The sequence below is a fragment of the Desmodus rotundus genome, chromosome 7, assembly GCF_022682495.2.
Source record: "Desmodus rotundus isolate HL8 chromosome 7, HLdesRot8A.1, whole genome shotgun sequence".
Taxonomy (NCBI): Eukaryota; Metazoa; Chordata; class Mammalia; order Chiroptera; family Phyllostomidae; genus Desmodus; species Desmodus rotundus.
Window position 1 is genome coordinate 20,963,531 of NC_071393.1, and position 71,258 is coordinate 21,034,788.

Here is a 71,258-nt window from a genome sequence, read left to right on the forward strand (position 1 = left end):
GGCAGCAGAAATGCCCAGAGAGAGCAGAGACGAGGGAACTGGAGGGTGGGATCAACTCTGAGCTCTTAGTTTTTACTCTGCAGCTCTGTGCCCTTAGCCAATTGCTCGATGTCTCTCAGCATTGATGGTTTTATCTTTAACACTTTGTTGAAGAATTATTAAAGCAATTAAATGCTAAGTGCTCAGTAAGTTTTCTTTTCATGTCTGCTAGATCTTCTGCCACCAAGCATATCCTGTGAATGAATTTATCCTATGAACCTGGGATAATGGTTTCAGTTCTCTGTGCTCCGCCTGCTCCTATGAAAACTGATTATGCTCAATCAGATTGTTTCTGCATTCCATCCAATACCTGTATTTGTATATTGACCGCGTAGTATGTGGTCATTTGAAACCATTACCCAAGAGCCTTGGCCAGTGTGGCTCAGTTGGTTGGAGTATCATCCTGACACCAAAAGGTCGCTCGTTCGATTCCTGATCGGGGCACATACCTCAGTTGTAGTCTCCATCTGTGGTCCAGGAACATACAGGAAACAACCAATTGATGTTCGTATCTCACATTAGTGTTTCCCTCTCTCCCTTCCTCTCTCTCCTCCTTCTCACTCTAAAAGCAATGCATAAATGTCCTCAGGTGAGGATTTTTAAAAAATCATTCCCATAGAATAATCAGTGAAAGAAAAATCTGCCTCTACTTCAGGTTTCTGGATCCTCCTATACCTGCCACTGGGTCCATCACGGTTGCTTGTAACTTGTGCATTTTTAGACAGTCATTGCATGTGCGGTGCCTGTACATACATACATATGATATTGTCCTTGTTTTCAAAGTGTTAGAAGCTGCTTTAAAATGTATCTGTTATTGACAATCAATTAGATGAGGAGGGAATGGGGAGGGTTACTGCCATAAGGAAATGAATAAAAAAGCAGGCAAGATGTATGTGAATGGTGGTGGGTAGCCCAGAAGAGGGAGAGATGAAGGAATACTGGGAAACTTATTAGGGAAAAAGGGACCTTAGACAGGGAATCACGGAATAACACAAGATTCTTGAATTTTATGGCAAATTCCTTCTAGAAGGTGCCTTGGCCCTCTCACTGGCAACATAAACATATGCAGAAGGTCAGCTCCAAGCCAGCACTCAAGTAAAGTTACTACCATTCATTTTGGTGTCCGTGTCGTCTCCTCCTTTTATATCTTTGTTTTCCTCTACTTTATTAAAAAAAGGACTTCACAAGTATGTGAATCTAAATGGGTATAAAAGAGAAAAGTCGCAGCAAAATTGAGAACATTTTCTTCCTCCTTTTCCTTCCTTATATACCTCCCTTATTTCTTAAATGACTTTCCTTGGTTTCATCCGACTTCCGGTAAATATTTTCATCTGGGAAGGGACGATACTGGGCAGCCCTTACCTCTGTGACGGTCCTTGCTGAGATGCCTTTCTGGAATATCTTTCCTGGCTCTGTGCTCTCTCAGCACACTGCCCTTAACCTACTAAGTGCAAACTTACTTTTCCGTGTCCACCCACGCCTCCAATTAGACTAAGTTTCCTGCAAGCAGAGTCCATCTTGATGCATCCCCCCCACCCAGCACAGTACCTGACCTGTGTAGGGTGGGTGGGTGGGGACACACAGCTGTTGGCTGCAAGAAGGAAGCACCTTGCAGTTTAAGGGCTGACCTGCTCAAGGGACTTCCCTGTTCTTATTCTTCTGGCAACATGCTGTTTTTTCCCCAGACCTTGGATGGACACGTGCTTGGTCCCTACTATCCCATTCCCCTGATGCCTTGAGTATAGTCTTCCTATGTTTCATCTGTGATCCCCAATTCTAGGCACATGTCTCCCGGTGGCTGTAGTAGAAACCGGATCCTATCTTCGATTTGAAACCCCAACTTTCCACTCCTTCATATGCTAAACTGTATACAGTGTTAGATAAAACGGTTAACTTGTTCACGCTCTAAGTTGCTATCCAACTGAACATAGGGCTTCGAAGGAAGCTAATAAAACCCCAGCCATTGAGCATCCCTTTTGTTCTCCCTATTTTAACTGACATTCCCGTGATGGCACAGGGAAGGAAACCTGGTACAGTGGAAAAGTGCATCATTCACCTATGCAGTTCCCGTTTTCCCCAAGTACCAGAAGACTGTGCGCCTGCGTGATGGCGTCCAAAATATAGATGCGCTTAGAAGTCAGTCACCAAGACCATACATAGTCTGCTGCTTCTTTGCTGGCTGCCCAGGGCACAGGACAGTGAGCCTTCCTTTTTCCCAGAGCAAACTTTCTCTTTCTTTCCCCTGACAATTGGATCTATTCCATATCAGAACTGCTGCTCCGGACGTTTGGGAACACAGTTTTTGGACTTTTGCACGTTGCTTAGTAATTGATTCGGGAAGATTAGGGTTTCTTTCTTTATAATTATAAGGAAATCATGAGGAGATATTTTGAGACTATGAAAGGTCTTGTTCTTTTCAATCTTTCACACTCTAGTTTTAGCATCCATTGAAGATTTCTGCCTGAATCAATGATTAGTCTGAAGGTTGAAAAATGGAGGTTTTGTAACCCCGTCAATCCTTGCTTGTTTGTACCTGGCATTCTGTCCGGAAGAACCTTTACTTGTTCTGCATGTATTTACTTACTTATTTACTTATTTATTTAAATCACTGTGAACTAACACATTCTAATTTTATCCAATGGGTTATGACTCATCCTTGTCATTATTTACTTTGGTGCTTGATTTGTGCCTGATTTGTCCACTGAGAGCCTCCTCACACTGGTTCCTATCTCCTTTTAAAGGATCACAATTGCTCTTTCACACTTTGCTCCTTTTGGGGAAAAAGGTTTCAAGCACATCCTGCACTTTCCCTGCCCCTTTGCTACTTCTATGTGGGGACAAATGGTGTTACACACTGGGGTGTAAATGCTGGGTGGGATGAGCTGTATTAAATGTAACTCGGCGAGCAGCCATTTATTCAATGGGAGAGTAATCCATTGTTGTAAAGCTCTCACTCACATGTTTCTCCTTTGAAGATGGCTATTTGTAACGAGTGATAACCCTTTTCTCTGTGACTGGGCCAGTGCTCTGTGGTCTGAAGCTGATGGTGATTCCTAAGTGTCCCCTGTGGTCCTCTTCTCACAACTCTTTACCTATTCAGGTGACAGTTCCCATCAGAGCCTGGGGAGACCACAGGGAAGGAATAAATGGGCTGCAGTTGGAGGAAGTAAAGCCCCAAGCTCTCGTTCCAAGGGTTTGCTTGTAGACACGGTTCATCCTGGACCCCTTAAAGATATGACCTTTGTCCCACTTGTGTCCTTCACTCATGTCCTACCTCAAAAGGCTCAAGTGTTGTAAGAATATGTAAAAGGAAAGAGAAGCAAAATGTATTTTGAAAATCCATAATCCTGCCACCTAGAGGTAACTACTTAGGATTTTTGTGTATGTTGTTTTGGCGTATTTTTCTGTGTGTTTTGTTGTGATGTCTTAGACAGGGGGGTGGAAACTGTGTGCATAGGTGTGTGTGTGTGTGTGCTCTCAACACCACAGAGGTGTGTGCTGCACAGACGGTGTGATCATGTTTAGTAGGAGTTCGTAACTCTACTTTTCATTCTGTAACACGCTGTGAACAGCTTTCCGTGTCATTAAATGTATATGGAAATCACGATCTTTTAATGACCACGCTTATTGTGTTTAAAGCTGGAAGATCAGTGGAATGATGTGACACGTTCTGTTTGCTGCACAGAAAGGCAACACTGTTTCCTTCTATTATATTATATTATATTGTATTGTATTGTATTGTATTTTTTTATCCCCACCGGAGGTCATTTTTTCATTGCTTTTACAGAGAGAGGAAGGGAAACAGAGAAATATCGATGTGAGAGAGAGCTGCCCCATCCTGACCAAAATATACCTGTCATCAATTGAGGACGGTGTGAAATTTCATAATTAGAGATCTATTTTGGGATAAAAGTTTTTGTCTTCATTTTCTTATATGTCTGGGTGAAGGCCTGGCATGTGGATGGCCCTCCACAACTCTTTACACTAGGCTGTGTTGATGAATTTGTGAGCTCTTTCCCAAGACTGGGTTTTACCAGAAAATCAAAGGCAGAGCCAGTAGGAGCACCTTGAGTAATTGGGACAGAGGAGCTTTGATGGAGGTTAGAAAGAGGTACAGAAAGAGGAGATTGCAGACTGCAAAGGAAACCTCACCTGACTTTGTAATTGGGCCTTTGGTGCATGGAAGAGTGGGGGTGTTTGAAAACTAGAGCATTGGCAATGGGAGAGGAAGTAGGGACAAGGTAAATGATCAAGGTCCTCGATCCTGTCTGCAGATGATGTGGTTGGGATGGGCCCTAGATAGAGTTTTGAAGGAAAAGCATCCTTCAGAGCTCCCCGGACTTCTATGAGCTCTCCCACCCTAGGGAAATACCTGTCTCACCCCTTTCAGGGTGATCTTGCTCTCAGCAATCTTTACCTCTCCCTCACTCCCTCCCTAAATTATCCATATTTTACGTATGTTCTCTGTGTATTTCCTGCAACATGATCACAGCTGTTCCACATGTCAGCCCCTTTCCTAGGCTCTTCCTTCTTCTGATTTAATCCTCACAACAACCCTGTCAAATATAACTATTGGCCCCATTTTGCACATGATGAGATGGAGCACAAGGGACCCATAAACATCCTGTGAGCTGCTGCAGACCAAGTTCTGTGCTGGGTCCTAAAGCCATAAAAGTGACTAAGCCCAGCTCCCATCGGTCACGGCTTATGGGCCGTGGGGATGGTAACGAGATAGAGCTGTGCTGAGAGGGGAGCCACAGCGGCTCTGAGGACAATGTGCTGAAGGGTGTTTCGGCAGATCCCCCAACAGTGTGAGCTGCTCAGGATTTGAGACCCTACTCCTTGTGGCATTTGGGAGTTCAGATAGGGCATGTTTAAGACACAGAAATTCTCAGCAACATGGAGTTTCCGGTACTTGATAAAGTTACTGATACATATTGATTTTCTCGCCTGGAATCAAACACGGGGAGGCCGCTTCCTTCCAGCTGGAGTGAGGCACATTTTGCTCAGACCTGCTTTACACAGTGTTTCAGCAGGGCCTTAGTGGGGATTCCCCACAACAAGCCATGCTGGAGACAGACACCAGGGTGCAGGTACCTTATTGGTGGAGTGATCTCAGGGAAGAGGAAGATTAAGAGGAAAGGGGAGAAACTCAAGCCAAGCTGGGTGGGTTCATGAGCTGCTTACTAGACTGGAATATTTAGGATCCATCCTCTGAAGCCCTTGGGCACGTCATGAAGAGTGGACCACGAAAGATGCACGAGAAGGGAGCACTTAGCCGCGGGCTCCAGCAGCATTAACGCATGCCCACATCTAGGTTTGTACAAGTGCTGGATGTAACTGAATGCGGGTCCGTCTGCCAGCCGCTTCGAAAGCAATCCTCGACAGGCAGGTGCTGGTGTAAGGAAAGCAGTTTATTCAGATGCCAGTTACCTGGAAGATGGGGGACCCATATCTCTAAGCCCACCTCCTGGAGGATGGAGACTCTTGTCTCAAAGCCCATCTGCACCTCTCAGTGCAGGTAGAGGTTGTTGTAAGGAGGGGGAGGAGAAAAGAACAAAGAGACCAAGGGAGGGGCAGAAAGGTGCTCTGTGTGCAGACGAACACAGTCCAGTCCCATAAAGGCAAGTGACAGTCCCCGTGCATCATCCTGGTTTAGTCATCCCGCCTTAGCGTCATGCTGGCTTCACTATTGGAGGTCAGCAAACCTCCTGGAGCTGGGGTGGCTGAGGGTCAGATTCTGTATCTTTTGAAGTTAGTTCCCTGCACCCCGTTCATCTATAAGCTACGCATTAGTCAGAGTCAGCACTTCCAGAAACAATGGCAAAAGAATAGTGGGGTGGGTTACCATCCCCACAGGTATGAGAATGTCTGAGTGGATCCCCACAGACGTTCCACATGTGGTGACACAGACGGCGTCCTACAGCAGGAAGCAGGGCGCACCAGTACAGCTGAGGAGCCGTGTTGTTTGGCACTAACTGCCTGCAACCAGCTGCCGCAGCAACAGGACAAACGGAAAAGACGGGCTGAATAACATAAAGTGAGGCAGAAACGCTATCCCGCACAGAGAGCTTGGTAATGGGCCAGAACTCGGGGGCTCGTGAGAAAGTTCAGAGTGGAGGACAGGGGGCACCCAGGGCTGAGACAAGGCCCGCCCGCTGTGATTTGTATTGTGCTACCAAATTTCGGGAAGCCTATCGATCCATTTACCTGCTACTTGTGTTGAAAGTGCAGCCCTTGGCCCTTCTCTCATTGCTCTCCGTCCAGTGGATTTGTCTGAATTACAAGGGAAAACATCGTGCCTAGAGGGACTGGGGCCTCAAGTCACTGACACCTGGTCACCATTAGACCAGCTGGTCTTCCTCATGAGGCCCGGGCCAGCCATGCCCTGTTGGAAATGCTCCTCGGAGTCACACTGTGTACAGTTTTCCCATGCGACATCCAAGTTGTTCCCCAGTATGACCTTGGGATGCTGTTCCAGGCCTGCTGTTCAATTCTGTCTTTTACTGTACCCCATTTCAGCCCAACTGAAAGCCAGGTGGGCTTCTATGGGTGGTTTGGGAAACCTCTTCACCTGGGCAGGTTGGCCCACGTTTCATTCTGGTCTCTACCACCAACCAGCTGTGTGCTCAGTCCAGATTTCCTGTCTGCAGGGTACAGGCATAGGCTCAGATGGGTGAACCCCAAACCTGATGAAAGATCCAGATCACTGGGTTGAACAGATGAGAAGACAGATGATAAAGTCTCACCCCTGGTGATTCTGATGTATTGTGACTGATAGGCGCAGCAAGAATATGTCCTTTAGTAATATATACACACTTGCCTATTCCATTGCACAGTCACACTTGCAAACCACGCTACATGGTTATTTAATACGACCTCAAATCTAGGCCCCAGAAGTGTGAACTGCCTGTCACTGAGCTCAGGCACGGCTCTGAAAGACGGGGCCACAGTGGGATAAGTTTTGTCATGGGAGAAGGTAGCTAGTAAAAGATCATAAGAAGCCAAACACGGAGGCCAAGCTTGGTGGGTCCAGTGGGGTGAAGGGCCATTGGGGCCACGGTGAGGGCACTGGAGCCAGAGGACAGCTGGGTAGGCAGAGGATTGGAGCCATCAAGGAGAAGTCCAACGATATAGCAGTTTTAGGGAAAAAAAGTTCTTAATTAATAGGGATTGTTTTTACTGTCAAGCTCAAATTCCAAGAGACAACTGAGAAGGTTTGCTTCTCCCTGGTTGAGACATTGTGCTGGACATGTAAGTGGTGTGTAGCATGCCCTCCTCTGAACTCACATACCATTCAGTTTTACATTTTCTAGCTCTTACCCTTTTATTTATATTCAGGTTCATATTCAGGTACATGAGTTCTATCATCTTTTCCAAGAGAATGTCAGAGCCTTGAAGGCAAAACTTTATACATTTGCTTATTACTCACGGGGAGGTAATAAATGCAATTGTTGAGGACACCAGATTTGCAGTCAGAGTCACTCAATTTCCTACATCCTTTGTAACTTTGACATCTGTTAAATTACATCTCTGCAATGGGAGTGGTACCTGACCTGTGGGCTGTGGCTCAGTTGCTTGACTTCCTTCCACAGTGTGAAAGGTGCCGGTTCGATGCCAACCAATATTTCTCTCACACATCAATGTTTCTCTCCATCTCTTTCTCCCTACCTTCCTCTCTCTCTAAAAATAAAATCTTTAAACAAGTAACATAAAATGGGACAGATAATACCCTGTTCCCAGGACTCAGAGGAGAATTGCAACAATGTTTTGTCTGTAAGAGGGTATATAGCCCTGGGCATGCTGGGGTCAGGAACAGGCGAGAGGTCAGGAAGTGTGTCGGGCATTCATCATGAGTACGAAACAAACGAGAAATTATTATGTTTGCACAAATTTTCATTTTCCTGAGCAATGTTCACTGAACAAGTAATGTTTTCAAACCCCATTCCAATATTATCAAGGGTATAAGAAAAACTTGCTCCTTCTTAAAGTTAATTTCCAGAGCTGTATTCCCAGGGGAACCTCTGGCTTTCTACCTGTAATCAGGTCCCCAGGTCTCTGAACCCAGAATAAAACTGCTCAGCCTCCTGGCACTGGCTGGCACCCATCACAGGCAAGAGCACTGTCTCCCTCCTGCCAGCTGGGAACAGAGCCTCAGGCCAGAGCCTCCAACAGCTCTCAGGTTCTTCAGCTCAGGGAGAATTTGAAGGCCACCAGAGCCCTGGTCCTGCAGACAGGACAGACACCAGATGCATCTGCTTTCAGTTCCTTCATCCGTGCCAGCACCACAAACAGCTCTCTGAACAGCTGGGAAGAGTCAGACCCAAAGCCCATCAGGCGGAAGGAGGGTAAGTGACTGAGTTCAGAATGAGCTTTCTCTGTCGTCAGGTAGGAGAAGCTTTGAGAAAGGTCACCTTACCTTTCCTCTCTGTCTCTCTGGACCATGAAGTGACACCCCAGGCACAGCTGGGCTGCCTCCAGGCTGTGAGGGGGCTTTCTCCAGAGACCGCTCCCAGCCTGGGGGACCTTGAGCAGAAACCAGAGTCGGAAGGACACAGTAAATGGACCAGAGTGAAGATCTGGGAGACTCCTCAGCTCCTCCTCGGGCAGCACCTGCTCTCATTGCGCAGCCTGAGAGGCTGCTCCAGGGTGTGGTGAGAGCAGGACCAGGGCATCCAGTGAGCCTCTCTGCTGAGGTTCAGCGCCTGCCTGTGTGGGTCTAATTCTCAAGAACAGGGAGGTGACAGAGGGCAGCTGCCCTCCCCCTCTTTCTCTCTCTCTCTCTCACTGACCCTTTTCCTTTGTTCCCACAGAACACCCTAAATGAGGATGGTAGCTGAGAACTCCTCTGTGACAGAGTTTATCCTCGCAGGCTTAACCAACCAGCCAGGACTCCAGCTCCCCCTCTTCTTCCTGTTTCTAGGCTTCTACGTGGTCACCGTGGCAGGGAACCTGGGCTTGATAACACTGATTGGGCTGAACTCTCAGCTGCACACCCCCATGTACTTCTTCCTCTTCAACTTGTCCCTCATAGATTTCTGCTATTCCACTGTTATCACCCCCAAAATGCTGATGGGTTTTCTCTCTGAGAAGAACATCATCTCCTACACAGGGTGTATGACTCAGCTCTTCTTCTTCCTTTTTTTGGTTGTCTCTGAGTCTTTTATCCTGTCAGCGATGGCATATGACCGCTATGTCGCCATCTGTCACCCACTGGTGTACACGGCCACCATGTCTCCCCTGGTATGCTTGCGTCTCTTGCTGGCTGTCTATGGGATGGGGTTCGTGGGGGCCGTGGCCCACACGGTGTGCATGGTGAGGCTGACCTTCTGTGCTGCCCGCCTTATTGACCACTACATGTGTGACATCCTGCCCCTTCTGGAGCTCTCTTGCACCAGCACCCGTGTCAATGTGCTGGTAGTTTACATGGTTGTGGGCATCGATATTGGTGTGCCCGCTGTTACCATCTTCATTTCTTATGCGCTCATCCTCTCCAGCATTCTCCACATTCGTTCCATTGAGGGCAGGTTCAAAGCCTTCAGCACCTGTGGCTCCCACATAATTGCAGTTTCTCTCTTCTTTGGGTCAGGGGCATTCATGTACCTCAAGCCTTCTTCCCTTTTACCGATGAGCCAGGGGAAAGTGTCCTCCTTGTTCTACACCACTGTGGTGCCCATGCTGAACCCCATAATCTACAGCCTGAGGAACAAGGATGTCAAAGCTGCTCTGAAGAAAACCTTGAGCAGAACGTTGTTCTCCCAGGAAAGGGGCAACACTTAGAGGGGGGACATTCTTCCTCCCATAGGAGATGCGCTTCCAGTGTTTGCATGGAGGGAATGTTAACTCTTTCTCAAACTAGTTTATCCCACCCATTTTAAGCACCTTTTATTTTTTATTTTTTAAAAGATTTCATTTATTTTTAGAGAGTGTGGAAGGGAGGGAGAAAGAGAGGGAGAGAAACATTGTAGTGCAAGAGAAACATCCACTGGTTCCCTCTCGTTTGCATCTTGACCAGGGACAGAACCTGCAATCCAGGCGTGTGTCCTAACCAGGAATCAAACCTGCAGCCTTTGGGTTTGGTGGGCAACGCCCAACACACTGAGCCACACCAGTCAGGGGTGTGTGTTTCAATTACTTTGTGTCAGTGAGTCATCTGTTTTCTGCTGGGGCCCTGACTGATACGTTTTCCAGTGAGGGGTGGAAGACTTCTGTGCCTCAGGTGTGTAAATGCACAGCGTCACGGTACTGGGTCAAGGCAGGTAGAGTTGCCTTTTGCTTTAAAAGAAAACTGTGAGTGTGAATATTTTTGTGAAGCAACAATATGTGAGATGCTGTGAAAAGACTTCTGAGTTAACAAGATTGTCTTTGGGAAAATCGTGTTCTATTTTGAAAAATGAAGTTTGGACGGACACATAGTTTTGCCTTTTAGATGGTACAGATCAATAAAAGTTAATTCAAAAGAACGAGAGTGAAATGAGAGAACTGTGCTTTAGACGGCACAAGATAGATGGACAGCACTGAGCTGGCATGGCTGTGGAAGGGGGAGGAACAGGGCAGCAGAAATGCCCAGAGAGAGCAGAGACGAGGGAACTGGAGGGTGGGATCAACTCTGAGCTCTTAGTTTTTACTCTGCAGCTCTGTGCCCTTAGCCAATTGCTCGATGACTCTCAGCATTGAGGCTTTTATCTTTAACACTTTGTTGAAGAATTATTAAAACAATTAAATGCTAAGCACTTAGTAAGTTTTCTTTTCATGTCTGCTAGATCTTCTGCCACCGAGCATATCCTATGAATGAATTTATCCTATGAACCTGGGATAATGGTTTCAGTTCTCTGTGCTCCGCCTGCTCCTATGAAAAATGATTATGGTCAATCAGATTGTCTCTGCATTCCATCCAATACCTATATATGTATATGACTGGGTAGTACATGGTCATTGAAACTGTTACCCATGAGCCCTGGCCCGTGTGGCTCAGTTGGTTGGAGTATCATCATATAAACAAAAGTTCGCTGGTTCGATTCCTCATCGGGGCACATACCTCGGTTGCAAGCTTGATCTGTGGTCCAGGCACATATAGGAACAACCAATCTATGTTTGTCTCTCACATCAATGTTTCCCTCTGTTCCTCCTTCTCACTCTGAAAGCAATGCATAAATGTCCTCAGGTGAGGATTTTTAAAAAATCATTCCCATAAAATAATCAGTGAAAGAAAAATCTGCCTCTACTTCAGTTTTCTGGGTCCTCCTATACCTGCCACTGGGTCCATCACGGTTCCTTGTAACTTGTGCATTTTTAGACAGTCATTGCATGTGTGGTGCCTGTACATACATACATATGATATTGTCCTTGTTTTCAAAGTGTTAGAAGCTGCTTTAAAATGTATCTGTTATTGACAATCAATTAGATGAGGAGGGAATGGGGAGGGTTACTGCCATAAGGAAATGAATAAAAAAGGAGGCAAGATATATGTGAATGGTGGTGGGTAGCCCAGAAGAGGGAGAGATGAAGGAATACTGGGAAACTTATTAGGGAAAAATGGGCCTTAGACAGGAAATCACGGAATAACACAAGATTCTTGAATTTTATGGCAAATTCCTTCTAGAAGGTGCCTTGGCCCTCTCACTGGCAGCATAAACATATGCAGAAGGTGAGCTATAGGCCAGCACTCAAGTGAAGTTACTACCTTTCATTTTAGTGTCCGTGTCGTCTCCTCCTTTTATATCTCTGTTTTCCCTACTCTATAAAAATGACTAGGTCACAAATACGTGAATCTAAATGGGTAAAAAAGGAAAAACTCGCAGCAAAATTGAAAACATTATCTTCCTCCTTTTCCTTCCTTATATACCTCCCTTATTTCTTAAATGACTTTCCTTGGTTTGATCCGACTTCCGGTAAATGTTTCATCCTGGGAAGGGAAGATACCCTGTGGCCCTTACCTCTGTGACAGTCCTTTCTGAGATGCCTTTCTGGAATATCTTTCCTGGCTCTGTGCTCTCTCAGCACACTGCCCTTAATGTACTAAGTGCAAACTTACTTTTCCTCATCCACCCACACCACCAATTAGACTAAGTTTCCTGCAAGCAGAGTCCATCTTAATGCATCCCCCCCACCCCCAGCACAGTACCTGTCACATGTAGGGTGAGTGGGTGGGGACATGCAGGTGTTGGCTCCAAGAAGGAAGCACCTCGCGGTTTGAGGGCTGATCTGCTCAAGGGACTTCCCTGATCTTATTCTTCTGGCAACATGCTGTTTTTTCCCTAGACCTTGGATGGACACTGGCTTGGTCCCTACTATCCCATTGCCCTGATGCCTTGATTAGTGTCTTCCCATGTTTCATCCATGATCCCCAATTCTAGGCACATGTCTCCCAGTGGCTGTAGCAGAAAGCAGATCCTGTCTCTGATTTGTAAACCCCAATGTTCCACTCCTTCATATGCTAAACTGTATACAGTGTTAGATAAAGTGGTTAACTTGTTTACCCTCTAAGTTGCTATCCAACTGAACATAGGGCTTCGAAGGAAGCTTATAAAACCCCAGCCATTGAGCATCCCTTTTGTTCTCCCTATTTTAACTGACATTCCCGTGATGATACACAGAAGGAAACCTGGTACAGTGGAAAAGTGCATCATTCACATATGCAGTTCCCGTTTTCCCCAAGTACCAGAGACTGTGCGCCTGCATGATGGCGTCCAAAATATAGATGCGCTTAGAAGTCAGTCACCAAGACCATGGTCTGCTGCTTCTTTGCTGGCTGCCCAGGGCACAGGACAGTGAGCCTTCCTTTTTCCCAGAGCAAACTCTCTCTTTCTTTCCCTTATCAAATGGATATATTCCATATCAGAACTGCTGCTACGGACGTTTGGGAACACAGTTTTTGGACTTTTGCATGTTGCTTAGTAATTGATTGGGGAAGATTAGGGTTTCTTTCTTTATAATTAAAAGGAAATCATGAGGAGATATTTTGAGACTATGAAAGGTCTTGTTCCTTTTCAATCTTTCACACACTACTTTTAGCGTCCAGTGAAGATTTTAGCCCGAATCAATGATTACTCTGAAGGTTGAAAAATGGAGGTTTTGTAACCCCATCAATCCTTGCTTATTTGTTACTTGGCATTCTGTCCGGAAGAACCTTTACTTCTTCTGCATGTATTTACTTACTTATTTACTTATTTATTTAAATCCCTGTGAACTCATGCATTCTAATTTTATCCAATGGGTTATGACTTGTCATTGTCATTATTACTTTGGTGCTTGTTTTGTGCCTGATTTGTCCACTGAGAGCCTCCTCTCACTGGTTCCTATCTCCTTTTAAAGATCACAATAGTCATTGAAGTTAAGAACAATCTAACAATAGCCAGGGCGGGGGTGGGGGGTGGGGGTGGGGACAGTGGGTAGAGGGGATTACAGGAACTATTATAAAGGACACATGGACAAAACCAAGGGGGAGGGTGGAGAGGGGGTGGGAGGTGGGTTCAGCTGGGGTGGGGTGGAGGGATGGGGAGAAAAGGCATACAACCGTAATTGAATAACAATAAAAAAAAAATCACAATAGCTCTTTCACACTTTGCTCCTTTGGGGAAAAACGTTTCAGGAACATCCTGCACTTTCCCTGCCCCTTTGCTACTTCTATGTGGAGACAAATGGTGTTACAAACCGGGGTGTAAATGCTGGGTGGGATGAGCTGTATTACGTGTAACTCGGCAAGCAGCCATTTATTCAATGGGAGAGTAATCCGTAGTTGTAAAGCTCTCACTCTCATGTTTCTCCTTTGAAGATGCCTATTTGTAACTAGTGATAACCCTTCTCTCTGTGACTGGGCCAGTGCTCTGTGGCCTGAAGCTGAAGGTGATTCCTAATGTCCCCTGTGGTCCTCTTCTCACTTCTCTTTACCTGTTCAGGTGACAGTTCCCATCAGAGCCTGTGGAGACCACAGGGAAGGAAGAAATGGGCTGCAGTTGGAGGAAGTAAAGCCCCAGGTTCTCGTGCCCAGGGTTTGCTTGTAGACACCATTCAGCCTGAACCCCTCAAAGATATGACGTTTGTCCCACATGCGTCCTTCACTCATGTCCTACCTCGAAAGGCTCCAGTGTTGTAAGAATATGTAAAAGGAAAGAGAAGCAAAATGTATTTTGAAAATCCATAATCCTGCCACCTAGAGGTAACTACTTAGGATTTTTGTGTATGTTATTTTGCTGTATTTTTCCGTGTGTTTTGTTGTGATGTCTTAGACAGGGGGGTGGAAACTGTGTGCATAGGTGTGTGTGTGTGTGTGTGCTCTCTCAACACCACAGAGGTGGTTCTGCACAGACGGTGTGATCATGTTTAGTAGGAGTTCATAACTCTACTTTTCATTCTGTAACACGCTGTGAACAGCTTTCCGTGTCATTAAATGTATATGGAAATCACGATCTTTTAATGACCACGCTTATTGTGTTTAATGCTGGAAGATCAGTGGAATGATGTGACACGTTCTGTTTGCTGCATAGAAAGACAACACAGTTTCCTTCTATTATATTATATTGAATTTTATTTTATTTTTTTATCCCCACCGGAGGTCATTTTTTCATTGCTTTTACAGAGAGAGGAAGGGAAACAGAGAAATATCGATGTGAGAGAGAGCTGCCCCATCCTGACCAAAATATACCTGTCATCAATTGAGGACGGTGTGAAATTTCATAATTAGAGATCTATTTTGGGGTAAAAGTTTTTGTCTTCATTTTTTTTTATATGGATGGAAGAAGGCCTGGCATGTGGATGGCCCTCAGCAAGTCTTTACACTAAGCTGTGTTGATGAATTTGTGAGATCTTTCCTGAGAATGGATTTTACCAGAAAATCAAAGGCAGAGCCAGTAGGAGCACCTTGAGTAATTGGGACAGAGGAGCTTTGATGGAGGTTAGAAAGAGGTACAGAAAGAGGAGATTGCAGACTGCAAAGGAAACCTCACCTGACTTTGTAATTGGGCCTTTGGTGCATGGAAGAGTGGGGGTGTTTGAAACCTAGGGCATTGGCGATGGGATAGGAAGCCCAAAAGTCTGCTGTTCTAATACTGTGCTGGTACCATAGGCATAGTCCGCCCATGTGACCAGCATGATCTATTGAAGCCCCTCAGGCTCCACTGAAACCAGGTTCTATTATTATGGAATTATTATAATTCAATTATTCTTACCATACAATGGCCAAAAAACAGGTCAGGGACCCATGGTTATAAAGTATCATTTATCTTTAGTATATATATATATTCCATTGCATTGCCAGTGGTCAGCACAACGGGTAGCTAGCTGCCCAGTGTACATGTCTAGCTCAGACCTATGTCCTGGAAGTATGCATATTCTGTGACCCAGTGAATCCACCTCTAGGGATAGGCCCAAGAGAAATGAGTGTATTTCAAAGAAACTACATGTCAGAATATTCATGGCAGCTTTATTAATAATATGCAGAAACTCAAAATAAGCCACATGTCCATACAGAGGATAGTTGATAAAGAAATTGCCCTGTATTTATACACTTGAACACAACACAGCAATAACAAAGAGCAAACTACCTATTCAGGCGTTATGGGTGAGATGCACAGCACCTCTATGTTATGAGAAAGAAGTCAGACGTGAAAAAGCAAATGCAATCTTTAATATTTATATGAAGCTTGAGAATGAGTGAATTAGATCTGTAATAATAACAGTGAGAATAGTAGCTATTTCCAGGAAGGGATTGTAGAGTAATATTGACTGGGCAGAGTCAGACAGGGATATTCTGAAATGAAAATCTTCTGTATCTTAGGATAGGCGCTGGTTACATAGCCGTACATATGTGAAAAAATTCATTGAGTACTCAAGGTTTTTCTGTATATAAAATATACTCCAACTTAAAAGGGGGTGGGATTGTTTTTCCATTTACTAACCTTCTACCGATCCTCCGTCACCCTCCCTGCATTCCCAACCCGTCAGTGTCCTGGCTTCAGTGACTGTCCCCTCCACTGTACTACCCAGAGCACAACCATCCCCCGCACTTCCGTCCCTTTTGTTACATCCTCGTCGTCGTCAGAGTCATTCCCAAGGACAAGACTACACCTTTGTCCAACATCTCCATTTCTCCTAATAGAAGAAAACTTTCCTAGCAAAAGTTTGTAAGTCAAAGTATCTCACAAACAGTTCACGTACCATTGCTTCTATCAGTAAAAGAGCTATGTTCAGACCAAAAATTGTCCTCATGCTTTATGCAGGTCCGGCAGAAGTAACGCCTGCCTCTGTGTGGTTGGTAGGGTGATAATATGGGTGTGATAATTTATAGTTTTCATTTGAACATTTCATCTAAAATGTCATATGGTGTGCTTGAGTGTGATATTGTTATGTTACAGAATTACATACTTATGATTTTTTGATAAAAGATTTTGTAATTAAAAAAGGGATGTGGTTTTTTTGTGCGGGACCCTGTATAAAGCTGTACCTCCATCTTCCTAATGCTGTGAATGCACAACCTGTCCTGAGACCACCATTGCTTTCCTTAGTTGCTACTGTTAAAAGATCACAGTTCTATGCAATGCCATAGGCAAGATGCAAGGGCAAATGCCTCCCTAATAAATCGTTGCTTGTGCTGCTCTCATGGCTCTTTTGCACCCAAAACTACTACTTAATTCCAGCATTCAAACCCTTGAACTGAGGCTTCAAATTCTACTTTATTAGTCAGGAAATAACTCTTTTAAATCTGCGCATCTGTCTGTTAAAGGCCTAATAAGTAAGCCTCTGTCCGGAGACCTCTGCACACCATCTTAACAGGCACCACGCTTGACTCTATGTAAAACTTTCCACCTTCAAAACCTTAAAACATGTAAAAGATCACTGTGCCAAGACCAAATCACTACATTTCTCACCTCCAACATTCTTGCAAAATTGATGTTCCAAAAATTAAGCCTTGAGAAGATTCATGACATCACTGTAAATGGAATTAGACTTCTTTAAATGCAAAAAGCAAAAGAAAAACACCTGAAATGAAACGTACTTTGAAAAAGACGGGTCAAGAAAACACGACTGCAGGAAAGCAGAGCGCGGTGGGTACAAACCCAGGGCCCAGACTCCAGACCCAGCTCTGGCACCAGCTGTGTGCACACTCACGAGCAACCTACGAAACACTTCTCTCCAGTGTGCAATGTGTCACACTAGAGGCTGGTGTGAACGGTTTCTCAGACCAATACTACAGTAACCCTATAGGACTGTGCAAACTATTTTCATAAAAAAATGATTGGAATAGTGAGGGTGGCATAAGGAATAGAGGGAAATAGTATACTTGATAACAAATTAAAAATTTCTTCTACCTACAAGACAGCAAGTCTGACATTTGTCTCCCTCATGGAAAAACTAAGAGAAACACACTGATAAAAAAAAGTATGATCTCTTTTCTGAGTCATTTTCAAGAGAAAGTTATCCTGCCCAAGGTTTTCTTCATGGCTAATTTGACATCCTTGTTCCTCAGGCTATAGATCAGTGGGTTCAACATGGGCACCACAATGGTATAGAACAGAGTACACACTTTCCCCTGGTCAAGGGGTATAATAGAAGGTGGTTTAAGGTACGCAAAAGTTCCTGACCCAAAGAAAAGAGAAATTGCAATTAGGTGAGAACTACAGGTACTAAAGGCTTTGGACCTGCCCTCAGTAGAACTAATGTGGAAAATGCTGGAAAGAATGAACCCATAAGAGAGAAAAATGGCCACAATGGGTACACCAATGTCAACGGCCACAACAATAAAGACCACCAGCAAATTCATGTAAGAGCTATTGCAGGAGAGCTCAAGGAGGGGAAGGATGTCACACATATAGTGATTGACAAGGTTGTCTGCACAAAAGGTCAGGAACACTATGTTACCTGTATGAGCTAAAGCCCCCAAAGCCCCCATCCCATACACAGCCAGCAAAAGAAGCAGACACACCTGAGGAGACATGGTGGCCGTGTACAACAGTGGTTTACAGATGGCCACATAGCGGTCATATGCCATTGCTGACAATATAAAGGATTCAGAAATGACAAAGAAACAGAAGAAAAAGAGCTGAGTCATACACCCTGTGTAGGAGATGATGTTCTTCTCAGAGACAAATCCCATCAGCATTTTGGGGATGATGGCAGAGGAGTAACTGAAGTCAATGAAGGACAAGTTGAAGAGGAAAACGTACATGGGAATGTGAAGGTGAGAGTTCAGCCCAATCAGTGTTATCAAGCCCAGGTTCCCTGACACTGTGACCATGTAGAAGCCTAGAAACAGGAAGAAGAGGGGGAGCTGGAGTCCATGCTGGTCCGTTAAGCCTTCGAGGATAAACTCTGACACAGAGGAGGTGTTATCTGCAGCCATCCTCCTCTGGGAGGGTCTGGGAGGGAAAAAGAACAGAACTGCTCACAGAGGGAGAGGAAAACAACCCATTCTTGAGAGTGGTGTTTGAACAGGGAGGTTTGGAACTTAGAGTTGAGATGGCTTCTCCTTGTTCCCATGTCTCTGTTTTTATGGTCTCCACATGGCTTAAACCATCCCAGTAACTGTGGGTGGGTGAAATTTGCCTCCAGAGTAAGGGCTCATCCAACTGAGGAGAAAGTGCACAAAGCTCAGCTGGGATGACCCTGCAACCCTGCAGTGACCCTCTTCTGGTACCGCCTGCCCTCTACAGCCCCGGACCAAGTTCTGTGTGACCTGGGCCCTTCTCTGGAGAGCTGTTGAGAAGCAGGAGCCACTTGTCCTAGACCTTCCACCTTGGGTCAGTGCAGGTCAGAACAGGAAGATGAGGCAGTGTTGCCCCAAGTCTTTAGCAGGAATGGCTGTGGCAATATTATGTGAAAATAATAGTGGAGTAATAAGGCAAAGTTACTAACTAAACCTAAGAAAAAAGAAACAGTTGCCGAGAACTAACTGTGCTAATGGTGCTGTTCTAAATGCTCTGAGGCATTTTGATTAAACCCATTGAACAGGTGAGGACACTGGGCACAAGTCCCAGTCCTTCTAAGTGGCAACAGGAGGGGAACTCAGGCTGTCTGGCTCCGGGGTTTGAGCTTCGAACCCTAACCACTCTGCTGGAGCACAGACCAGGTCAGGCAGGCACTCACCCTCCTTCTGCCTGCAGTCTCAGTGCTGGACTCTACTGGCTCCCAGCCATCTCTCTCATGGAGACTCAGATGGCCCTGGTGACAAGAAGGGGACAATAACTCAGAGCTCAGACTGCTCTGCTTCTGCCTCTCTCCTTTAAAATTCAAAGCCTTTAGTTTGTCTTGTGTCTCCTGTTGAGCTGAAGAACGTGGTCTCTGACCTACTTTGTCCTGGGCCTCTCCAGTCCAGCTTCCAGGGATGGGACAGCACCTTTATAATGTCCGTGGGAAACCAGAGACTGAAGAGTGTTATTCTGGATTAGAGACCACAGTGACCTAGTTACAGGGGCTCCCTCAGGACCCCTGCTCCCTAAGGAAGAAGAAATGTTTGTTTATGCCCTTGATAGTGCTTGACAGGGCTTTTAATGGCCTTTCCTTTCATTCAGGTTTCATCGTTTTAAGCACAATTAAGAACAAAGCACTTGGAAAGGAATTCTCGTACTGAGCGCTCACTCTATACTGACCACTGTATCTGTCCCAGCACCCTCATCTGAAAGATCCAGAGCAACACGTAAATAACTTCACCATGTTTATTCCTCAGAACAACCTTGTAGGTGAGACCTATTAATCTCCACTTTAAAAGTGAGGGGCACACATAGCTTGTAGCTTCCAGAACCTTGAGTGCAACCTCACTCTGCCCAACTCCAAACCCTTTCATGTGAATCACTCGTCTGCACTGCCTCCCTGTGAGTGACAATGAAAGTTTGGAGGCAGCACTTTTGCCTACCAGCATCTCATGAGACTCTAGATAAAAACAAGTACTTAAATTACTTCAATGGAATGTAGAAAGTGTCAGGGCCAGGAAAGGTAAAATTGGAGGTATCTGGACTTCTAGAGAGGAGATTCATCATTTCAATCACATTCAATATATACTTAAAATTATTTGCACCTTCCCCAATTTAAAGAACTGGCTCTGGTTTATCTCTACTGCTCGATCATGCAGTTGAAACTTAGTTATTTAAAACGAATACTTGTCAGATGACTAATAACAACTTTTGTCAAGACCTAAAGGTGCAGAAAAGACTCTACAGCCAATATGTCTGATAAAAGATTTTGAACAAGTGGCCCTCCTTCAACAAATGCCTACTGAACATTCACCCTGTCCCCGAATCTTCAAAGCCCTAAACTCCTAAGCTTCTGTGAAAAAACCAAAATAATTTTGTATTTCTGTCTTCACGGAGCTTTCATTCATGTGGGAGAATAATACATGAATGGAACATGGAAGTGCAGTGAAGAGAAGCAAAGCTAGGGAGAGGGACCACACACAGGGTAGAGCGGCTGCAAGGGCAAGTGTTAAGTTTTCTATTTACACAGAGGAATCTGACAGCTGAGCAATGACTTGAGAGAGACCTGGAAAGCCTTTGCTTAATAACATCAGTTACTCTAATGGAACTTTGGGTGTTGTGGCTGAATGCAGCACCTTCCCTGGGCCTCTTGGTTTTGTCTCGTGCTTTTACACAGTACTCCAGCCCGAATTATTGCTGTGGGGAAGAAATTCTGATGGAAGAACAGGATGGAGGGGCCAGAGACCTTGCTGAGATTTCAGATCAGCACAAGTCACACAGTGTCGATTTTTGGCTGAGACTGATAGAAAGATTAATAAAAATTTATGTGGCAATTTGTATTCAACACCCATTGCCTGGGGTGTTTACATAGTAAGGATGGCAAATTTTCTATTCAAAAAAGAAATCTCTATTTGGGAAAGTTCAAGAGTTGGGTAGCTGATTAGTTATGTGTGTTTTTGGTCAGAGTTAAGGTGTGAAGTTCTTTGGGAGAAATTATGACATCGGGACACAAAGTCAGAACCCATCGTTTTCCTGGCAAGTCCACCTGGAACCACTGCACACGGGCCTGTGTGTGTCTGAGCGTGTACACATACAGCAGTGAGGGCTTGCCCTCCCCCCACTCAGGCTGGGCAGTGATGGTGCCTCACCTGCCTGTTTTCATGAGAATTACTCACTGCCCAGATGACACAAATGAATCCCAGGCCCTCTCCATGAATCTCCATCCCTCTGCACACGTTGAAGAAATAGAGAAAAACAACCCATTATCAAGAAACTAAAATAAGCACCATGAGTATGCTCTCCTTAGGACCCAAAGTCACAGAAGACCTTGGGGACTCATTAAAACATTCAATTTCCTTTAGGAATCTCAGAGGGTTCTTGTAAGCATGATGCAATACCAGGAAAAATTCTTTGGAGATCTTTCCCCCTTCAGAGAGGGTTTCCATGGAAATTTCATTTCCAGTGCATCAAAGTTTTATTTCCAGCAAACCAGGGCTTCTCGAAAGCTGTTTTGACTGTTGACTTGCTCCTATACAAGCAGAGAGAAGCAGAAATAAATATTCTTGATTAAGTTATTTGGCTGCAGGTCTTTTACCTCCTTGGTTAAATTTATTCCTAGGTATTTTATTTTTCTTCTTGCTATAGTAAATGGGATTTCTCCCCTAGTTTCTCTTCCTGATATTTCATTGTTGGCATACAAAAATGCCATCGATTCCTGAATGTTGACTCTGTATCCCCATTACTTTGCCAAATTCACTGATAGGTCAGGTAGTTTTTTTGGTGGAGACTATAGAGTTTTCTATGTACACTATCTTGTCATCTACAAATAATGACAGTTGTACTTCCTCTTTTCCAATTTGGATGCCTTTTAGTTCTTTTTCTTGTCTGATTGCTGTGGCCAGAACTTCCAGTACTATGCTGAATAAGAGTGGTAAAGCGGACCCCCTTGTCATGTTGCTCATCTTAAGGGGAAAGCTTTTAGTTTTTCCCATTGAGTATCATGGTGGCTGTAGGTTTCTCATATACGGCTTTTATTCTGTTGAGGTATGACCCCTCTAGTCCCACTTTGCTGAGTGTTTTTATCATAAAAATCAGTGCTGGATTTTATCAAGAGCTTTTTCAGCATCTATTGATCTGATCATGTGAATTTTGTCCTTCATTTTGTGTATGTGGTGTATGACGTTCATTGATTTGTGAATACTGTACCATCGTTGCATCCCCAGGATGAATCCCATTTGATCATGGTGTATGATCTTTGTGATGTATGTCTGAATCCAGATATGCAGTGTATTGTTGAGAACTGAAGCATCTGTGTTCATCAGTGATAATGGCCTGCAGTTTTCTTTTTTGTTGAGTATTTACCTGGTTTTGGAATTAGGATGATACTGGCCTTGTAAAAAGAGTTTGGGAGGTTATCCCTCATCTTGAATTTTTTGGAATAGTTAGAGAAGATAGGAGTTAGTTCTTCCTTAAATATTTGGTAAAATTCAACTGTGAAGCCATCCCGTCCATGGCTTTGTGTGCTGAGAGTTTTTTGATTATTGCTGCAATTTCACTAGTTGTGATCAGTCTATTCAGGCTTTCTGCTTCTGCTTGGTTGAGTTTTGTAGTTTGCATGTTTCAAGAACTTTCTCCATTTTGCCTCCCTTGTCCCATTTCCCGGGATATAGGTGTTCATAGTAATTTCTTACAATCCTTTGTATTTCTGTGGTATTGGTTGTAACTTCTCCTCTTGCATTCCTGATTTTATTTATTTGAGTCCCCTCTCTTTATTTCTTGATGAGTCTGGTTAAAAGCTTGTCCACTTTATTTATCTTTTCAAAGAACCAGCTCCTGGATATTGATCCTTTGAATTGTTCTTTTAGTCTGTGTGTCATTTAATTCTGCCCCGATCTTGATTATTTCCTTCCTTCTCTTTGCTGTGGCTTTTGTTCTTGTTGTTCCTCTAGTTCTTGTAGATGTAGGGTTAGGTTGTTTATTTGAGATCTTTCTCTCTTCTTCAGGTAGGACACGATCTGATTTTTCAATGTGAAGTCAACCGTATGTTCCTAAGATCAAACTCTACTTCAAAATTATATAAAACTATGTTTGTGTTATGTTGGATTTTCTTTTGCCAGTATTTCCAGTCAATTTCTTTGCATGTAAATTAATGAAGGATATTGGTGTATGTATATTTTCCAGTAATATTTTTGTGTGGTTTAAGTTATCATAGGTAGTAAAATTTCCCTTGGTAAGCCAAGATTTCAGTCACTAATAATCACGTCACCAGACTTATCCCTAGACCCGGGCAACCCCTTAGTGCTCTGGGAACCGACCAGGCCGTGAGCTGAGAGACTGGAACACAAGGGTGACCTTTGCACAAGTGTTTGCCGGTGGCTCCTTCTCCATGCCTCAGACTCACTGGGCCTGCAGTCAAGGCAGGACCTGACGCTTACACCGCACTCCGTAGTTCACAAACCCCCTTCACACACACTGTGTGCCAATCAGCCCTCAGAAAGTGTTAAGATTGTATCATGTTTTTCATTTTCAAGATAATAAAGTTGAAGTATACATGACTCGCCCAAAGTCACATAGCAAGAAATGCATTCTAGGAAGTCTTTTGTCTTCAATTTTCAAAGTTCATGATCTTCCTGCTACTGTACCAATTCATGCATTTTTCAATGTTTCTAGAGAACTGGGAGGGGGCTCTCAAATTCAATTGTAGTAATGTGATTAAAATATTTTGGCAAAAGACAAGTGGCAGGGAGCAAAATTTAATACCAAAGAGGAGAAGTTCGAGGGCGTAAATCAGGAATGAAAGTTGAGTCTGTCACGAAGATGAAGACCTTACGAGGGAATCTGTCCCAGTCAAGTTTTGGGTCTCCAGTCCCACCCAAAAAACAGAGCAAAGGCCTCTGATGCATTCAAGTAAACTCATTATGCATTCAAACCAACTAAAGGGGCGGCGTCATGGCACTTCCTCCCACCTCATCCCCAGTCTCCCTCTGCACACACTCCTTAATGAGGGGGCGGGATAAAGCCACAAGGCCCCACCTTGTAGGGAAAGCAGCCTGGCCTGACCACCAGTGGAGTCCTATCTACAATCCACCTTCCCTGTAATTACCATTGTCTTGGCTCATAGCCCGGCACCTTATTTCGAGAGTCAACTTTAGCTTCTTGCACAGATACTCCCAAGGCTGGACGTGCAGACACTCTGCTCAGAGCCAGCTGCCTGAAGCTGTTGTGTCCTCACTCTGGTCATCCTGACTCACCTGCATGTCGTGTCACTGGCACACACAGCTGCACAGCACATGCTCACAGGTGCCACACTGCTTCCCCACAGGGGCCCACCTCCAAGGATTATGTTCGGGCATCCCTTGGATCTGATGGTCAAATTCATAGCTGCAGACTTTCCCTTGTTGCTGATGTCCCTGGAATTCTCCCAAGAGTTCTGCCCTATGGAATTGCTGCCATGGTCTACTTTCAAATTGTGACCCACAGTGTGAAGAACCCTTGTCTGAAACCGTACTTGGAGAACAACTAGAAGGGGCAGAAAACTTGAGAGAGATCATCTTAAGTTTTCATTTACAGAATTTTTCAGTCAAAAATCTACAACATCTCCCCCCGCCCCCCATAAGCATGTATGTAGAGATACCCACAACAAAACAGAAGTGTGTGGTACAGCAACTGCCTCATAACATTCTTTGTTTCACCTAAGTCTCCTTCTATGTTATAATTTTTAAAAAACTGCTTAGTGATCCTTGGATCTTTCTTGACATCGAAAGTGTCCTAAACTGATAGAACACAGATGTGCATTGGCCAGACTGGTCAACAAGAGCACACCACTCTTCCTGTGTTTGTGGGGTCCATATTACTAGGCAGCTCCATTTCTTTGGAACCAGTTCTCTACTTTTGGGCTAATCAGTTTTACCAGAAGGCATTGCTCCACTCTCTTAAGAGGGCATGTAAGGGTGCGTAATAATCTTAAGGAAATCCTTTTCATAATTATTTCTTTTTAGTTTAGTTTAGCTTTAGTTTATGTATGTGCAGGGCAGGCTCCTGGGCTTCCCTCCTCCCCAGCTTGCTCTTCCTCCCTTTCCAAATCCAGGATGCCTGGGAGGCATGCTGAGCCTCCTTGTTTATTTAAACTGCCCCGAACAAGCAGCAAATTCAACATCATACTCAGGTCCAGCCTTTCCTCTCAACATCACAAACTATTGGCTGAAAATCCCTTATGATCTCATGGAACCAGCGCCGAGCATGTGGTCCGTCCTTGACCATCGTTACATGGCACATCAGTAAGCAATATCTCAGCCTCCTTGGGTCTCATTTCTGCGTTCTTACTGGGTTCACCTGGAATGCTTCCTGACAAATCACTTCCATGCAAGCCTTCACCTCAGGGTCTTTGGGGAACCCCATCCAAGACAGGTGGGAAGGAAACCGAATGAAGAGCATAGAGACTGCACACAAAAGAAAGGGGGAGAAAGAAACATTCTGGAAGGGGTGGAATAAAACCCATCACTCGTTAGCATGAAAATGTTTAGAATTCATAATGTTTAGTAAAAAAACCTCAAAAATAAAATGATATATCAGTATTTCTCCAACTCAAAAGAAAAATCTCAGAGTTTTCACCTCAGGAAACGAGGTGGAGAGAGGGTAGTTCCGCACGGCTTCCTCTGGGTTGTAAAAGGTGCCGCTGCTCCCCAGGCAGTAGGAGCGGCATCACTGGGGAACTTCTTAGCAATGAGAAGTCTCCAGCCCTACCCCAGACCTACTGGGCCAGAAACTCTGTGGATGGGGCCTAGAATCTGGGTTTTACCAAATCCTGTGCGTGATTCAGATACATTTGAGATCCACCCATGTAGTTCCTGGTCCCAGGAAGCACTTTCCTGACCCAAAGGCAAAAAGGAGCAGCTTTTGCATCTGCCTCAGGAGGCAGGAACAGAAGAACGAGTACGTACAAACGCAGACGGTCAGGTTTAATGCTTCTGGTTACAAAATCCAACTGCTTGTGAAGAGGTGCTGAAAAAAGAGAGTTTGGTGAGAGCAGGTGTGTGGCACGTGCCATGGTTGATGGTGGTGTGGTTACAGAAAGACAGTTTGACCTCTGCCACTGGGTGGGTCAGGACACCCCCGATATCTGTTCCTGCACAAACCAAATGTTGGCAGAGAACAGACCTGAGAGGCAGATCCCATAGAGACATCAGGCCATAAGTATCAAAACAGTGGTCGCTAACAACAAAGGAAAAGAAAAGTGTCTTTTTGCACTTAGAATTACGGATGCTGTTCCTATCTGATGTGGAGTTCTTTATCATTTTAAGTGAAATGACAAAAACATAGAACACTCTATTATTTACTTTCTTTTTAAAAATATTATTTACTTCCTTTTATTTTACAATTACAGTTGATGTACAATATTATGTTAGTTTCAGGTGTGCAACCCCATGATTAGACGTTTATACAACTCACGATGTGATCACCTCAATAAATCCAGTGCCCATCGGACACCATACACAGTCATCACAGCAGTATTGCCCGTATTCCCTGCATTGGACTGTACATCCCTGTGACATATCTGCAACTACCAATTGTATTTCCCAACCCCAGACTCCCTTCACCTTTCTCACTCTTCCCCCCAGACTGTCTAATCCCACAGCCATCAAAATGTTCTCTGCATTCATGGGTCTCTTTCTTTTCTGCTTGCTGATTATTGAGTCCTTTAGATTCCACAGAGAAGTGAAATCATCTGGCATCTGTCTTTCTCTGTCTGACTATTTCACTCAGGATAACACCCTCTGGGACCATCCATGTTGTTGGCGTGCGAGATTGCGTTCTGTTTTATGGCTGAGTCACATTCCCTTGTATGTACGCACCCCCTCTTTCTCTGCTCTTCTACTGACGGACGCTGACGTTGTCTCCCTGTCCGGGCTGTTGGGAATACTGCCCCAGTGCACACACAGGCTTCTTTGGATAAACACCCAGAAGCGGAGTTGCTGGGCCCTTCTTTGTCTCTTCTTATAGCCTTTGATTTAAAGTCTATTTTTTTCTGGAATGAGCACCGCTACCGCAGCTTTTTTGTCTTTCCTTCATTTCCATTTTCACGTGGTACATTTTCCCATCCCTTTCCTTTCAGCCCGTGTGAGTCTTTTGATCTGAAGATGGCATATGGAAGGGTCCTGTTTCGTTTTCCTTAAGCCACTGTAGTCTTTTGAAGGCAGCATTGAATCCATTTGCACTTACAATAAGTGTGGATAAATATGTATTTATTGCCTTTTATTATTCACATTTCTAAACTTTTTTATTCTTTCTTTTAAAAAGATTTTATTTATTTACTTTTAGAGAGAGGGGAAGGGAAGGAGAAAGAGAAACATCAATGTGTGGTTTCCTCTCACGCGCCCCCTACAGGGGACCTGGCCCACAACCCAGACCTGTGTCCTGACTGGGAATCAAACTGAAAACCATTGTGATTCACAGCCAGTGCTCAATCCACTGAGCTACACCAGCCAGGGCTTTTTAATCCTTTTTAAAGAAGACCCGTTAACATTTATCTTTCTTCTTTTTTCTTTCTTTATTTCTTAAGTCACTGTATTGGGGAGGCAGTGTTAATACAATTATGGACGTTTCAGGGGTACATTTCTATACTCCATCATCTGTATGTGGTACTGTGTGTTCACCACGCCAAGTCAAGTTTCCTTCCATCACCACTTACCCCCTCTCACTCCTCCTTCTTTACTCAGTAATTACCCTACTGTTGGCTGTCTATGAGTTATTCTTTATTTTTTGCTTAATGCCTTTGCCGTTCCCTCCAACCCCCTCTCCTCTCCTCTGACAGCTGTCAGTCTGTTCTCTGTATCCATGAGCCTGTTTCTATTTTGTTTGTTAGTTTATCCTGTTCATTAGAATCCACAGGTAAGTGAAATTACCTGGTATTTGTCTTTCTCTGACTGGCTTATTTCATTTACCATAATGCTCTCCTGGTCCATCCATGCTGTCCCAAAAGGTAAGATTTCCTTCTTTTTTACGTCCAAATGGTATTCTATTGTGGGAATGTACCACGGCTTTTTTTATCTACTCATTCACAACGGACACTTGGGCTGCCTCCATATATTAGTGATTGTACATAATGCTACAATGAACACCAGGGAGCATAAATTCTTCAAATTAGTGTTTCTCTAGATATATTGCCAGATTTGAAATTGCTGGTCTATAAGCCAGTTCCACTTTTTAGTTTTTTGAGCTAACTCCATGTTGCTTTCCACAGTGGCAAGGCAGAAGTTCACTATATGAATGATGCACACTTTTATCACTTATTATTCCATAATTCCATAATTGCTACATTTTATTTTTATTTTTATTTATTATTGGTATTTTTAATAATATATTTTATTGATTATGCTATTAGTTGTCCCATTTTCTGCCCTCTATTTCCCTCCGCCTTGCACAGCCCCTCCCACTTACCTTGCCTCCCTTTACTTCATGTCCATGGGTCATACAGGTAAGTTCTTTGGCTTCTACATTTCCTATACTATTCTTACCCTCCCCCTGTCTATTTTCTACTTACCATTTGTGCTACTTATTCTCTGTACCTTTTATCCTTCTCTCCTCCTCCCACTCCCCTGCTGATAACCCTCCATGTGATCTCCATTTCTGTGATTCTTTTGATAAAAAATATGAACAGTAAAAATGACAGCAAACTCACAGTTATTAACAATCACACCTAAAACAAAAACAAAAGCAAACTAAACAAAATTGCTACATTTTAAAAACAATACAGGAATTAAATTATGCCCAGTAACTGTGAAAAGTTTCCTCTAAAATGTGGTGTTAATTGAATGACGCAATTTTTCCTAAAATTTACTTTCTTAAATAACGCTATATATTTTCTCATAAAAATGAAATGATATATACTGGGATTTTTAATGCTATGTTCCTGGTAAGGGTGTCTTGGCTGTTGTGGTTTGATTTTTTTATTGTGGTGATATCATTTGACATGAGATTTATCCTCTTAACAACTTTTAAGCGCACAATGCAGTGTTGTTAACTAGAGGCTCCGCACCGTACAGCAGATCTCTAGCACTCACTCTTCTTGCATAACTGAAGCTTCATATGCGTTGAAAACTGGGCGAGGGCATCACACCTTCAAATTCAGGGCAGACAGATTGACTCCTTCCACCTGGAGCCCGATGCCCAGATTTCAGGACAGTCATCACGTCACATACACAGGAGCTGAACCTAGGGTTTCAGGATGCCCTGAAAATCAGACGTGAAGTATCATAGGCATGGATTGGCCAGATTTTGAAATAGAAGTGAATCTGAATAGGGGTGTTACTCTCCAACACTGGGGTAGAAAGGGAGACATGGGCAAAACTTGCATAAATAACACGAGACTGAATGTGAAGAAGAAAGAAGCACTGGTCAATTTTTAAATTTTGGACAGAAAAGGGCAAGGAAATAGCAAAGGGAATTTGTAAGGGTAAAAGCAGCCTTGCCTGTGTTTGGAGGCAGAAGATTCTGTAGAGGCGGAGTGATTAAAGATCTAAGAAAGATGAGGAAAGTTGGAGGGAACAAATTCCAAAGCAGATGAAAAGAAGTTGTCAGAATTCAACATCTTTACATGTTTTCAAAATACTTATTTGAATAGGGATTGACAGAGGCTTCTTGAAGATGGTTACGAATATATATAATTCATACCAAAGTCAGCAGTGCAATTAGGAAACTCTAGAGGCACTCCTAATTACCTCTAGTAAACCAAGATGACTATAGCCTTCAGTATTATTTAACAATGTATGAAAGGAAGTATTAGAAAATGCAATTATAGACACAAATGGAAGAAGAGGCATGCAAATTAGAGGGAAAGAGGTAAAATTATCTTTAATTAAAAATACTTTATTACCTATTTGGAAACCTGAGAGAATTTATGGAAAGACTTCTACAAATAAAAATTACTTTACGAAGTATAAAACTGGTATAGAATTCAATAGAATTCATAGATACAAATAAATAATAACCAGAAGATACAATGAAAGATAAAACTCTTCTTACAGTTACAAAAATAAAATAAAATTCCCACACATAAATGTAATAAAGTGTGCAAAAAATAAATGAGGGATATTGTAAAACACTCCTTGAAGATACTGAGGTTTGCCCCACAGAAAATGGGAAGACATACCACACTTCATGATTGGAAGTCTCAAGATCCCAAGATGTCAATTCTCCTTAAGTTTACTTACAAATTTAGGATTCAACCAACAAATATGCCTTTAAGGTATTTTCTAGAACTAGACAGATTAATTATAAAGGTTGGGTTTAAACTTGAATAGTCAAGAAAACCCTAAAAAAAAACCCCACCAACATGTGGGAAGTTACCTTCAAGAAATGAAAACATTACAAAGCTTCTGTAATTCAAGCAGTGTGGTATTGGCTTATGAATAGACTGACAGACCAATAGAACACAATGGGAAGCACAGAAACAGCCCAGGTGCCTGAGAAACATTGTGTGTTATGAAGGCAACAGCTCAAACCAGTGGGGGAAAGATGAACTTTTTTATAAATGGCAATAGAACCACAGGGTAGTCTTCTGGAAAAGCACACAGTTGGATCCATTCCTCATGCCATACACTGGTAAAACTTCTCCAATGATCAGATATTCAAATGTAAAAGAAATGAAATCATATGATCACGTTATGATAACAATGAGTGACTTTCCTTACAGCCAAAGAGGAGAGAAAATATTTCTAACTATGATTAAAATACCAGAAACAATACATTAATAAATTTAACTTAAAAATTTTATTACAAGAATAGTCAAAAGCCACGTCACAAATTAGAGGAAAGTATGCAATGTACACCTCAAACAGAAAGCTGTTATACCCGATATACGGTCTTCCTAAAAATTAAGATCAAAATCCAGCAGAAACATGAGGAAAGTGTATGAAGAGACAGTCCATAAAAGAAGTAGTAATACCAACAGTCATTAAATACACGAAACCATCTCCCATGTTTCTCAAAATTAAAGAAATGCAAATTATAACAATACTTAAACACTGCATCTCACCCATTAGGATGGAAATTTTAAAAATTCTGAGAATATACCACGCTGAAGAGACTGTAAGAAAGTAGGCACTCCCATTTATTGTGGAGGGGAAAATAAATGTCAATTCCCACCCCACCCCCAAATCCAGAGTCAACACAAGCCCATTCAAAATCACAGCAGCTTCTTTTGTGGGAATGTACAAGCTGATTCTAGAATTCTAGAGTTCATATGGAAATTCACAGGTCCTAAAGCAGCCAAAACAACTGTGAAAGAGGTGAATGGAAATCAAGGACTTACAGTAACTGATTTCAAACATTGTCATAAAGCTACAGTAATCAAAACTGTATGGTATCGGCATCAAGATAGACAGGTAGATGAAAACAAACACACACAAATAGAATCAACTGATTTTTAACACAGGTAAAGAACAATCACTGCACATTTACGTGCAAAAAGACACCCGTCCCAAAACTCCACTTTGATCCATATACAAAAATTAACTCATAAAGTTTCCACATTGTTCTTCTGGCTGCAGCAAAAATAATAAAGAATTTCTTAATTAGGACATAGCACTAGCTATGAAAGGAAAAGCTGATACATCAAACTTCATTAAATTAAAAATATTGACTATCAAAAGATATCACTTAGGATAAGGAAGGCATAGTCTGGGGAAGATGGGGAGAGGAAGACGACTGCGTATGGATGCATATATCATCCCTAGATACAGGTATATTATCTATACATGCGCACACAAACATGTGTACATATATGGACTTACATGCACCTTAATATTCCTTCAATATCATAGATAAACAACTAACTACCCTATTTTTCTCATGAGGAAATGACTTGAATAGTTACTTCACAGAAGATCCCCAAACAGCCAGTAAATATGTAAAAAGGTGTTCAACATCATTACTTATCAGGAAAAGAAGTTAAACAAAAAGGCATTCCACTGTCCATACCAGCACAAAACTACATCTTTGCATATGGGATAAAACAGGGATAAAATAAAAATACCAAGGATTAACAAGCAATTGGGATCCTCAAACATTGTGGAGAGCAATGCAAACTGAATCAAACATGAGAAAACAGTTTGGAGGTGATGTTTATAAAAGCTACACATAAGCCTACTCTATTGTCTAGCAGATCCACATAAGCATCATCCAAAAGAAATGTTTGCTTATTCAATCAAAACGCACATTCAAAATGTTTCTAAAGGCTTTATTAATAATAGGCAAAAACTTGAAACTATCTAATTTAGTAACAGGCTAAATAATTGTATACTCACATAATAGAATACTACACAGCAACATAACATAATCTACCCATACATACTACAATGTGGATGTATATGACAGGCTTCATGATGAAGAAAAGAAGCCAGAAACAATGAAGTACCTGTTTATAGGAAGTCCAAATACAGACAACACTCTACAGTGATGAAAGTCAGAATAGTGGGTAGCTGTGGGGGATGGGACAGAGGGCAGGTAATATTTATTGGAAAGATGCAACAGGAAACTTTCTAAAGTAGATGGAAATGTTGTACATCTTGATCTAGGTTGTGGTTACATATTCATGTGCACAAGTTTAATGAGCTATACACTTAAGATGTGTGCACTTTGCTATATGAAAGCTGGGGCACAAATTTTGAAAAGGCGATTTCTGTATTCTTTCGTTACCTACATTTTACAGCATATTCAATACACCAACCCCAACTCCTAAACTCTAGTTCCCTAAATTCAGGGACCCACTGGGTATGGAACAAAAAATACCCCTTTTTATCAGATAAAAATCTTTTATTACAAAATAAGAAGCATGTAATTCTGTAACATAACAATATCACACCCCAGCGCACCATATGACATTTTATGTGAAATGTTCAAATTGCTGTCCATCTCGTGTGAGACATTCACATTCCCTACCAACCACACTCAGTGGCGCTACTTCTGCCGGATCCTGGATTTCATCTCATCTCAACCCTGCCTTTATTAGCTCATTCTGTTCTTTCTGGACACATTGAACAGAATCAAAAGGCAGAACTCAACAGTGATTCAAATTTCCCCTACAGCCTATTGGAATGGACTTTCCTAAGGAAAAGTCCAGTAAGCCAAAACACTTCTCCCAGCACTTCATTTGTCATTGCTTCTCAAAGAAATTTTACCAATACTAGTGAGCTTAGACAAAAATTCTTCTTTTGATTTTTAATGTAAAGCTATATCTCCCATTTCATAATATGGTGGATTTATGAACTTATCCTGAGATCACCATTTCTTACCCATGTGCCTCTATTATTAAAATATCCAGGTATCTGCAAGGCCTGAAAATTCTATAGCAATTGCCTGTCCTAATGAGCAGCAGCTGGGTGCTGCCTGGTAGGAGAACAGGGACCCAAGTCCATCTAGTGCTCTGGTACCTCCTCTAGACCAGTGTCATCCAATAGAAATATAATGCAAGCCACCTATATAATTCTAAACTTTCCAGTAGATACCTCCAAAATAAACACATAAATTCATTTTAATGACATTTATCCAGAATGTTATCATTTCAACACGTAATCAAGTAAGCAAGTATCCATGAGATTATTTTTCATTTTCTTCAAAGATTTGGTGTGTATATCACACTTACTTTGCCCACTTGCAGTGTGTCTCAATTTGGGTGTCCAATTTCAGTTGCTCAATACCATACACAACTAGTGACTACCAGATCAGAATGCGCTGTTCCCAATGACCTTGGCTCACAAACAAGGTAACTCTTGAAATGGGCCTTCAAATTCTGTCCCAGCCTTAAATAATATGACGCCTCCACTCAGCACCTCTCTACCCTATAAAATTCCATTTCTCTCCCCTGGAAGTCCTAACTCACTAACCCACGCGCCTGGTGCTCCACTCACCCAGTCGGTGCTCACCATACTTGCCTCCTGGGAAACCTAACACACTGCCCATTTACGCACTAACAAATTCACCAGACACTGATCTTGTCATTTTCCCAAGACCAACTCAACAACATTTTTCACCTCCTATTCTCTTGCAATATGTGATATATTGAAATTATTTTGTGCAAATAGCATGAAATTACCATCAATACATTTTTAATTTAGATGTACTAGGTCAACTAACGTGTGAAAGACACCTTCCAAGAAAGAGATGAGGCAGGAAAACATGCCATAAAGGGAAACAAACTGCACTGAGATTCAAGCTGAGATTTCAGGCCCAGCTCTGCCACCAGGTAGTTTTATATTCTCAGACTAGTTGAACTGATTCTGAAGCTCCATTCAATATTGGATACTGTATAATTGCAGAACTTATTTTCATGAAATAAAGAAGGATGGGTGGGGTGAGGATGAGAGAAACTAAATCCATTTGGGAAAGAGAGTTAAAATTTCCTTTAAATATAGAATACAAAAGAATGTAGCTTGAATTCCTTATTGATGATGATGAGAATAGTAGTAATAAAACTCTAATTTAAAATTTCTCATCCCTTTTCTCAATTTTCAATTTCTTTTCAAGATGAAGTTATTCTGCCCAAGGTTTTCTTCATGGCTAACTTGACATCCTTGTTTCTCAGGCTGTAGATCAGTGGGTTCAACATGGGCACCACAATGGTATAGAACAGAGTACACACTTTCCCCTGGTCAAGGGGTATAATAGAAGGTGGTGTAAGGTACACAAAAGTTCCTGACCCAAAGAAAAGAGAAACTGCAATTATGTGAGAACTGCAGGTACTAAAGGCTTTGGACCTGCCCTCCGTAGAACTAATGTGGAAAATGCTGGAAAGAATGAAGCCATAAGAGACGAAAATGGTCACAATGGACACCCCAATGGTAATGGCCACAACAATGAAGACCACCAGCAAATTCATGTAAGAGCTATTGCAGGAGAGCTCAAGGAGAGGAGGGATGTCACACATATAGTGATTGACAAGGGTGTCTGCACAAAAGGTCAGGAACACTATGTTACTTGTCTGAGCTATAGCCCCCAAAGCCCCCATCCCATACACAGCCAGCAAAAGAAGCAGACACACCTGAGGAGACATGGTGGCCGTGTACAACAGTGGTTTACAGATGGCCACATAGCGGTCATATGCCATTGCTGACAATATAAAGGATTCAGAAATGACAAAGAAACAGAAGAAAAAGAGCTGAGTCATACACCCTGTGTAGGAGATGATGTTCTTCTCAGAGACAAATCCCATCAGCATTTTGGGGATGATGGCAGAGGAGTAACTGAAGTCAATGAAGGACAAGTTGAAGAGGAAAACGTACATGGGAATGTGAAGGTGAGAGTTCAGCCCAATCAGTGTTATCAAGCCCAGGTTCCCTGACACTGTGACCATGTAGAAGCCTAGAAACAGGAAGAAGAGGGGGAGCTGGAGTCCATGCTGGTCCGTTAAGCCTTCGAGGATAAACTCTGACACAGAGGAGGTGTTATCTGCAGCCATCCTCCTCTGGGAGGGTCTGGGATGGAAAAAGGAAAGAACTTCTCACAGAGAGAGAGGAAAACAACCCATTCTTGAGAGTGGTGTTGGAACAGGGAGGTTTGGAACTTAGAGTTGAGATGACTTCTCCTTATTCCTGCATCTCTGTTTTTATGGTCCCCACGTGGCTTCTACCATCCCAGTAACTGTGGGTGGGTGAAATTTGCCTCCAGAGTAAGGGCTCATCCAACTGAGGAGAAAGTGCACAAAGCTCAGCTGGGATGACCCTGCAACCTTGCAGTGACCCTCTTCTGGTACCGCCTGCCCTCTACAGCCCCGGACCAAGTTCTGTGTGACCTGGCCCTTCTCTGGAGAGCTGTTGAGAAGCAGAAGCCACTTGTCCTAGACCTTCCACCTTGGGTCAGTGCAGGTCAGAACAGGAAGATGAGGCAGTGTTGCCCCAAGTCTTTAGCAGGAATGGCTGTGGCAATATTATGTGAAAATAATAGTGGAGTAATAAGGCAAAGTTACTAACTAAACCTAAGAAAAAAGAAACAGTTGCCGAGAACTAACTGTGCTAATGGTGCTGTTCTAAATGCTCTGAGGCATTTTGATTAAACCCATTGAACAGGTGAGGACACTGGGCACAAGTCCCAGTCCTTCTAAGTGGCAACAGGAGGGGAACTCAGGCTGTCTGGCTCTGGGGTTTGAGCTTTGAACCCTAACCACTCTGCTGGAGCACAGACCAGGTCAGGCAGGCACTCACCCTCCTACTGGCTCCCAGCCATCTCTCTCATGGAGACTCAGATGGCCCTGGTGACAAGAAGGAGACGACAACTCAGGGCTTAGACTGCTCTGCTTCTGCTTTTCTCCTTTAAAATTCAAAGCCTTTAGTTTGTCTTGTGTCTCCTGTTGAGCTGAAGAACGTGGTCTCTGACCTACTTTGTCCTGGGCCTCTCCAGTCCAGCTTCCAGGGATGGGACAGCACCTTTATAATGTCCGTGGGTAACCAGAGACTGAAGAGTGTTTTCTGGATTAGAGACCACAGTGACCTAGTTACAGGGGCTCCCTCAGGACCCCTGCTCCCTAAGGAAGAAGAAATGTTTGTTTATGCCCTTAATAGTGCTTGACAGGGCTTTCAATGGCCTTTCCTTTCATTCAGGTCACATCTTTTTAAGTGCGATTAAGAACAAAGGAGGGATCACAATACCTGATAGCAAACTGTATTTCAAGGCCACTGTATTCAAAACAGTCTGGTCCCTGCATAAAAACTGGCACATAGACCAATTGAACAGAACAGAGAGCCCAGAAATTAACCTATGTATGTATGGTCAATTAATATTTGACAACAAGGGAACAAGCATAAAATAGAGTAAACATAGCCTCTTCAATAAATGGTGTTGGGAGATCTGGACAGCTACATGCAAAAAGTGAAACTTGATCACCGACTAACACCACAGAGAAAAATAAATTCAATGTGGATAAAAGAGTTTAATATAAGTTGTGACACCATAAAAGTCCTAGAGGAAAACATCAGCAGGAAAATCTCAGACATTCCATGCAGCAACATCTTCACTGATATGTCCCCTAAAGCAAGGGACATAAAGGAAAGAATAAACAAATGGGAGCTCATCAAATTAAAAAGCTTCTGCATGGCTAAAGAAAACAGCATTAAAATGAAAAGAGAAGCAACTATATAAGAAAACACATTTGCCAATGATACCTCAGACAAGGGTTTCATCTCCAAAATATATAAAGAACTCACAAAACTCCATTCCAGGAAGACAAAAAACCCAATTAAAAAATGGGCAAAATATACCATAGTTTTTTGATCCACTCATTTGCTGATGGGCATTTAGGTTGCTTCCAGTACTTGGCTATTGTAAATTGTGCTGAGGGACAAATACCATATGATCTCACCTTTAACTGGAACATAATCAACAAAAAAATAAAAAGCAAACAAAATATAACCAGAGACATTGAAGTTAAGAACAATCTAACAATAGCCAGAGGGGAGTGGGGAGGGGACAGTGGGGAGAAGGGTTTTCAGGAACTACTATAATGGACACACGGACAAAACCAAGGGGGAGGGTGGAAGCAAGGGAGGGAGGTGGGTTTAGCTGGGGTGAGGGGGAGTGGGGGGGAGAAAATGCAGACAACTGTAATTGAAGAACAATGAAGTAATTTTTTTTAAAAGCACTGTGGGGAAAATAAGTATGTTTTTTGAGCACTTACTGTATACCAGACACTGTATCTGACTCAGCACCCTCATCTGAAGAATCCAAAGTAGCACATAACTACTTTTACTGTGTTTATTCTTCAGAACAACCTCGTAAGTTAGACCTATTAGTCTTCACTTTAAAAGCAGGGAGCACACATAGCTCATAGGTTCCAGAACCTTGAGTCAGACTCTAGTCTGCCCACTTCCAAATTTCAGAGGGGCCAGGGAACTTCCTGTTCTCCCTAAGCAAACACAGGTCCTGAATGCATGTTACTGACAGCACCCTTGTGTGTACAATAACAGTTTTGGCTACTGTAAACTGAACACTTTATCAAATTGTCTCAGAAAAGTTTCATTTCTATAGGGACTAATAAAATTTTCTATGGCAGCTTACAGTCTACGCTTCTTACTCAGGTCTTTTATGTATTAAGAATGAAAGACTTTGTAGCCACTGGATTAGATAGGTTTTGATCCCGTGTTAATGGCAGGTCTTCTTAGGGAAGTTAGGAAGTCAAAACACAATGGCAGAACTCATCTTCCTCCAGGCAAGCCCAGCTGAAACCACTGCACACGGGCCTGTGCGTGTGTCTGAGTGTGTACACGTACAGCAGTGAGGACCTGCCCTCCCCAACCTGGGGCTCAGCAGGGATGGCGCCTCATCTTTCTATTTACTCTGTTTACATGGAGAATTGTCCACTGCCCAGGGTAATCTAATGGATCCCCATGGCTGTTGTCAATTCCACTAAACAAAAGGAGAAAAATAATTCATTAAAATGAAATTAAAATAATCTGTACTTGATAACCAAGTGCAAAGAAGACGTTGTGGGTTCTCTGAAAGCTCTAGGGGGATTTTTGCCTTCAGAGAGTTTCCATGACAACCTCATTTCCTAATCCATATTAGGCAGTGCTTCTGTAAAGCCATGTTACCTGATGACTTGTGCAACACAAGAAGAGAACAACAAAAGCTGTTTTGTCTTTCCATCTGTGCAGTACTGTTGCCTTTCCAAAACTTGAATCTTTGGAAAATGGCTTCCTTCTTTATTTCCAATTTAAACTACATGTTATACATGCCACATTATGGGGCATGTGAAGTATTACATATAATAAATCATTGCATATTTCTCATATATGTGCATTAGGTCTCGCTTTCTGGTAGATAATCGAAATTGCACAAGTATGGTGCCAAACCAATCCCTACATATCATAGTATCTCAGCTTTAATAAAAAGCACCCACCTGGCCAGAGAGCTCAAGAGATGGCCCTGAGAGGCCTTCATGTGAAAACAGCTTCAATAAGCTTCTGAAGGATCTTGTTCACAACCACGTCTTGAATTACCCTCTACTGATTACTTCCAAACCTCTATTTCTATCCACGTCTTACCACCCAGAAGACAACTAAAATTCCACACATTAAAAAATTATACCACTTCCTTTCTTCAAAATTTTATCTTCCTATTTTCCTCCTTTAGTAAATGACATATTTTCCACTTCATCAGTAATAAGGTCAAATTGATTCTAAGTAAAGAAGTCATGCCATTTCCCTGAAAATTACTTCACAAAGAAGTAATACGCTCCTTACTAACAGGTCAATTTATTAATTGTTGATAGATATGTATTTGTTGCCATTTTATTAGTCATATTTTTTACCTTCTTTTTTCTTTCTTCTTAAAGAAGACCCTTTAACATTTCTTGTAATACTGGTTTGGTGGTGATAAAATCTTTTCTCATCTGGGAAGCTCTTTATTTCTTTTGATCCTTTTTAATATATATATATTTTATTGATTATGCTATTAGAGTTGTCCCATTTTTTCTCTCCTTTATTCTTCTACACTATGTATTCCCCTCCCACCATCATTCCCCCACCTTAGTTTATGTCCATGGGTTGTACATATAAGTTCTTTGGCTTCTCCATTTCCCATACTATTCTGAACCTCCCCCTATTTTGTATCTACCATTTATGCTTCTTATTCCCTGTACCTTTCCCCCCTATTCTCCTCCCGCTGATAACCCTCCATATAATCTCCATTTCTGTGAATCTGTTCCTGTTCTAATTGTTTGCTTAGTTTGTTTTTGTTTTTTTAGGTTTGGTTGTTGATAGTTGTGAGTTTGTTGTCATTTTACTGTTCATATTTTTTATCTTCTTCTTTTTATTAGACAAGTCACTTAACATTTCATATAATAGGGGCTTGGTGATGATGAATTCCTTTAACTGGACCTTACCGGGGAAGCACTTTATCTGCCCTTCCATTCTAAATGATAGCTTTGCTGGGTAGAGTAATCTTAGATGTAGGTCCTTGCCTTTCATGACTTTGAGTACTTCTTTCTAACCCCTTCTTGCCTGCAATTGCAAATTCAATTTATAAAAACACAACACCTAATAAGCACAATAAATCAAAGTGCAATAAAATGAAGTATGCCTATATCTGTCAAAGGTCTCATCTACATTTTATAAATAACTCCTACAAATAAATTAATAAAAGATTAACAAATTTTAATGGGACAAATATTTAAATAGACACTTCAGAAGATATTCAAGCAGACAGTAAGCATATGGAAAGTTGCTCCAAGCGTTACTTATTAGAGAAATGCAAATTAAAGCCACAATGAGTTATCACTACATACCTATTACAATAGCTAAAATTTGGAAGACTGATAATACCAAATGTTGGCAAAAACGCGAAGCCAGTAAAACTCTCTTTTATTGCTACTGGGAATATAAAACAGTATAACTATTTGTACAACTGGCAATACCTCATAAGGTGAAACACACACCTACCCTGTGAACCAGAAACTCCAAACCTAGTCAGATACCACACCCGCCAAATGCATGTGTCCACAAAGTAAGTTATACACAAATGTTCACAGCTGCTTTATTCACAACAGCCAAAACATTTCCCTTACTGAAAAACAACCCAAATAAAAACCAAGAGGAAAGTAAATAAAGGTAAGCTGTGATTTGTTTACACAGTGAAATACAACTCAGTAATGAAAAACAACAGACTATGGATACCATGCAACAACCGGAGTGAGCCTTTTCTTTTTAAAGATTTTTTAAAATTTATTTTTAGACAGAGGGGAAGGGAAGAAGAAAGAGAGGTAGAGAAACATCAATGTGTGGTTGCCTCTCGCACTCCCCCTGCTGAGGACCTGGCCCACAACCCAAGCATGTGCCTGACTGGGAATTGAACCGGTGACCCTTTGGTTCACAGCCCAACATTCAAACCACTGAGACACACGCAGCCACAGCCAGGGCAACCTGAGTGACTCTTGAAAGAAATAAGGAATTAGCCTGTCAGAGTACACCAAGAACACACTAAGGAAACTGTGGAATGCTGAGCCCAAAGGCAGTCTGTTAGCCAATGAGTAAGCTCTAAGAGTCTTTGAATAACAGAATGACATTAATCGATTCACTAAAAAAATACCGAGAAACTGTGTGTCTGGCACTGTTCTAGGGTCTGCACTACACAAAACAAAGCCCCTTGTCCTCACTGAGCTTTTACTTCAATGGGAGGAAGACAGGCAATAAATAAAACAAGTAACTTATATAATGTTTTAGAAAATAGTAGGGGCTATAAAAAACAAAGGAAGGGCTGTGGGTGGTGGGTTTAAATTGGATGTAGATTAGTGTCCTTGTGGAGAGGCCATCTGAGGCAAGTCTTGGGAGGCTATGGTCAGAGCTGTGCTGTTAGCATCAACGACTCTAAGGGCCCAACCAGTGAACCTGCCACTCCCCGCAGGCAACGCATTATTATTCTGGGCTTCAGTCAACTGCTTCACCATAAGCACTGGCTCTAGTGGAGGAAATTTTGTATGTAGTGACAAGTTAGAGAAGCCAAAAGACTCCTTGAGCTTTTTATAAAATCACAAGTGACAGAATGAAGGTCCCCGCCCACACACATTTCTGGTCTTTAAATAGCCAGCACCAGCTATTCTAGATTCCATTAAGTTTCAAATCAGCTCTCAGTAAGGGATCTGATAAACTCCTTTGTATGGGGACTGACTGAGCTCGTGTGTAACTACCTTTACTCCAGATACAATCACATGGCATTTATGATGTTTTTAGCCAAAGCGGGGTGGGGGTAGAATCTCTGTTTGGAGAAACTCAAGCCTCAGTGAACAAGCGACTAAGCTATGCTTTGGATCAGCACATCTCATGAGATGTTTATCAAATCATAGCACAAATGCAGAACCAAGCTTCCTGTCAAGTCCAACTGCAACCACTGCACCTGTCGCTGTGTTTATGCGCGAACACACGGAGGCCTGCCCGCTCACCCGCCTTTGAGAGGCATGTGTAGCTAATACTCCATAATAGCGGCACTTTATTTGTTGATTTACACTTAGAACTTTCCTGTGTCCTCTAGTGACTCTAATGGATCCCAAAGCCTGATCTTAATCCCACTACACTTAAGTTACAAATGGAGAAAAACAATGAACTATCGTAAACTCTCTTGGGAATGCAACTGCAAAAAAGACCTTGGGGGTTCATTAAAAGTTCACTTTTCTCTAGGAGCCTTAGAGAATTCTTGTCTGCATGATGCAACACCAGGAAAACTTCCTCTGAGTTGATGTCACTTCATGAAAACTGGATTTCAAGTGCTTTTCACCCAGGATCAAGTTCACTGATGACTTGCTTTAACGTAAGTAGAAAGCAGTACAGAAAGAGATATTTTTGACCATGTTCATTATGGTAGAAAACTTGAATCTCTGTTTAATGATTGCTTTAGTTATTTCTAGCTCATATCTAATGTATATTTATACTTTATCATGTGTAATGTAAGTGTATGTTCGATACTTTACATATATGTCTCAGAGTCCCTCAGGTAGCACTAATATAACCTGCAGTGAGTTCTTCATCACTGTGCACCACAGAAACACAAGAACACACATATTCCAAGAAGAAGCATGGAGACTGGCTGGAGAGAAAAGGTGGCAGCTGAGAGATCTTCATTTAAAGTGGTTTTAAGCTTAATAAAGTGGATAAATTAAGGTGATTAAGTAAGAGTCAGATGGGATAGTGTTCTTATTAGTACTGGTCTGCACATAGTCCCCCCAACAGAGAACTCTCAACGCCCTCTGCCTCGATTTCTTTGTTCTGCCTCCCCTCCCCGTCCTTATAAAACTTCTGCCTGTACTTCACCAGCATCTGTTTCACAAAGCTTGGCTTTTGTTGCAGCAGGCAGCTGGACCTGCATTCAGGAACAGTTGTTGATGCAAACATCTCACATTCCTTTGTAAGCTCTGATAATTCATTTGACTTAAAGTTCCCAAGTATTTGTTCTTGGTCCAGCCTAGTAGAGTTTTATCTTAGAAATGCATAGCTTAGACCTCAAAGGCACAAGGAGACCACTATCCGGATTTCTGGAGTTCTTTGTGTGGTTTCTATGTGCTTCTCTCCATGTTCTAGCTACTTCTGACTCCAAAAACACTGGACTGCTTCTTCTCAACTGACCGAAATGCCATGCCATGTGCGCTTGCATATACGTTCCCCAGGGCATGATCTAGAAAGTAAGTCCAGACAAAAAAGGTCAGGGTGAACACAGGGCTTATCTCATTTGTTCCTCTGTTATCATAGATCATAAGTCAGCAACACCTGCTGTCAAATGTCTGAAAACAATTATTTTATATATTTTGTCCATTCTTTTAATTGCTTATTTGAGATGGCTTATGCCAGAGAACACAATGCAGTTCATAGCATATGCCCACGAATAAATGAATACTATTACATTATTTCAAAATGAGCTAAAAGACTTTTTGAGAATGACACAAGGCCCTGGCTGGGTAGCTCAATTGGTTAGAAAATTGTTCCAGATACACCAAGGTTGAGGATGCCATGTCCCACCAGGGCACATGCAAAAATTAACTAGCGAATGTGTCAATAAGCAGAATAACAGACTGATGTTTCTCCCTTACTCTCTTCCCACCTCTTTTCCTCTCTCTATTTAAAATCAATTTTAAACAATGATAAAATGTGTGAAAGAAAAATCAGAATTAAAAAACTGATATAGGTAATAGACCTCAGTAAATTATTAGAAATAAAAGTAATTTAGGAAATGAAGGCTGAATTAGAAGTTAGAGAAGAACAAATAAACACCTCAGATAACACCTTAGGGAAAACATGAGGGGAAAAAGAGGGATAAAATTTTTTTTAAAAAAACTGAAGAGGATTTATAGAAAAGTAATAAACGTAGATACAAGGCAAAGAAGATCTAACTCACCTAGACCAGGAGCCCTAAAGAAGAAAACAAAAGCAAGGGACAGACCCAACAACAAAATGTATAATTTAAGAAAATTTTCCTAATATTAAAAAAAGATTCAAGGTGACATATTGAAAAGAAACATCATACCTAAGGAAATTGCCTAAGAATAAACATCAAAACATATCCTAGTAAAATTATTGGTCCTTCTTATTTCAAACATAAAAAAAGATACTTTGAGAACCACGTAGTCCACATTTCCCAGTTCTTCTTCAAAAGGACTTAGAAACAATAATCCAGAAGCAATGAGCCTCTCTGGTACCTGATTTTTGACCTTGAAACACCGTTTTACCACTAAAACAAAGCATGTTTCATAAGGAAGCGGTGTCCCCTGGTCTGAAGAAGGAAAAGTGCGAGATGAGCTCAGAACACCCTGTCATATCAGAACGAGGGAGGTACGAGAGACAAACAGTGCTGGTTTTCAAGAGAGAAACTGAAGAGAATTCCGCAGGCCAAAGAAAAACTTGGGAGCAACCAAAAGATAATAATTGCAATGGACTAAAACACATAAAGTATGTTTAAGTTAGTGACAGTAAAAAGATGCTAAAGAAGAATAACTAGTCACCTTTGAAGGAAATAAGAAACTAAAATATGGAGAACCAAGATGGCGGCGTAGGTAGACACACTGCGCCTCCTCGCACAACCAGAACTGACAGAGAATCGAACAGCAAGGGGGACCAACACCAAGGAAACAGAAAATAATCATTCATCCAGACTGGTAGGAGGGGCGGAGACAGCACTGGGGTGGAGAGGACTCGAGTGGCTGTGGCGGGACTGAGACTGGCGGAGTGTGGGACAAATGGCGCAGGCAGTCCGAGCACTAGCAGAACCTGCAGTCCCACATTTGCACAGATAAACCCAGAGGGCCGGACTCAGAGTGGCGGAGAGCGGGGCAGGCAGAGTGGCAGGTAGCACCTTGCGGCACCACATTCGCCCACAGATAAACCGGACGAACGGCGGGCAGAGAAGCAGACCACTGCGCAACCAAGGGCTCCAGCTCAGGGAAATAAAGCCTCAAACCTCTGATTGAAAGCGCCCCTGGGGGTTGGGGCGGCAGGAGAGACTCCCAGCCTCACAGGAGAGGTTGTTGGAGAGACCCACAGGGGCCTAGAGTGTGCACAGGCCCACTTACTCGGGAACCAGCACCAGAGGGGCCCAGTTTGATTGTGGGTAGCGGAGTGAAAGACTGAAATCCGGAGGAGAGTGAAGCGGGCGCCATTGCTCCCTCTCGGCCCCGCCCCCACGTACAGCGTCACAGCTGCTGTGACCAGCATTACCCCACCCCGGTGAACACCTAAGGCTCCGCCCCTTAAAGTAACAGAGGCGCCAAGACAAACAAAAAAAAAAATGGCCCAAATGACAGAACCCTTCAAAGCTCCAGAAAAAATACAACTAAGCGACGAAGAGATAGCCAACCTATCGGATGCACAGTTCAAAGCACTGGTTATCAATATGCTCACAGACTTGGTTGAATCTATTCGAAAAACAGATGAAAAAATGAAGCCTATGCTAAGAGAAACAAAGGAAAATGTACAGGGAACCAATAGTGATGAGAAGGAAACTGGGACTTAAATCAATGGTATGGACCAGAAGGAAGAAACAAACATCCAACCAGAAAAGAATGAAGAAACAAGAACTTGGAAAAATGAGGAGAGGCTTAGGAACCTCCAGGACACCTTGAAACGTTCCAACATCCGAATTACAGGGGTGCCAGAAGGAGAAGAGGAAGAACAAAAAATTGAAAACTTATTTGAACAAATAATGGAGAACTTCCCCGATCTGGCAAAGGAAATAGACTTCCGGGAAGTCCAGGAAGCTCAGAGAGTCCCAAAGAAGCTGGACCCAAGGAGGAACACACCAAGGCACACCATAATTACATTACCCAAGATTAAACGCAAGGACCTACATCCAAGATTACTGTATCCAGCAAAGCTATCATTTAGAATGGAAGGGAGGATAAAGTGCTTCTCAGATACGGTCAAGTTGAAGAGGCTCATCATCACCAAGCCCTTATTATATGAAATGTTAAAGGGAGTTACCTAAGAAAAAGAAGATCAAAAATAGGAACAGTAAAAATGACAGCAAACTCACAGTTATTAACGACCACACATAAAACAAAAACGAGAGCAAACTAGGCAAACAACTAGAACATGAGGGTTGTCAATAAGGGAGTGGGAGGGGGAGAGGGGGGTAAAGGTACAGAGAATAAGTAGCATAGATGATAGGTGGAAAATAGACAGGGGGAGGGTAAAAATAGTGTAGGAAATGTAGAAGCCAAAGAACTTATAAGTATGACCCATGGACATGAACTATGGGGGGGGAACGTGGGAGGGAGGGGGGTGGGCAGGATGGAGTGGAGTGGGGGGGGAATGGGACAACTGTAATAGCATAATCAATAAATATATTAAAAAAAAAAAAAAAAAGAAACTAAAATATAATTTTGGGTATTAGAAAATGAAAGTGATGTGCTTTTATTTGAGCTGTGCGGTGGGTACATGAACCTATGCATGTGATAAAATTGCATCAAACTAAACGTGTGCGTACACATACCAATCAGTATTGGCAAACTGGGGAAATCTGGGTAAGATCAATGACTTGTATTTGGCAGCATGCACTCTCCTGAGTGTGATGTTGTCATATAATTTTGCAAAATGTTATCACCGGGGGAAACCGTATAAAGGACACAAAGGGTCTCTATATATTATTTTTTACAACTGCATGGGAATCTGTAATTATCTCAAAATAGCTTAAGAAAATCTTCATTTGCAAAACTTTGTGGATAATAAATATATTACAGAATGTATTCCTGAAAAGTACATTTTCTTACAAACATATCTCACATATGAATGAGGATAAGTGTATAAAGAGTTCTTGCAAGTCTATCTTCTCATGCCCCTCAACCTCCTGCTATTCCATTCTGTCAGCGGGCAGGCACAGCGGCAGGCTCACAAGTTAATGTACGTTATGAATATTCATCCCTTGCCTAAATTGAATGGTTGGCATTACTAAAATATTTGAATTAGCTTAAAGACCCCTTAAAATTAACATGTTAAGCCAAGCTGATTAAGCCTAGTGATGAGTAAGCACGTGGCAGTCACTGGTAATGATGTTGATGATGACTGAGGTGGTTTGGGTGGTGATGGTGATGATGATGATGGTGGTGGTGGTGATAGTGATGATGGTGAGGGCGATGATGGGGATGATTGGGTTGTTCTTCATGAAATATTTGCATGCTGGCATTAGATTCTAAGTTTTCCAACCTGCAACATGACTCTCAATGAAAGGAAAATTACCATACCTGGGAGACAAAACTTGATTCACAGCAGAGGTGTGAACCAACACTTTAATTGCTCCTGCAGTAAGGGCTCCAGTCTCTGCAGTGACTTCATCCCATGAGAGCTTCTGCCCATACACATATAAAAAGACACCCAGGTCTCCCAATCTCAGTGACCCCCTTTTTTGTGGCTGTGACAGCCCCTTTGAGTAAATGTAGAATAGAAATAAATCTCTATGTTCTTTCATTTCCTGATATTTACTTCCTGATTGCTGAAACCAAGGACATCCTCTGAAATATCCAGGAGACTTTTCATTTTGCCTCAGCACAGGTACTTACAGATTTCAAGCAATTTTATGAAAACAATATTTGTTTCATGAACTCCTGTTCTTAATGCAGGATCTTTCCAACCATATGTTCACCTTCGTCTCTAAGTGTTTTCACTTCATGCATTGTGATCTCTGATGGTCTGGTGAAACTAGAGGTAATAATATATATCCTATGTGGGGGGCGTGTCTCCCTATTTATGTCATTAGATGACTGTGGGAGTGAAAATTAAATCAACGCTATCTGGGATTTTCCCATTTGCACTGTGCTGGGTGAATGGTACCGACTCTGCACTGCTTTCTAAAGCACCCTGAATTCTGGTAATGGTATAATCGAGGCAGATTTTCTGTCTTTCTGTTTGTCTTAGAGGCAGAAAGTAAGTAGAAGAGGGTATGTTAGAATTTTTAATCTACTGTTACCTAGGGGAAATTTATTGTCTCCTTCGTAATAAATGGAAATAATAGTCAAAACTCTGAGCTATCTCTGGTAGTAGTCATTACAAAGTTAAATGCCTCTTAAATACCTCGATACCAATAAGTTAACAAATAAAGGTCACAATACAATGCAGATTTTCTTGTTTTTAAGCACATCCTAATGACTTATAGAATCTTACACCTAAGTAAATGAAATAAAAGTACTGCCAAAGTTATTATTATAGGACTCAAATGAGACAAAGGATTTTAAATTGCTACACTAAAAAACAGGTTACAATATTTTTAAAATAAATATAAACTTATACACATGTAAATACATACATGCATTGAAAAATGTAGAAGGGTGGTCATTGCCAGTGTTGGTCTCCACAGAACAGAAAAATGGTATTTTAATTTTGCTTATTTGTCTTTCTTCTTCTTCTTTGTAACTTTTTCTTTTTCAACTTTTCTTTTTTATTTTTATGTTTTTCTTCTCTGTATTATTTATTTATTTGCCTTATTTCTATTTCTCATTTTCAACAATGCACATATACTGCCTTGGTAATATTCTATAATGTACCTAAAATTGGCAATAAACTCTTTCCTCTGCCTCTAAAATTCAGTAACTTAAGTTTAGGGAATGACAGTAAATTTCTACAAAAAGAGACCCTACAGCAAAATGACAGAGCTTAAGAGGAATAAACGACTGGTGGTCAGAAGTTCTCAGTATGCAGCCAACTTCTGCCTCTTGCTCACTGCATGACCGGATAGCGTATTTAATTCTGGAGCTTTGGTTTCCTAGAGAATGGAGAGAATAACAGAGATGACCCTTATTTTCTATGCACAACCTAAGACATCAGGTGGAAAGCACGCTGAACAGCATTTCTTAGAGCTGGAGGAGTGCAGGTACACAAGGCTGCACACGGTGGCCAAGGGGAGAAGCCAAAGACCAAGCGGCCAGTCTGACTGACTCCCATGTCCCAGTCATTTCAAGTCTGGTGCTTCAGTTTCCTCGACATGAAAAAGGGAGTAAAAATCCTACTGTAAACATGTTTCTCCTCACACCCAACAATTGTAGGAGGGGTTAATAACATGGGCCTTTGAAGAGCACTATCGAAAAGTTAGTAATTACATAAGGAGGCATTAAAATGCTGAGGGTTGATGGTTTTAATCTTAGGAAATTCATCTCGGACACACTTTGTCTAAAGGTATCATATCCAGCAATCAAGATCCATGCTGCCTAGGTTCATGTCTCTAATTTGAGTACTATGCCAGGAGGTGGATAATGGGGCCATGGTTCATTTAATATTATGGTCTGAAAATAATGAAAATAATAATAGTAATGATAATAATAATGGCTGTTGGGCATGTAATCTGGAGTATACTATGTGCCTGGGCCCAGGTGCAACACAGATCAATGAAATCAAGCTCTGCTGGTGGAACCCACACATCATTCCTTCCTTTGAAACGCTCCAGGTAGTGATAACATAGAGGCGATGGTGAGAACTACTGTCTTATGGCCTCAAGTTCTGTGAAAACCAAACAAACAATTCTAATAACCTAATGACTCACCTTTTTATAGCAGATGAGCCTCAAAATATTTTCTGAATGGGCATTGGCCAATATCAGTGTTACAACCACTTTTGGAATTGATATCACTAATTTCTTCATCTTTCAGATACAAAAATCGATTTGGACTCAGTGATGCAGATTTAACTACTACATCGTCCTGACACTGCATCAATTTGAGATGGCTGTTCACATATCCATCTGCAGTTGATATGGGGGAATTGCATAGATTACAGCTAAATGGCATTTTTTAAGCAAAGTACACCTCTGGCTACAAAATATGAAACATACTGCTTATTTCCTACAGGGAAGAATGTCTCAAACTTTAGCATGAATTGTTATTGCCTGGAAAGAATGGCGAGCCCAGAGTGGGGTGCCCTGTCCACAGAGTTTCTGACTTTGTGGGTCTGGGGTGAGGCCTGAGAGTCTGCCTCACTAACAACATTCAGGGGACGCTGATGCTGTTGGTCTGGGGACTACACCTTAAGCAAAATAGCTCTAGGATATTTGAGAAACATGCCAGTGTGAAAAGATCCAGATCTTGGCCCCTTTCCTCTCATCTCCTTGATTTTGAAACACCCAGGGTCTAGTCTTCTTCTCAGAGACAGCAGGGGGAGGGAAGGATGCATCAGGAAAGAACCCAAATCGTTCACCTGTTCCCAAATGCACAAAAGTAGCCTCACCAAGCAGTCCGGGATGAATCCTCCCATGAAGTTCTCTCTTCCCCTCCCAGGGCTCCCAAACAAAGGAGAATGGCTGCAGAAAATCACTCTACACTGGTGGACTTCATCATCGGGGGATTAACAAAGCGACCAGAGCTCCAGCTCCCCCTCTTTCTCCTCTTCCTTGGCATCTACATGGTCACCATGATAGGGAACCTGGGCATGATGACTCTGATTGGTCTGAATGCTCAGCTTCACACCCCCATGTACTTCTTCCTCAGCAACCTGTCACTTGTGGATCTCTGCTACTCTTCTGTCATCACCCCGAAAATGCTGGTGAACTTCTTGTCAGAAAAAAACGTCATCTCCTATGCAGGGTGCATGGCACAGCTCTACTTCTTCCTCGTGTGCGGCATTACTGAGTGTTACATGCTCACAGTGATGGCCTATGACCGCTATGTTGCCATCTGCAGGCCTTTGCTTTACAACATTATCATGTCTCATCAGGCCTGCTCCCTGCTGGTGACTGTGGTTTACATCATGGGGCTTGTTGGCTCAACAATATTGACTGGCCTCATGATTCAACTGCCCTATTGTGAGGTCGTCATCAGTCATTACTTTTGTGACATCCTCCCCCTCATGAAGCTCTCCTGCTCTAGCACCTATGATGTTGAGGTGACAGTGTACTTTGTGGCTGGATTCAACATCATAGTCACCTGCTTAGCAGTCCTGGTTTCCTACGCCTTCATCTTCTCCAGCATCCTCGGCATCAGCACTGCAGAAGGAAGGTCCAAAGCCTTCAGCACCTGCACCTCCCACCTTGTGGCTGTGGGGATGTTCTATGGATCTGCTACATTCATGTACTTAAAACCCTCCACAGCCAGTTCCCTGGCCCAGGAGAACGTGGCCTCTGTGTTCTACACCACAGTAATCCCCATGCTGAACCCCCTCATCTACAGTTTGAGGAACAAGGAGGTAAAGGCTGCCATCCAGAAAACACTGAGGAGAAAAGTGGTTTGATGCAAAATCTAGAACTCTTCCTTAATTTGAAAAGTCATTGTTATAAATACCCACAAGAAGCCCTCTGAATGCCCAGCTACCATGGGGAACAATCACTGTTCTGCAAGGTTTGGTGAGCGCCTCCTTTGCTTCTTCCCTCTTCCTTCCTCCTATCTCTCTACTCTCACTGCTTCTTGAAGCCAGCTGATTTCAAGTTCACACTTTCTCTCATTTGGGATCCATCTTCTCTGTCCTCAGACTTTTCCATTGATACTGAGATTCATCATTGTTTTAATATATTACTCAACCCAATTCTCCCTCTCTCTTCCTCTCCCTCTCTCTCTCTTAGAAATGGGAATAAGCAAAGCAAAGAGAGGTGAATTTGAAAGCCACCAAGACCTGATACACAGTCCCTTTCTCATCTCAACTCTTACTCTCCTTTCTACATATTGCTGCTCAAGAATTTCTAACTGATCTCTTTATGTAATTTTCTTAATAACAGTAGTACTAGCTGTTAACATGGTTTTGGGTGCTTATTCTGAGTCTACAACTCTTCTCAATGCTTTATATGTATTATTTTCATTTACCTCACAATAGAGACGTATTAGTGTCATCCCACTTTGCAGATGTGGAAACTGGGTTTGGTCACTTGCTCAAGGTCACAGAGCTGGTAAACAAAGAAACTGGGATTTACACCGAAGCCTGACTCTAGAGCCCACACTACTGGCTCACAATAATTTTCCCCTTTGCTCTAGGCTAATACTCCCTTTGAACATCTAATTAAATCTGCTTAATTGTGTTCTTCTAGTTTGAAACGCCTCCTGAAACACAAGGTGTGTCCTGAAAAAGCCCAACCATTGTGAATAAAATGAGAATGATTTGTGAGACATGGATGCAACCTGGCAGCCAAGGGGATTGGACTTGAATGCGCATGCGTGAAATATGGTGCCTTCACAGTGCTAGTTGGTAGGGGCTGTAGATGCGATTGAGTGAGTATGTGTATGTAGTGTGTGGCCCTTGCATTCGAATGACTGAACAAGAAGATCAACGAGTCTGCATCAAAGTTTGCATTAGGCTTGAACATTCTTCTGTGGATACTATTCCCATAAGTCAGAAGGCTGCAGCTATGGGCAACTGAGGACTGGCAGCTTTATCACAGCACATACACTCATGCAGCACACTGTGCAGAGTTCTTTGGAGAAACATCAAGTCAGCCAGATGACTCAGCCCCTCTACAGCACATTTTTGGCACCTTGCAACTTCTGTCCTTTCCCAAAACTAAAATCACCTTTGAAAGGGAAGAGATTTCAGGCCATGGGTGAGATTCAGGAAAATATCACAGGGCAGCTGATGGTGAATGGGAGAACTGTGTGAGGTCCCAAGGTGCCTACTTTGAAGGGGACTGAGGTGTCATTGTCCTATGTCAAATGTTTCTTGTGTCTTGTTTCTTCTTCAGTAAATGGCTCTTTTTCATATTACATGGCTGGATACATTCTGGAAAGACCTCCTATTTTCCCAGACTCGCACCTTTTACCATCTGCCCTAGCCTCTTTCCATTCATGAGAGAGTTCTTCAAGATGACTAAGGAAAGCTTACACTAGACTGACCAACTCAATCTGCTTTTAGAACTGAAAGTCCCACCACATCCTGGGAAACCCTGAATCCCAAACAGACCAGGCTGCTTGTTCATCCTACATTACACATGCCGCAGAGTCTCTTGCCATGCTCAAATAACTGACAGATCTACTGCCAAGCCCACTCAGTAAATCCAGTGGCCACGGGACAAGCTTCCTGCCCTATTTATAATGACATCAAGGATGCTCGTTTCAAAATTAGCAGCCTGATATAGTGCACAGCATTTGTGGACATCGTCTTGTCATTTCTAGCTATTTTGGTATAATATTGTATCAATCAGTGTTTTTTCATGAGAAAGAGAAATAACTAGTTTTCTCAAGCTAAAGAGATTGCATACAAAGAATAGGTTGCTTACAGTTTTTGAATGACTGAAGAAGGGGTGAGGGGCCCCCAAACTGATATCACCATAGATATGACTCAGAGGTCAGAAAGCTCCTGCTGCCACTGTGACCCCTGCCACCAGGAAAAACACCTCGCACACTCACAAAACTGCTGAGTAACAACTGCAGTAACAACCTAGTTTGAGTATCACATGCAAACTTGCTGGCAATGAAAATCTGGGGACCCTGCCCCATACCTACAGAATAGCCAGGTGGGGCCCTCCAATGATTCTGATATGTACTGGAGTGTGAGAACCACCTCACTCCCTTCTTCCCAATCTCACACAACAGCATGTAGATACTGGAAACTGATTCACATGCAAGGCCCCAGCTACAAGGGACACTGGGATATGGAATTTTAGCTTTTTGACCTGAATACAGGGAGGGTGGAAGGGATATTGAGAGAGCTGTTATTGCCAAGTGGCTATTCTGCCCTTTTCTTATTGACCTCCTTCCAGCAGGACCTGAGTCCTCACCACTATAGATCTCCTCTAATTAGAAGAAATGTAGGAAAATATCTTTGTTATCTAAAAGGAGAATCCAGAAAGCCAAATAAGTTAGTGAATTTGATAACATTAAAATTCAGATTTTTGTTCAGTAAAGGACACCGGGGGTAGTCTCTGTCTCTCTCTGCTTTTCTTCCTTTTATCATATTCTACTGATTATAGCATTACAATTTTTCCAATTTTTTCCTCTTTGTGCCTCTCCACCCACCAACCCGCACCAACTCAGGAAGTCCCCACACCATTGTTCATGTCCATAGGTCATTTGTGTAAGTTCTTTGCCTTCTCCATTTCCTATACCACACTTTGCATCCTCATGGCTATTCTGTAAGTACCTATTTGTCCTTCTCAATGCCCTCACCTCTTCACCCATGCCCCTCACCCCCTTCCCATCTGGCTACCATCAAAATGCTCACTGCAAGAATGGATACATGGATACTTGATTCAGTCTCTGTTCTCCTTCTTTGCTTACTTTGTTTTTTAGATTCAGTTGTTGATAGATATGTATTTGTTGCCATGTTATTGTTCATAGTTTCAATCCTCTTCTTTTTCTAGCCCTGGCTGGTGTGGCTCAATGGATTGAGCACTGGCCTGGAAACCAAAGGGTCACTGGTTTGATTCCCAGTCAGGGCACATGCCCGGGTCATGTGCTAGGTCCCTGGTTGGGAGAGGCAAGCACACATGGACGTTTCTTTACCTCTTTGTCAACCTCTTTCTCCCTCCCTTCTTCTCCCCAAAAATAAATGAATGAATAAATAAATTAGAGTATAAAGATGCTAAAGAAGAATAACTAGTCACCTTTGCAGGATAATAAGAAACCAAATTACAATTTTGAGTATTAGAAAATGAAAATTATGTGCTTTTATTTGAGCGGTGCGGTGGGTACATGAACCTATGCATGTGATATAATTGCATCAAACTAAATGTGTGCGTACACATACAAATGAGTATTGGCAAACTGGGGAAATCTGAGTACGATCAGTGACTTGTATTTGGCAGCATGCACTCTCCTGAGTGTGATGTTGTCATATAATTTTGCAAAATGTTATCATCGGAGGAAACCGTATAAAGGACACAAAGGGTCTCTGTATATTATTTCTTACAACAGCATGGGAATCTGCAATTATCTCAAAATAGCTTAGGAAAATTTTCCTTTGCAAAACTTTGTGGATAATATATTACAGAATGTATTCTTGAAAAGTACATTTCGTTATGAACATATCTCACATATGAATGAGAATAAGTGTAAAAAGAGTTTTTATGAGTCTATCTTCTCATGCCCCTCAATCTCCTGCTATTCCATTCTGTCAGGGGCAGGCACAGCGGCAGGCTCACAAGTTAATGTACGTTATGAATATTCATCCCTTGGCTAAAATTGTATGAGTTTGGTGTTAGTAAAATATTTGAATTAGCTTAAAGACCCCTTAAAAGTAACATGTTAAGCCAAGCTGATTATGCCTAAGGATGAATAAGCACATGGCAGTCACTGGTGATGATGCTGATGGTGATGACTGATTTGGTTTGGGTGGTGATGGTGATGGTGGTGATGATGATGATGATGGTGACAGTAATGACAGTGAGGGTAATGGTGGGGATGATTGGGTTGTTCTTCATGAAATATTTGCATGCTGGCATTAGATTCTAAGTTTTCCAACCTGCAAGATGACTCTCAATCAAAGGAAAATTCCCACACCTGGGAGACAAAACTTGATTCACAGCAGAGGTGTGAACCAACACTTTAATTGCTCCTGCAGTAAGGGCTCCAGTCTCTGCAGTGACTTCATCCCATGAGAGCTTCTGCCCATACACATATAAAAAGACACCCAGGTCTCCCAATCCCAGTGACACCCCTTTCGGTGGCTGTGACAGCCCCTTTGAGTAAATGTAGAACTAGAAATAAGTCTCTATGTTCTCTCATTTCCTGATATTTACTTCCTGATTGCTGAAACCAAGGACATCCTCTGAAATTTCCAGGAGACTGTCCATTTTGCCTCAGCACAGGTACTTACAGATTTCAAGCAATTTTATGAAAACAATGTTTCTTTCACAGACTCCTGTTCTTAATGCAGGATCTTTCCAATCATATGTTCACCTTCGTCTCTAAGTGTTTTCTCTTCGTGCGATGTGATCTCAATTCAGTCACGAGCCTCTGATGGTCTGGTGAAACTAGAGGTAATAATTTATATCCCATGTGGGGGGCATGTCTCCCTATTTATGTCATTAGATGACTGTGGGAGTGAAAATTAAATCAACGCGATCAGGTATTTTCCCATTTGCACTGTGCTGAGGGAATGGTACCGACTCTGCACTGCTTTCTAAAACACTCTGAATTCTGGTAATGGTAAAATCGAGGCAGATTTTCTGTGTTTCTGGTGGTCTTAGAGGCGGAAAGTAGGTAGAAGAGGGTATGTTAGAGTTTTTAATCTACTGTTACCTAGGGGAAATTTATTGTTTCCTTCGTAATAAATGGACATAATAATCAAATACTCCTATCTATATCTGGTGGTAGTTATTATCAAGTTAAATACCACTTAAATACCCCGATATCAATAAGTTAACAAATAAGGGTCACAATGCAATGCAAATTTTCTTTTCTTTAACCATATCCTAAGGATTTAAAGACTCTTACACCTAAGTAAAAGAAATGAAATTAGTGCTGAAGTTATTATAGGACCCAAATAAGACAAAGGATTTTAAATTGCAACAATAAAAAACAGGTTAAAATATTTTTAATAAAGGGGAGGGAGGTGGGGGGGAGGACTGGGGTGGTGGGGAGACGTGGGGGGGAGGCAGAAAACTGGCTTTTGTTGTTCAAGTACAACAAAAAACATTAAAATATATATATATTTTTAAAAATGCATATACAGCTATAAACGTGTAAATACATACATGCATTGAAAAATGTAGAAGGGTGGTGATTGCCAGTGTTGGTCTCCACAGAACAGAAAAATGGCGTTTTATTTTTGCTTATTTGTATGTCTTCTTCTTCTTGTAACTTTTTCTTTTTTTCTTTTTACATGTTTTTCTTCTCTGTATTATTTATTTATTTGCCTCATTTTTATTTCTCATTCTCAATGATGCACATATACTGCCTTGGTAATTTTCTATAAAGTACATAAAATTGGCAATAAGCTCTTTTCTCTTCCTCTAAAAATACAATAACTTAACTTCAATGTCTCTGGTTATATTTTGTTTGCTCTTTTCTTCTGTTGATTATGTTCCAGTTAAAGTTGAGGACATATGATATTTGTCCCTCACCGTGTATAACAATAAAAATTTTAAACATAAAAATAAAATGACAATACAATAACTTACGTTTAGGGAATGATAACAAATTTCTACACAAAGAGACCCCAAAGCAGAACAACAGAGCTTAAGGGGAATGAAGGAACTGGTGGTCAGAAGTTCTCAGTTTGCGCCCCACTTCTGCCTCTTGCACACTGCATGATGGATAGCGTATTTAACTCTAGAGCTTCTGTTTCCTTGAGAGTGGACAGAATAGCAGAGATCACCTTATTTCCTACGCCATGCACAACCTAAGACATCAGGTGGAAAGCACGCTGAATGGCATTTCTTAGAGCTGGAGGAGTGCAGGTACACAAGGCTGCACACGGCAGACAAAGACCAAGCAAGAAGTCTGAGTCCCATGTCCCAGTTTCCTCGACATGAAAAAGGGAACAAAAATCCTACTGTAAACACGTTTCTCCTCACACCCAACAATTGTAGGAGGGGTTAATAACATGGGCCTTTGAAGAGCACTATCGAAAACTTAGTAATTACATAAGGAAGCATTAAAATGCTGAGGGTTGATGATTTTTACCTTAGGAAATTTATCTCAGAGACACTTTGTATAAAGGTATCATATCCAGCAATGATGATCCATGCTTCCTAGGTTCATGTCTACAATTTGAGTACTATGCCAGTAGGTGGATAATGGGGCCATGGTTCATTTAATACTATGGTCTGAAAATAATGATAATAATAATAGTAATAACAGTAATAATGGCTGTTTGGCACTTAATCTGGAGTATACTATGTGCCTGGGCCCAGGTGCAACACAGATCAATGAAATGAACCTCTGCTGGTGGAACACACAAATCATTCCTTACTTTGAAACGCTCCAGGTAGTGATAACATACAGGGCGATGGTGAGAACTACTGTTTTATGGCCTCAAGTTCAGTGAAAACCAAACAAACAATTCTAACAACCTAATGACTCACCTTTTTATAGCAGATGACAGCCTGAAAAAACTTTTCTGAATGGGAATTGACCAATATTAGTTTTACAACCACTTTTGGAATTGATATCACTAATTTCTTTATCTTTCAGATACAAACATTGATTTGTACTAAGTGACACAATTTAACAAATACATCATCTTGACGCTGCATCAATTTGAGATGGCTGTTCACATATTCATCTGCAGTTAATATGGGGGAATTGCATAGATTACAGCTAAATTTCATTTTTCAAACAAAGTACATCTCTGGCTATAAAATATGAAATATACTGCTTATTTCCTACAGGGAAGAAGGTCTCCAACTTTAGCCTGAATTGGTATTCCTGGAAAGAATGGTGAGCCCAGAGTGGGGTGTCCCGTCCCCAGAGGTTCTGACTTGGTGGGTGTGCGGTGAGGCCTGAGAGTCTGCCTCACTACCGTACAGGAGATGCTGATGCAGCTGGTCTGGGGACTACACCTTAAGCACAACAGCTCTAGGATATTTGAGAAACGTGCCAGTGTGAAAAGATCCAGATCTTGGCCTCTTTTCCCCTGATCTCCTTGAATCTGAAACACCCAGGGTCTAGTCTTTCTCTCAGAGACAGCAGGGGGAGGGAAGGATGCATCAGGAAAGAACCCAGAATTGCTCAGCTGTTCCCAAATGCACAAAACGAGTCTCACCAAACAGTCCCAGATGACTGCTGTAAAGTAGTTCTGTCTTCCCCTCCCAGGGCTCCCAAACAAAGGAGAATGGCTGCAGAAAATCACTCTACACTGGTGGACTTCATTCTCGGGGGATTAACAAAGCGACCAGAGCTCCAGCTACCCCTCTTTCTCCTCTTCCTTGGCATCTACATGGTCACCATGATAGGGAACCTGGGCATGATGACTCTGATTGGTCTGAATGCTCAGCTTCACACCCCCATGTACTTCTTCCTCAGCAACCTGTCACTTGTGGATCTCTGCTACTCTTCTGTCATCACCCCGAAAATGCTGGTGAACTTCTTGTCAGAAAAAAACGTCATCTCCTATGCAGGGTGCATGGCACAGCTCTACTTCTTCCTGGTGTTTGTCATTGCTGAGGGTTACATGCTCACAGTGATGGCCTATGACCGCTATGTTGCCATCTGCAGGCCTTTGCTTTACAACATTATCATGTCTCATCAGGCCTGCTCCCTGCTGGTGACTGTGGTTTACATCATGGGGCTTGTTGGCTCATCAATAGAGACTGGCCTCATGATTCAAATGCCCTATTGTGAGGTCGTCATCAGTCATTACTTTTGTGACATCCTCCCCCTCATGAAGCTCTCCTGCTCTAGCACCTATGATGTTGAGGTGACAGTGTACTTTGTGGCTGGATTCAACATCATAGTCACCTGCTTAGCAGTCCTGGTTTCCTATGCCTTCATCATGTACAGCATCTTCCGCATCAGCACTGCAGAAGGAAGGTCCAAAGCCTTCAGCACCTGCACCTCCCACCTTGTGGCTGTGGGCATGTTCTATGGATCTACTGCATTCATGTACTTAAAACCCTCCACAGCCAGTTCTCTGGCCCAGGAGAACGTGGCCTCTGTGTTCTACACCACAGTAATCCCCATGCTGAACCCCCTCATCTACAGTTTGAGGAACAAGGAGGTAAAGGCTGCCATCCAGAAAACACTGAGGAGAAAAATGGTTTGATGGAAAAGCTATTATTCTTCCTTAATTTGTAAAGTCATTGTTGAGATAACCAAGATGGCAGCATAGGTAGACACACTGTGCCTCCTCGCACAACCAGAACTGACAGAAAATCGAACGACAAGGAAGTCCGACACCAAGGAGATAAAAAATAAACATTCATCCAGACCGGTAGGAGGGACGGAGATGGGCAGCCGGGGCGGAGAGGACTCATGTGGCTGTGGCGGGACCGAGACTGGTGGATTGTGGGACTAACGGGGTGGGCAGTCTGTCAACTAGCAGACCCTGCGGCCCCACATTCGCGCACAGATACACCAGACAAACGGCGGTGGGGAGCGAAGCAGACCACATAACCTAGTACTTCAGCGTGACGAAATAAAGCCTCAAACCTCTGAGTGAAAAAAACCATGGGGGTTGGGGCGGCAGCAGGAGAGACTCCCAGCCTCACAGGATAGGTAGTTGGAGAGACCCACAGGGGCCTAGAGTGTGCACACGCCCACCCACTCATGAACCCGCACCAGAGGGGCCCAATTTGATTGTGGATAGCGGAGGCAGTGACTAAAAGCCGGTGGAGAGTGGAGCAAGTGCCATCACTCCCTCTCGGCCCCTCCCCCATGTACAGCGTCACAGGGCAGCAAACGAGCATCACCCTGCCAAGGTGAACACCTAAAGCTCCGCCCCTTTAAGTAACAGAAGCACCAAGACAAAAAAAAAAAAAAAAGGCCCAAATGACAGAACACTTCAAAGCTCCAGAAATAATTCAACTAAGCAGCGAACAGATAGCCAACCTATCAGATGCACAGTTCAAAACACTGGTAATCAAGAAGCTCACAGAATTGGTTGAAAAAATGAAGGCTATGCTAAGAGAGACTAAGGAAAATGTACAGGGAACCAATAATGATGCGAAGGAAACGGGGACTCAAATCAATGGTGTGGACCAGAAGGAAGAAAAAAACATCCAACCAGAAAAGAATGAAGAAACAAGAATTCGGAAAAATGAGGAGAGGCTTAGGAACCTCCAGGACATCTTGAAACGTTCCAACATCCGAATTATAGGGGTGCCAGAAGGAGAAGAGGAAAAAAAACACTGAAAACTTATTTGCACAAATAATGAAGGAGAACTTCCCCGATCTGGCAAAGGAAATAGACTTCCAGGAAGTCCAGGAAGCTCAGAGAGTCCCAAAGAAGCTGGACCCGAGGAGGAACACACCAAGGCACATCATAATTACATTAGCCAAGATTAAGCAGAAGGAGAGAATCTTAGAAGCAGCTAGAGAAAAGGACACAGTTACCTACAAAGGAGTTCCCATAAGACTGTCAGCTGATTTCTCCAAAGAGACCTTACAGGCAAGAAGGGGCTGGAAAGAAGTATTCCAAGTCATGAAAGGCAAGGACCTACATCCAAGATTGCTCTATCCAGCAAAGCTATCATTTAGAATGGAAGGGCAGATAAAGTGCTTCTCAGATAAGGTCAAGTTAAAGGAGTTCATCATAACCAAGCCATTATTATATGAAATGTTAAAGGGACATATCTAAGAAAAAGAAGATAAAAAATATGAACAGTAAAAATGACAGCAAACTCACAGTTATTAACAACCACACCTAAAACAAAAACAAAAGCAAACAAAGCAAACAACTAGAACAGGAACAGAACCACAGAAATGGAGATCACATGGAGGGTTATCAACAGGGGAGTGGGAGGGGGAGAGGGGGAAATGGTACAGAGAATAAGAAGCATAAATGATAGGTGGAAAATAGACAGGGGGAGGGTAAGAATAGTGTAGGAAACGTAGAAGCCAAAGAACTTATAAGTATGACCCATGGACATGAACTATAGCGGGGGGAATGTGGGAGGGAGGGGGTGGGCAGGATGGAGTGGAGTGTGGGGGGGGAATGGGACAACTGTAATAGCATAATCAATAAATATATTTTTAAAAATTAAAATAAAATAAAATAAAATAAAATAAAAAAGTCATTGTTAAATATACCCACAAGAAGCCCTCTGAATGCCCAGCCACCATGGGGAACAATCAGTTTTCTGCAAGCTTGGGTGAGCGCCTCCTTTGCTTCTTCCCTCTTCCTTCCTACCATCTCACTACTCCCACTGCTTCTTGAAGCCAGCTGATTTCTTTCCTTTTTAAAAATTTATTTATTTATTTTTATTCAGTTACAATTGTCTGCATTTTCTCACCTTCCCTCCACCCCACCCCAGCCAGTCCCACCTCCCTCCCCCACCTCTATGCTCCCCAATAATTTTGTCCTTGTGTCCTTTATACTAGCTGCTATACACCCCTCTCCCCACTATCCCCTCCCCACTTTCCTGTGGCTATTGTTACAATGTTCTTAATTTCAATGTCTCTGGTTATATTTTGTTTGCTTTTTTCTTTTGTTGATTATGATCCAGTTAAAGGTGAGATCATATGGTATTTGTCCCGCACTGCCTGGCTTATTTCACTTAGCATAATGCTCTCCAGTTCCAACCATGCCATTGCAAAGGGTATAAGCTCCTTGTCTCTCTCTGCTGTGTAGAATTCCAATGTGTAAATGAGTGGATCAAAAAATTATGGAAGCCAGCTGATTTCAAGTTCATGGTTTCTCTCATTTGGGATCCATCTTCTCGATCCTGAGACTTTTGCACTGATATTGAGAGTCATCATTGTTTTAATATATTACCCAACCCAATTCTCCCTCTCTCTTCCTCTCCCTCTCTCTCTCTCTCACATTTAGGAGTAAGCAAAGCAAAGAGAGGTGCATTTGAAAGCCACCAAGACCTGATACACAGTCCCTTTCTCATCTCAACTCTTACTCTCCTTTCTACATATTGCTGCTCAAGAATTTCTACCTGATCTCTTTATGTAATTTTCTTAGTAACAGTAATACTAGCTGTTACCATGGTTTTGGGTGCTTATTCTGAGTCTACAACTCTTCTCGATGCTTTATATGTATTATTTTCATTTACTTCACAATAGAGAGGTATTAGTGTTATCCCACTTTGCAGATGTGGAAACTGGGTTTGGTCACTTCCTCAAGGTCACAGAGCTGGCAAACAAAGACACTGGGGTTTACACTGAAGCCTGAGTGACTCTACAGGTCACACTACTGGCTCTCATTCATTATCCTCTTTGCTCGAGGCTAATACTCCCTTTCAACATCCAATTAAGTCTGCCTAATTATGTTCTTCTAGTTTCATACACCTCCTGAAAACAAAAGGTCTGTCTGGCAACAGCCCAAACATTGTGAATAAAACGAGAATGATTGGTGACACATGGATGTAACCTGGCAGCCAGGGCGATTGGACGTGAACATGCATGCATGAACTATGGTGCCTTCACAGTGCTAGTTGGTAGGGGCTGTAGATGCGATTGAGTGAGTATGTGTATGTAGTGTGTGGCCCTTGCATTCGAATGACTGAACAAGAAGATCAACGAGTCTGCATCAAAGTTTGCATTAAGCTTGAACATTCTTCTGTGGATACTATTCCCGTAAGTCAGAAGGATGCAGCTATGGGCAACTGGTGACTGGCAGCTTTATCACAACACATCCACTGATGCAGCTCACTGTGCAGAGTTCTTTGGAGAAACATCAAGTCAGCCAGATGACTCAGCCCCTCTACAGCCCAGATCTGGCACCTTGGAACTTCTGTCTTTTCCCAAAAGTAAAATCACCTTTGAAAGGGATGAGATTTCAGGCCATGGGTGAGATCTAGGAAACTATCACATGGCAGTTCATGGCGATTGGGAGAGAACTGTGTGCGGTCCCAAGGTGCCTACTTTGAAGGGGACTGAGGTGTCATTGTCCCATGTGCAATGTTTCTTGTATCTTCTTTCTTGTTCAATTAATGTCTGTGTTTCATATTACATGGCTGTATACATTCTGGAAAGACCTCCTATTTTCCCAGACTCCCACATTTTACCATCTGCCCTAGACTCTTCCCATTCATGAGAAACTTCTTCAAGATGACTAAGGAACACTTACACTGGACTGACCAACTCAATCTGCTTTTAGAACTGAGAAGTCCCACCACATCCGGGGAAATGCTGCATCTCAAATAGACCAGGCTGCTTGTTCATCCTATATTACACATGATGTAGAATCCCTTCCCATGATCAAATAACTGACAGATCTACTGCCAAGCTCACTCAGTAAAATCCGTGGCCATGGGACAAGCTTTCTCCCCTATTTATAATGACATCAAGGATGCTTGTTTCAAAATTAGCAGCCTGATATAGTGTAAAGCATTCGTGGACATCGTCTTGTCATTTCTAGCTATTTTGGTATAATATTGTATCAATCAGTGTTTTTTCACGAGAAAGAGAAATAACTAGTTTTCTCAAGCAGAAGGAGATTGCATACAAGGAATAACTTGCTTACAGTTCTTTGAATGACTGAAGAAGGGGTGAGGGGCCCCTAACTGACTCCACAATAGACATGACTCAGAGGTCTGGAAGGTACTGCTGCCACTGTGACCCCTGCCAACACGAAAAACGCCTGGCACACTAACAAATCTGCTGAGTAACAACTGCACCCTAGTTTGAGTATCACATGCAAACTTGCTGGCAATGAATATCTGGGGACCCTGCACTACACCTGCAAAATTACCGGGTGGAGACCTCCAATGATTCTGATATGTACTGGAGTGTGAGGACCACTTCACACCCATCTTCCCAATCTCACACAAGTGCATGTAGATACTGGAAACTGATTCACATCCAGGGCTCCAGCTACAAGGGAAACTGGGATATGTAATTTTAGCCTTTAGATCCGACTACAAGGAGTGTGGAAGGGATATTGAGAGAGCTGTTATTGCCAAGTGGCTATTCTGCCCTTTTCTTACTGACCTCCTTCCAGCAGGACCTGAGTCCTCACCACTATAGATCTCCTCTATTAGAAGAAAATGTAAGAAAATATCTTTGTTATTAAGAAAGGGAAACCCAAAAGCGAAATAAGTTAGTGAATTTGATAACATTAAAATTCAGATTTTTGTTCAGTAAAGGACACTGGGGGTAGTCTCTGTCTCGGTCTCTGCTTTTCTTCCTTTTATCATATTCTACTGATTATGGCATTACAATTTTTCCAATTTTTTCCTCTTTGTGCCTCTCCACCCACCAACCCCCTCCAAGTGAGGAAGTCCCCACACCATTGTTCATGGCCATGGGTCATTTGTGTAAGTTCTTTGCCTTCTCCATTTCCTATACCACACTTTGCATCCTCATGGCTATTCTGTAAGTACCTATTTGTCCTTCTCAATGCCCTCACCTCTTCACCCATTGCCCCACACCCCCTTCCCATCTGGCAACCATCAAAATGCTCACTGCCAGAATGGATACATGGATACTTGATTCTGTCTCTGTTCTCCTTCTTTGCTTACTTTGTTTTTTAGATTCAGTTGTTGATAGATATGTATTTGTTGCCATGTTATTGTTCATAGTTTCAATCCTCTTCTTTTTCTAGCCCTGGCTGGTGTGGCTCAATGGATTGAGCACTGGCCTGGAAACTAAAGGGCACATGTCTGGGTCATGGGCCAGGTCCCTGGTTGGGAGAGGCAAGCAGATATGGACGTTTCTCTACCTCTTTGTCAACCTCTTTCTCCTTCCCTTCTTCTCTCCAAAAATAAATGAATGAATATATAAATTAGAGTACCAAGTTGCTAAAGAAGAATAACTAGTCACCTTGCAGGATAATAAGAAACCAAAATATAATTTTCAGTATTAGAAAATGAAAAATGATGTGCTTTTATTTGTACTGTGTGGTGGATACATGAACCCATGCATGAGATAAAATTACATCAAACTAAACGTGTGTGTACAAGTACAAATGAGTATTGGCAAAACTGGGGAAATCTGAGTAAGATCAGTGACTTGTATTGGGCAACATGTACTCTCCTGAGTGTGATGTCGTCATATAATTTTGCAAAATGTTATCACCGGGGGAAACCGTATAAATGACACAAAGGGTCTCTGTATATTATTTCTTACAACTGCATGTGAATCTGCAAATTATCTCAAAATAGCTTAAGAAAATTTTCCTTTGCAAAACTTTCTGCATAATATAATACAGAATGTATTCTTGAAAAGTACATTTCGTTATGAACATATCTCACATATGAATGAGAATAAGTGTATAAAGAGTTCTTATAAGTCTATTTTCTCATGCCCCTCAACCTCCTGCTATTCCATTCTGTCAGTTTGCAGGTATAGCGGCAGGCTCACAAGTTAATGTACCTTTGAATGCACATCCCTTTACTATAATTGCATGGTTGGCACTAGTAAAATATTTGAATTAGCTTAAAACCCATTAAAATTAACATGTTAAACCAAGCTGACTATGCCTAATGATGAATAAGCACATGGCAGTCACTGGTGATGAGGTTGATGGTGATGACTGATGTGGTTTGGGTGGTGATGGTGGTGATGATCATGATGGTGGTGATAGTGATGATGGTGAGGGTGATGATGGGGATGATTGGGTTGTTCTTCATGAAATATCTGCATGTTGGCATTAGATTCTAAGTTTTGCAACCTGCAAGATGACTCTCAATGAAAGGAAAATTCCCACACCTGGGAGACAAAATTTGATTCACAGCAGAGGTGTGAACCAACACTTTAATTGATCCTGCAGTTAGGGCTCCAGTCTCTGCAGTGACTTCATCCCATGAGAGCTTCTGCCCATACACATATAAAAAGACACCCTGGTCTCCCAGTCTCACTGACCCCCTTTTTTAGGGCTGTGACAGCCCCTTTGAGTAAATGTAGAATAGAAATAAATCTATGATCTCTCATTTCCTGATATTTACTTCCTGATTGCTGAAACCAAGGACATCCTCTGAAATTTCCAGGAGACTGCCCATTTTGCCTCAGCACAGGTACTTACAGATTTCAAGCAATTTTATGAAAACAATATTTCTTTCACGAACTCCTGTTCTTAATGCAGGATCTCTCCACCCATATGTTCACCTTCATCTCCAAGTGTTTTCAGTTCATGCGTTGTGATCTCAACTTAGTCACGAGCCTCTGATGGTCTGGTGAAACTAGAGATAATAATTTATAACCCATGTGGGGGGCATGTCTCCCTATTTATGTCATTAGATGACTGTGGGAGTGAAAATTAAATCAACGCTATCTGGGATTTTCCCATTTGCACTGTGCTGGGGGAATGGTACCGACTCTGCACTGCTTTCTAAAGCACTCTGAATTCTGGTAATGGTATAATTGAGGCAGATTTTCTGTCTTTCTGGTTGTCTTACAGGCGGAAATTGGGTAGAAGAGGGTAAGTTAGAATTTTTAATCTACTGTTACCTAGGGGAAATTTATTGTTTCCTTCGTAATAAATGGAAATAATAGTCAAAACTCCAAGCTATCTCTGGTAGTAGTCATTACAAAGTTTAATGCCTCATAAATACCCTGATACCAATAAGTTAACAAATAAAGGTCACGATACAATGAAGATTTTCTTTTCTTTAACCACATCCTAAGGACTTAAAGAAACTTACACCTAAGTAAAAGAAATAAAATTAGTGGGAAATTTATTATCATCAGACCCAAATAACAGAAAGGATTTTAAATTGCTACATTAAAAAACATGTTAAAATATTTTTAAATAAATATAAACTTATACACATGTAAATACATACATGCATTGAAAAATGTAGAAGGGTGGTCATTGCCAGTGTTGGTCTCCACAGACCAGGAAAATGGTGCTTTGTTTTTGCTTATTTGTATTTCTTCTTCTTCTTTGTAACTTTTTATTTTTCAGTTTTCTTTTTTCTTTTTATATGTTTTTCTTCTCTGTATTATTTATCTATTTATTTGCCTTATTTGTATGTCTCATTTTCAACGATGCACATATACTGCCTTAGAAATTTTCTATAATGTACCTAAAACTGGCAATAAACTCTTTCCTCTGCCTCTAAAATTCAGTAACTTAAGTTTAGGGAATGATAATAAATTTCTACACGAAGAGACTGTACAGCAAAACAACAGAGCTTAATAGGAATAAATAAACTGGTAGTCAGAAGTTCTCAGTTTGCAGCCAACTTCTGCCTCTAGCTCACTGCATGACAGGATAGTGCATTTAATTCTAGAGCTTCAGTTTCCTAGAGAGTGGAGAGAATAACAGAGATCACCCTTATTTCCTACGCCATGCAGAACCTAAGACATCAGGTGGAAAGCACGCTGAAAGGCATTTGTTAGAGCTGGAGGAGTGCAGGTACACAAGGCTGCGCACGGTGGCCAAGGGGAGAAGCCAAACACCAAGCAAGCAGTCTGAGTCCCACGTCCCAGTCATTTCGAGTCTGGCACTTCAGTTTCCTCGACATCAAAAAGGGAGTAAAAATCCTACTGTAAACACGTTTCTCCTCACACCCAACAATTGTAGGAGGGGTTAATTCATGGGCCTTTGAAGGGCACTATAGAAAACTTAGTAATTACATAAGGAAGCATTAAAATGCTGAGGGTTGATGGTTTTAATCTTAGGAAATTTATCTCAGACACGCTTTGCCTAAAGGTATCATAACCAGCAATGAAGATCCATGCTGCCTAGGTTCATGTCTCTAATTTGAGTACTATGCCAGTAGGTGGATAATGGGGCCATGGTTCATTTAATATTGTGGTCTGAAAATAATGAAAATAATAATAGTAATGATAGTAATAATGGCTGTTGGGCACTTAATCTGGAGTATACTATGTACCTAGGCCCAGGTACAACACAGATCAATGAAATCAACCTCTGTTGGTGGAACCCACACATCATTCCTTACTTTGAAATGCACCAGGTAGTGATAACACAGTCGATGGTTCAAACCACTGCCCTTGCCCTCAAGTTCACTGAAAACCAAACAAACAATTCTAACAACCTAATGACTCACATTTTTATAGCAGATGAGAGCCTGAGAAGATTTTCTGAATGGGCATTGACCAATATTAGCTTTACATCCACTTTTGGAATTGATATCACTAATTTCTTCCTCTTTCAGATACAAACATTGATTTGTACTCAGTGATACAGATTTAACAACAACATCGTCCTGACACTGCATCAATTTGAGATGGCTGTTCACACAGTCATCTGCAGTTAATGTGGGGGAATTGCATAGATTACAGCTAAATTTCATCTGTTAAGCAAAGTACATCTCCAGCTACAAAATATGAAATATATACTGCTTATTTCCTACAGGGAAGAAGGTCTCCAACTTTAGCCTGAATTGGTATTCCTGGAAAGAATGGTGAGCCCAGATTGGGGTGCCCCATCCCCAGAGTTTCTGACTTGGTAGGTCTGGGGTGAGGCCTGAGAGTCTGCCTCACTACTGTACAGGGGATGCTGATGCAGCTGGTCTGGGGACAAACCTTAAGCACAATAGCTCTAGGATATTTGAGAAACATGCCAGTGCGAAGAGATCCAGATCTTGGCCCCTTTTCCCCTCATCTCCTTGAATTTGAAACACCCAGGGTCTAGTCTTTCTCTCAGAGACAGCAGGGGGAGGGAAGGATGCATCAGGGAAGAACCCAGAATCATTCACCTGTTCCCAAATGCACAAAACGAGCCTCACCAAGCAGTCCCAGATGCATCCTCTCACAGAGTTCTGTCTTCCCCTCCCAGGGCTCCCAAACAAAGGAGAATGGCTGCAGAAAATCACTCTACACTGGTGGACTTCATTCTTGGGGGATTAACAAGGCGATCAGAGCTCCGGCTCCCCCTCTTTCTCCTCTTCCTTGGCATCTACATGGTCACCATGATAGGGAACCTGGGCATGATGACACTGATTGGTCTGAATGCTCTGCTTCACACCCCCATGTACTTCTTCCTCAGCAACCTGTCACTTGTGGATCTCTGCTACTCTTCTGTCATCACCCCGAAAATGCTGGAAAACTTCTTGTCAGAAAAAAACGTCATCTCCTATGCAGGGTGCATGTCACAGCTCTACTTCTTCCTGGTGTTTGTCATTGCTGAGTGTTACATCCTCTCAGTGATGGCCTATGACCGCTATGTTGCCATCTGCAGGCCTTTGCTTTACAACATTATCATGTCTCATCAGGCCTGCTCCCTGCTGGTGACTGTGGTTTACATCATGGGGCTTGTTGGCTCAACAATATTGACTGGCCTCATGATTCAACTGCCCTATTGTGAGGTCCTCATCACTCATTACTTTTGTGACATCCTTCCCCTCATGAAGCTCTCCTGCTCTAGCACCTATGATGTTGAGGTGACAGTGTTCTTTGTGTCTGGATTCAACATCATATTCACCTGCTTAACAGTCCTGGTTTCCTACGCCTTCATCATGTACAGCATCCTCCGCATCAGCACTGCAGAAGGAAGGTCCAAAGCCTTCAGCACCTGCAGCTCCCACCTTGTGGCTGTGGGGATGTTCTATGGATCTACTGCATTCATGTACTTAAAACCCTCCACAGCCAGTTCCCTGGCCCAGGAGAACGTGGCCTCTGTCTTCTACACCACAGTAATCCCCATGCTGAACCCCCTCATCTACAGTTTGAGGAACAAGGAGGTAAAGGCTGCCATCCAGAAAACACTGAGGAGAAAAAGGGTTTGATGCACAAGCTATTATTCTTCCTTAATTTGAAAAGTCATTGCTATAAATACCCACAAGAAGCCCTCTGAATGCTCAGCTTCCATTGGGAACAATCACTTTTCTGCAAGGTTGGGTGCGCACCTCCTTTGCTTCTTCCCTCTTCCCTCCTCCCATCTCACTACTCTCACTGCTTCTTGAAGCCAGCTGATTTTTAAAATTAATTTATTTTTATTCAGTTATAATTGTCTGCATTTTCTCACATTCCCTCCACCCCACCCCAGCCAGTCCCAACTCCCTCCCCCATCTCTACCCTACCCATTGATTTTGTCTTTCTGTCCTTTATACTAGCTGCTATACACCCTTCTGCCCCTCCCCACTCCCCTGTGGCTACTGTTACAATGTTCTTAATTTCAATGTCTCTGTTTATATTTTGTTTGCTTTTTTCTTTTGTTGATTATGATCCAGTTAAAGGTGAGAGAGATCATATGGTATTTGTCCCCCACCACCTGGCTTATTTTACTTAGCATAATGCTCTCCAGTTCCATCCATGCCATTGCAAAGGGTATAAGCTCCTTGTCTCTCTCTGCTGTGTAAAATTCCATTGTGTAAATGAGTGGATGAAAAAATTATGGAAGTCAGCTGATTTCAAGTTCACGGTTTCTCTCATTTGGGATCCATCTTCTCTATCCTGAGATTTTTGCAGTGATACTGAGAGTCCTCATTGTTTTAATATATTACCCAACCCAATTCTCCCTCTCTCTTCCTCTCCCTCTCTCTCTCACATTTAGGAGTAAGCAAAGCAAAGAGAGGTGCATTTGAAAGCCACCAAGACCTGATACACAGTCCCTTTCTCATCTCAACTCTTACTCTCCTTTCCAGTTATTCCTGCACAAGAATTTCTACCTGATCTCTTTATGTAATTTTCATAGTAACTGTAATACTAGCTGTTAACATGGTTTTGGGTTCTTATTATGAGTCTACAACTCTTCTCGATGCTTTATATGTATTATTTTCATTATATTTCACAATAGAGACGTATTAGTGTTATCCCACTTTGCAGATGTGGAAACTGGGTTTGGTCACTTGCTCAAGGTCACAGAGCTGGCAAACAAAGACACTGGGATTTACACTGAAGCCTGAGTGACTCTACAGGCCACACTACTGACTCTCAATCATTATGCCCTTTGCTCTAGGCTAATACTCCCTTTCAACACCCAATTAAGTCTGCGTAAT

The 71,258-nt window shown here is 42.3% G+C and overlaps 7 protein-coding genes across 9 annotated transcripts in view; 5 read left to right on the forward strand and 2 right to left on the reverse strand.

The window, feature by feature from the left end:
- The window catches only part of LOC128781452 (olfactory receptor 8B8), a 4,035-nt gene extending 2,460 nt beyond the window's left edge, over positions 1-1,575 (forward strand). Inside the window, exon 2 of the mRNA XM_053929178.1 lies at positions 1-1,575. This exon is cut by the window's left edge and continues 1,742 nt beyond it. The gene's annotated coding sequence lies outside the window, so the exon portion shown is untranslated.
- Positions 1,576-8,150: 6,575 nt separating this feature from the next.
- LOC128779141 (olfactory receptor 8B8) lies at positions 8,151-11,399 on the forward strand. Its single transcript, XM_053929184.2, has 2 exons — positions 8,151-8,387; positions 8,853-11,399. The coding sequence occupies exon 2, from the start codon at positions 8,863-8,865 to the stop codon at positions 9,817-9,819; it is 957 nt and encodes a 318-aa protein (XP_053785159.1). The 5' UTR covers positions 8,151-8,387; positions 8,853-8,862; the 3' UTR covers positions 9,820-11,399.
- A 5,096-nt stretch (positions 11,400-16,495) lies between these two features.
- LOC112301858 (olfactory receptor 8B12) lies at positions 16,496-19,348 on the reverse strand. Its single transcript, XM_024557399.3, has one exon. It carries the CDS (start codon positions 18,374-18,376, stop codon positions 17,441-17,443), a length of 936 nt encoding a protein of 311 aa, XP_024413167.3. The 5' UTR covers positions 18,377-19,348; the 3' UTR covers positions 16,496-17,440.
- A 12,814-nt stretch (positions 19,349-32,162) lies between these two features.
- LOC112301867 (olfactory receptor 8B12) lies at positions 32,163-36,275 on the reverse strand. The gene has a single exon (XM_045192656.2). It carries the CDS (start codon positions 35,392-35,394, stop codon positions 34,459-34,461), a length of 936 nt encoding a protein of 311 aa, XP_045048591.2. The 5' UTR covers positions 35,395-36,275; the 3' UTR covers positions 32,163-34,458.
- An 11,121-nt stretch (positions 36,276-47,396) lies between these two features.
- LOC112301737 (olfactory receptor 8A1) lies at positions 47,397-51,664 on the forward strand. Its single transcript, XM_053928632.1, has 2 exons — positions 47,397-47,449; positions 50,161-51,664. The coding sequence occupies exon 2, from the start codon at positions 50,180-50,182 to the stop codon at positions 51,107-51,109; it is 930 nt and encodes a 309-aa protein (XP_053784607.1). The 5' UTR covers positions 47,397-47,449; positions 50,161-50,179; the 3' UTR covers positions 51,110-51,664.
- Positions 51,665-55,443: 3,779 nt separating this feature from the next.
- Positions 55,444-59,635, forward strand: LOC128781390 (olfactory receptor 8A1). 2 transcript variants are annotated; one of them, XM_053928562.2, is made up of 2 exons: positions 55,444-55,778; positions 58,558-59,635. In XM_053928562.2, exon 2 carries the CDS (start codon positions 58,577-58,579, stop codon positions 59,504-59,506), a length of 930 nt encoding a protein of 309 aa, XP_053784537.1. In that variant the 5' UTR covers positions 55,444-55,778; positions 58,558-58,576; the 3' UTR covers positions 59,507-59,635. The 2 variants fall into 2 exon arrangements, with proteins under 2 accessions (XP_053784537.1, XP_053784536.1); XM_053928561.2 differs by having other exon boundaries at positions 55,444-55,607.
- A 6,621-nt stretch (positions 59,636-66,256) lies between these two features.
- Positions 66,257-71,258, forward strand: part of LOC112301891 (olfactory receptor 8A1) — a 5,614-nt gene continuing 612 nt past the window's right edge. The window contains exons 1-2 of one of the 2 annotated variants that reach the window (XM_053929118.1): positions 66,257-66,365; positions 69,098-71,258. The exon at positions 69,098-71,258 is cut by the window's right edge and continues 612 nt beyond it. In XM_053929118.1, the coding sequence (XP_053785093.1) occupies positions 69,117-70,046 (930 nt within the window). In that variant the 5' untranslated portion in view covers positions 66,257-66,365; positions 69,098-69,116 and the 3' untranslated portion in view covers positions 70,047-71,258. Of the gene's footprint in view, positions 66,366-68,699; positions 68,768-69,097 lie in introns of those variants that run through there. The other variant, XM_053929117.1, reaches the window with a different exon arrangement.

Excerpts from the sequence above, each read along its gene's own strand:
- LOC128781390 (XM_053928562.2), top strand. The coding sequence starts at position 58,577 with ATGGCTGCAGAAAATCACTCTACACTGGTGGACTTCATTCTCGGGGGA.
- LOC112301867 (XM_045192656.2), bottom strand. The coding sequence starts at position 35,394 with ATGGCTGCAGATAACACCTCCTCTGTGTCAGAGTTTATCCTCGAAGGC.
- LOC112301737 (XM_053928632.1), top strand. The coding sequence starts at position 50,180 with ATGGCTGCAGAAAATCACTCTACACTGGTGGACTTCATCATCGGGGGA.
- LOC128779141 (XM_053929184.2), top strand. The coding sequence starts at position 8,863 with ATGAGGATGGTAGCTGAGAACTCCTCTGTGACAGAGTTTATCCTCGCA.
- LOC112301858 (XM_024557399.3), bottom strand. The coding sequence starts at position 18,376 with ATGGCTGCAGATAACACCTCCTCTGTGTCAGAGTTTATCCTCGAAGGC.